The 60,948-nt window shown below is 37.5% G+C and overlaps 6 protein-coding genes across 10 annotated transcripts; 4 read left to right on the forward strand and 2 right to left on the reverse strand.

The window, feature by feature from the left end:
- The first annotated feature begins 664 nt into the window (after positions 1 to 664).
- On the forward strand, positions 665 to 7,374 carry LOC127453821 (mitochondrial import receptor subunit TOM40 homolog). Its single transcript, XM_051720520.1, has 10 exons — positions 665 to 754; positions 2,319 to 2,533; positions 2,673 to 2,740; positions 3,205 to 3,297; positions 4,416 to 4,517; positions 5,316 to 5,421; positions 5,607 to 5,729; positions 5,858 to 5,934; positions 6,077 to 6,179; positions 6,330 to 7,374. Exons 2-10 carry the CDS (start codon positions 2,320 to 2,322, stop codon positions 6,467 to 6,469), a joined length of 1,026 nt encoding a protein of 341 aa, XP_051576480.1. The 5' UTR covers positions 665 to 754; position 2,319; the 3' UTR covers positions 6,470 to 7,374.
- On the reverse strand, positions 6,773 to 11,147 carry nsmce2 (NSE2 (MMS21) homolog, SMC5-SMC6 complex SUMO ligase). 2 transcript variants are annotated; one of them, XM_051720523.1, is made up of 7 exons: positions 11,030 to 11,147; positions 10,724 to 10,856; positions 9,510 to 9,622; positions 9,246 to 9,399; positions 8,992 to 9,083; positions 8,479 to 8,585; positions 6,773 to 7,977 (listed from the first exon to the last, which is right to left on the reverse strand). In XM_051720523.1, exons 2-7 carry the CDS (start codon positions 10,836 to 10,838, stop codon positions 7,860 to 7,862), a joined length of 699 nt encoding a protein of 232 aa, XP_051576483.1. In that variant the 5' UTR covers positions 10,839 to 10,856; positions 11,030 to 11,147; the 3' UTR covers positions 6,773 to 7,859. The 2 variants fall into 2 exon arrangements, with proteins under 2 accessions (XP_051576483.1, XP_051576482.1); XM_051720522.1 differs by having other exon boundaries at positions 10,724 to 11,081.
- A 168-nt stretch (positions 11,148 to 11,315) lies between these two features.
- derl1 (derlin 1) lies at positions 11,316 to 21,317 on the forward strand. Its single transcript, XM_051720521.1, has 8 exons — positions 11,316 to 11,666; positions 16,922 to 17,033; positions 17,299 to 17,363; positions 17,498 to 17,524; positions 18,797 to 18,892; positions 18,985 to 19,037; positions 19,183 to 19,293; positions 19,580 to 21,317. Exons 1-8 carry the CDS (start codon positions 11,514 to 11,516, stop codon positions 19,737 to 19,739), a joined length of 777 nt encoding a protein of 258 aa, XP_051576481.1. The 5' UTR covers positions 11,316 to 11,513; the 3' UTR covers positions 19,740 to 21,317.
- On the reverse strand, positions 20,327 to 40,499 carry zhx2a (zinc fingers and homeoboxes 2a). 4 transcript variants are annotated; one of them, XM_051720519.1, is made up of 4 exons: positions 40,102 to 40,499; positions 31,550 to 31,669; positions 22,155 to 24,722; positions 20,327 to 21,858 (listed from the first exon to the last, which is right to left on the reverse strand). In XM_051720519.1, exon 3 carries the CDS (start codon positions 24,565 to 24,567, stop codon positions 22,165 to 22,167), a length of 2,403 nt encoding a protein of 800 aa, XP_051576479.1. In that variant the 5' UTR covers positions 24,568 to 24,722; positions 31,550 to 31,669; positions 40,102 to 40,499; the 3' UTR covers positions 20,327 to 21,858; positions 22,155 to 22,164. The 4 variants fall into 4 exon arrangements, with proteins under 4 accessions (XP_051576479.1, XP_051576475.1, XP_051576477.1 ...); XM_051720515.1 differs by having other exon boundaries at positions 22,160 to 24,722; positions 40,102 to 40,495; XM_051720517.1 differs by lacking the exon at positions 31,550 to 31,669 and having other exon boundaries at positions 22,160 to 24,722; positions 40,102 to 40,495.
- A 2,957-nt stretch (positions 40,500 to 43,456) lies between these two features.
- On the forward strand, positions 43,457 to 46,461 carry zgc:110410 (uncharacterized protein LOC553618 homolog). The gene is made up of 10 exons (XM_051721133.1): positions 43,457 to 43,530; positions 43,794 to 44,019; positions 44,552 to 44,630; positions 44,860 to 44,913; positions 45,035 to 45,125; positions 45,215 to 45,252; positions 45,375 to 45,462; positions 45,598 to 45,687; positions 45,777 to 45,824; positions 45,999 to 46,461. The coding sequence occupies exons 2-10, from the start codon at positions 43,821 to 43,823 to the stop codon at positions 46,146 to 46,148; spliced, it is 837 nt and encodes a 278-aa protein (XP_051577093.1). The 5' UTR covers positions 43,457 to 43,530; positions 43,794 to 43,820; the 3' UTR covers positions 46,149 to 46,461.
- A 736-nt stretch (positions 46,462 to 47,197) lies between these two features.
- On the forward strand, positions 47,198 to 59,892 carry fam8a1b (family with sequence similarity 8 member A1b). The gene is made up of 5 exons (XM_051720848.1): positions 47,198 to 47,689; positions 48,885 to 49,005; positions 49,110 to 49,233; positions 49,319 to 49,458; positions 49,583 to 59,892. The coding sequence occupies exons 1-5, from the start codon at positions 47,218 to 47,220 to the stop codon at positions 49,725 to 49,727; spliced, it is 1,002 nt and encodes a 333-aa protein (XP_051576808.1). The 5' UTR covers positions 47,198 to 47,217; the 3' UTR covers positions 49,728 to 59,892.
- Positions 59,893 to 60,948: the final 1,056 nt, after the last annotated feature.

Raw genomic sequence — 60,948 nt, forward strand, 5'->3', positions numbered from 1 at the left:
AACATTTGGAGATGTGACTGGCCAGCCATAAAGTGCCCCAAACCCCTCTAAAACCAGCCTACTTGCCACAGGGTTCGAAGTATGGATACTTGGCCCAAAATGAACTCTCAGACTAGGTAGAATTAAAAAAAAAAAAAAAAGAAAGAAATATATAGATATGGGTTTCATTAATTTTCTGTTTAGGCCATTTTCAAGCATCTCAGGGTCAAATCCAGATCTTGGATTAATTTCCTGTCAGATTCTTATGATCTGAACAGGTGATATCTTTGATGTGGAATAGAGATTACATTTATCAAAAAATATTTTTGAATAATAACCCACTGTTTTTTTTTAAGTAATTCAACATTTATATACCTTAATAAAAATTAATTTATTATTGTGAAATTAACAATGATTTTAACTAAATTAACGTGACCTTATTTAGATCTTTTACGCTTGTAATATATTAATACATTTGCTATTTGTTCAAAGAATGCTTTCGTTTCAAAACCTGAATGCATGAGTTTCGAGTCTTACCCTTGAAGCGTAACATTGGAGGAGCGAAGAAGCCTACGTCACGGACCCTCGTATTTCCTGCACCGGTGACCTCAGAAGGACGCCATCCTCAGTAGCCAATCATCACACCGTTGTGGTTGGTTTAATCCAATCCTGTATTAATATAGCCGGAATGGGCGGGCCAAGACCTCAGTTATGTAGATTGTCCCTTGCATCCTACCGGTGCCTCTCAGCCGTTAGCTGGACTGCTTTGCTGAACGTGAGTATAACACGAGGCCTGAAAATAGTTACATCAATTGTATTCATACAATTTCTATAAAGTAGTGCGGCATATATTGATAGATACTGTTGTCAGGCTAGTACGAAATATAGCTTCTTTTTCGCATCTCACTCATGTGCGCCTCTCTCATGGCACTGTCACCATCATGTTAGCATCAACCTTAGCTTACCTGCTACTTCGCTAGTGAGGCGTGAATGAAGCTCCACATGCTAGTGAACTACCCTCTTTAGTGTGCCTACTGTAGTGTTGCTATGCACAGACCGTGCTGTTTTTCATTACTAGAGAGTCAGCTGTTTGATACTGGCTCGACAGCGGTTTTTATATGGTTTTGACAGCTGGCAGGCTGTTGGGAGCAGTAATTTTGTGTTTCACTTCCAGTGCAAAGCGATGTAGTGTTTACTCGCCTGGTTATTTTTGGTGACAGCGCAGCCATTAATGGCAGTGTGGCATCTTCTTTCATGCTGCAATCTTATTTTATTTTTTTGCATAGATCTGATGTCGCCAGGATTGGTTTAAAAGCCAGGGAACCTGATTTGTCCTTTTTGAACTTTTACACATTCCTGTGTGAAGACTGAAAGTTGTAGAGTTCATCTTTAAGTATTCGTCCAAATGTAGAAATGTGACCTTTTGACCTATGCACTAATTAATTATTTTGAGTAGAAGTACCTCATCCAAAAGTTTCTTTAAGGAATATTCCAGGGTCAATACAAGTTAAGCTCAATCGACAGCATTTGTGGTATAATATTGATTACCACAAAAATTAATTTCGACTTTTCTCTTTATAAAAGAGAAAAAGCAAAAATCAAGTTTACAGTGAGGCACTTACAATGGAGGTGTATGGGGCCAATCAGTAAAGGTTAAAATATTCACCGTTTCAAAAGTGTAGCCACAAGACATAAACAATATGCATCTTAACATGATTTTAGTGTGATAAAATCGCTTACTAACCTTTTATATGTAAAGATACATAAAATTGAACAACTTCGTTGCCATGACAACGTAACACTGTAAACACCAAAACTCTAAAACGACTGTAAAAACAATGATTTAAACAACTTTACAGCTCAAATAAGACAGAGTTTTAACAGAAGAATTAATGTAAGTGCTTTTATAAAATGTTATATATAGTTTGCAGGGCTCAAAAATACATTTTCTTTTTTTTTTTTTTTTCTGCTGGACCAGTAGTACAGATTTTTACTTGCCCTGCCAACATTTTTACTGGCCCTTTTACAAGAAATAACAAATTTAGTTTTAGTGATATTTTATGCTTCAGAAAAATATTTGCATTTATCTATAACTAAGTTTTCTTTTTAAAAAGGCTCTTTTTACTATTAATAATTCTGAGGATTTAATTTGCGATAATAGATTAAAAAAAAAAAAAAAACTATGCAGCTGTAATGTTTGTCCATGAAGTTATGAATTCAACCACAATTTTGCTGGAATGCGATGGCATACATTGCACAAAAAAAAAATTATTGATTTGTTCAATCTGTTTGATTAGGTATTCAAATCTTTTTTATTGTACTGTTGTTTTTTCCTTAAGCATGGGCAGTGTGTTGGCTGCCAGCTCCCCAAACCCACCACCAGCCTCAGGGGGTGGCAGTGCCCCAGGGGGGCCTGGTCTAGTGACGGTACCTCCAGGTTTCACCATGCCTCCAGTCCCACCCTCCTCAGTCACACAGGGACAGTCTGGGGCAGAAACAGAGGCTTCTCTCCCTAACCCTGGCACATTTGAGGAGTGTCATCGCAAATGCAAAGGTTAGTGTAAGACTAATTTTTCGAAAAGGTGATTTTTCAGACATTCTTGTGTATATTTGTTTACTGTGCCATTATCTGTATTGTCGTCAAAGGCTGCAAAGGCAGGTTGAATGCAAAGTTCTTTTCATTTGCTTTTCAGAGGTCTTCCCTACACAGATGGAGGGTGTACGTTTGGTTGTCAACAAGGGCTTGAGTAATCACTTTCAGGTTAGTCTAGCATTAATAGCCGCTGTTCCACCATCAGGCTCAACAGTTCTGAGCACGGTTAGTAACGTATTAAGTTGCATTTCCACTTGAACACGGTTCGGTACGATATGATTACAAATAGTTCCTTGCCCGGAATTCTCAGCAAGGTCAGCTAACTGTACTTAGGACAGAGAACCGTGCAGGTGAAATGTATATAGTGATGTGGCAACACACTATCGGTCATTTGCTCAGTCCATTCTAATCCTGAGTTTGCAGCACCACAGTGGAACAAGTTCTGCAACAAGAACCGTTTGGCGCGTTGGTGGAAAAGTGCCTTACGTCTACCTCAATTAAATGCCATTCGAAAGCACATACTTTAATACTTAATGAAATGAAATAGAAGCTTTCACCTTTTTTGTGTGTGCTCTTTGGGGTTAAAGGTAAAAGGGCACAAATATATGTGATCTCTTCATTTGTTTCCTTAGGTTAGTCACACAATTACTCTAAGCACCCTGGGAGACTCGGGTTACAGATTTGGAACCACATATGTGGGCAGCAAGCAAACAGGTCCTGCAGAGGTAAGGCACTTTTTAGGTCACTTTTTAACTGGCAGGCTAACTTAATTTTAGGGATGTGCAAAACTACCAATTTTCATGATTGACTAGTCAGTGTTATGGATAATAATGTATAATAATTAGCTCAGTTATGTTCACGTGACCCCGATCAGTGTTTCAGAGGAATCTATGGATGCTAAGCACAGTACTTCAACATGCTAACTAAAGGATATTATCTATATCTAATCTATATTATTCTTATAATATTCTTATTATCTGTATTATTCTTATCTAATATCTATAACATTATATTGCACAAAACTATCAAAGTAAGAGAAGAAATAAGAAAGGCTCCAATAAAGAATGGCACAAAACCGCTAATGCACATCCTGACAGCAGAGTGACGTGCGCAATGTAAACGGAGAGCTTGGGAGTCTCAGGGCAATCCTTGATGTGCATTCAAAAGCACAGAACTGCAAGATAATACTGCATGTACACATTTAGTTAACAACATCAAGCAGTTTAAACCTTTTTTGCTGCAACTATTTAAGCATTTTCAGACAAAATCAGCAAAGACTTTAATCTCTCCAAAGCACCTCAATAATATGGGAACATTACTCAACAGAAGATTTAACATTCGACAGTCATCGTCTTATATTGAGTTGTTAATGCAGTGCTTTGATGCTTTAACAGCAGCGGTTCATAAATGGGCTAAACTTAAAGCATTAAAGAGACGAAACTTCCTGCAGATGGTTTTGCTGTGCTGACAGTTATTCACTTTTAAGCACAGTGTGCTATCATCATGCAAAAACACTCCAAGAAGTTGTGTCTCAATTAATTTGAGAATTGCATCTCCCAATAAAACCACCACCACTAAAAATATTAATGTGAGTAGTCTACCCTACTTATTGACAGTCGTTGGACGATTAGTCAACCACTGTAGCACATCCCTGCTTAATTTAGATTCATATTTTGGTTTAATTTCCTATACCAATATTGTTTCAGAAGTAAAAGATTGCTAAAAGGTTGCTAAGCTAAAATGGTCACCAAACTGTATGTTTCTGTATTGTTTGTGAAAAGTGTGAATTTCAAAGCTAATGAGATATTTAAAGCCTGTCAATGTTTTTTTGTCTGTCCATCAGTCTTTTCCAGTCATGGTTGGTGACATGGACAGTACAGGCAGTCTCAATGCACAGATCATCCATCAGCTTACCAACCGTGTACGCTCTAAAGTGGCCATGCAGGTATGTACCAGTCAGCTTCACTGATTTTAATCATAAATGAAAGGGAATAGAAAAATATGAAAATTATCAATTAGTAGATCATACACATGGCAACATGTTAAATGTGGTATACAGTGGACCTAACGTACAATTATTTTAAGCCAACTGCTTAATTATGATGTAGGATGAATCGGTTTGGCTGAAATAATTCTTAAATTTGGTGAAAGAAATTTATGTCTTCTGAGCCATAAAAAGTTAATTCCTTTTATTCAAATTCAAGTCCAAAAAATAGGACACCCACATATTGTATAAATGATACACTACTGCATACTTTTTTATTTTTTATTTTATCCCCTTTTCTCCCCAATTTGGAATGCCCAATTCCCACTACTTAGTATGTCCTCGTGGTGGCACAGTTACTCACCTCAATCCGGGTGGCGGAGGACAAGTCTCAGTTGCCTCTGCTTCTGAGACAGTCAATCCGCACATCTTATCACATGGCTCGTTGTGCATGACACCACGGAGACTCCCAGCTTGTGGAGGCTCATGCTATTCTCCGCGATCCACGCACAACTTACCACACGCCCCATTGAGAGCGAGAACCACTAATCGTGACCACGAGGAGGTTACCCCATGTGACTTTACCCTCCCTAGCAACCGGGCCAATTTGGTTGCTTAGGAGACCTGGCTGGAGTCACTCAGCACACCCTGGATTTGAACTTGCGACTCCAGGGTTGGTAGTCAGCGTCAGTACTCGCTGAGCTACCCAGGCCCCGCATACTTTTTTATTGAGTTATTTGACTGAATGGTGTGTTATAGACTCAGCAACAGAAGTTTGTAAACTGGCAGTGCGATGCAGAGTACCGTGGAGATGGCTTTACTGCTGCTGTTACCGTTGGCAACCCAGATGTTCTTGTTGGATCTGGTAATGTAACTTCCAGTTACTATTTGAAGTGTTTGAAAAGGAAGATGTTCTTTTTAACTTGTGTGAAAATTCTGTCTTTTATTTATTCTTAAATTTTGGCTGCTTTTATGGTGTTTTTATTATTATTATTATTAATTCCTAATTGGCATAAGACTTTGTGACTGTAATCATGTGTTGTCTCTTAGGTATCCTTGTGGCACACTTCCTCCAGTCCTTGTCTCCTGCTTTGGTATTGGGAGGTGAGCTGGTCTATCACAAGAGACCAGGAGAGGAGGGCACAGTCACATCATTAGTGGGCAGATACACAGGTGAGTATTTACAGACCATACTGTTGTATCACACATTTTTAGCATACGTTATTCAAAGTCTGTGGCAAGAATCATCATTTGATTACATGGAGATCTGGTGTAATGATTTGCTACCTTTTCAACCTCAGGTAGTAATTATGTTGCAACATTAACTGTTGGAGGAGCTGGTGCACATGCATCTTACTACCACAAAGCCAATGACCAGGTACTTAATAACTATCAGACCTTAAAACATTGTACAATACTTTGGTTGTGGAACGATTGATACAGTAATATTGACAGAAACTTGCTTAGACGACCCTATCGTCTTTTGAACTCACTCTTCTGAATCTGAATGTCTCCTTCAGCTGCAAGTCGGGGTTGAGTTTGAGGCCAGTACACGGATGCAGGACACAAGTGTGTCGTTTGGTTATCAGTTGGATCTACCCAAAGCAAACTTGCTGTTTAAAGGTATTCTTCCACTTCGAAGGCTTTCATTGGACTGTTAGCATTTAACATGGCAGCATTAGTGACGCCTATTTGAGACTGATTCGATTTACTTTCAAATACTTGCATAATCATTGTTCCAGCACTGCTCAACTTCCTAATCCTTTTCATCAGGTTCTTTAGATAGCAACTGGGTGGTGGGAGCAATGCTGGAAAAGAAGCTGCTACCCCTTCCTCTATCATTAGCTCTTGGCGCCTTCCTTAACCACCGCAAGAACAAGTTTCAGTGTGGCTTTGGTGTCACCATCGGGTAGAGAAGCCGTGGCGGCAATGAAGAATCTCTACAGATACGACCCTCCACCACGTTTGGACTGGTGCAGAGACATGGGGACATGGACCAACACTGAAATGGACTCCCAATATTACTGCGTTTAACCTTCACTAGGATGGACCAGGATGAAGAGCTTTCAGGACCGCACAAGCAAAGTCCAACAAAGCTCCCATCAATCTAAATGTTCATAGTTATCTGGCTACCTGACAGATCAGCCAGATAACTAAACAGACAGATAAGGTTTGTTTTTAAATGCACGTCATGTGAAAGAAAAATGTCAGATATGTTGCATTCAAATACAGTTTTTTTTTTCTCCTTTGTTGAAACAATTTACAGAGGATGTATATCTAAGAACAACTGAAACACTTGTTCATTATTTTGCTTTTGCCAGTTTGATGTATTTGAAACTCTTGTTTCCATCTATATAAATGTGTTGGGGCAGTACTAGTGTTACATTTTTTACTAGATGTTTATCATACAAAGTTGACAATTGAACCTTCAAAAATGCACTGCACAAAATGCTGTCAATGTCAAAAATATGAAAATCAAATGCATGGAAGCTCTGGGTTTAAGCAGTCGGATGTTAAGTGGAGTTGAAGTCTTTGTCTCATTTTAACTAGTCATGCAGAACCGTCTGAGAGTTTTGACAAAGAGGTCCTTGTACTGTATTTGTCTAAGGGCCAAATTTGGATGCTGGTTTCACAATGACTGGACGAATCAATCAGACTGTCCTTTGTAAGCATCTCAACATAAAATCAAATGTCACTGAATTTTTTCATGTGGAAGAATTTCCAAAGTTTGTATGATTTTAATTTGTTGTACATTAGTGGGATTTTGGGGCAAAGGATTGGAGCAGATACTGTAATAAACCTGTACATTTGAAGCTGGCTTTATTGCCCAGAAGAGTTGTACATGTCCTGATTTCATGTCTTAGTGACATGGTGAGGTACTAAAAAACAGACTTTCGGCCTGATTATAATGGGTTATTTCATAGTGGAATTATGTTGAATAAACATTTGATTTTAAATTGAGTTTTGAAAAAGATCAGGTTTGCCTTTTATATTACAAGGTTTCGTTATTATCATTATCGTTGCTAGAGAGGAAAACAATGTTTTACTAATACTAAGAGGAAGACAAAGGTAAAGAATGGGTTAACAATTAACATATTTAGAAAGGTACAAACATTTATTAAAAAAAAGTCACACTAACATGCATACTGCCTTTGTATTGTATTAAACAAACTGAACCAAATTACTTACAATGTAATTGTATATTATTTGCGTAACAAAAGCCTTCAGTTTTAGATTTCAAATTTCCTTAAACTATTTTCACATTTCAAATTAGAACAACTGTTGTCTTCAAGACTGATTTAGTCAAATTTTGGTTTTTCCACTCTGTCTCTTTTGGTTCTGGATCATTCGCCTCATAACCAGATCCAACTCCAGATCAGACTGCTGAACATCTGTGTTTCCACAGCCAACCTTTGGACAGCTGTGTGGAATGACAAAGGCAATTGGTAACAGTTACATTATTATGTATTATATTACATACTATATTTCACTGCCTTTTAACCTGTTGTACTGTAATACAGCTGATACACAGGCAGTTTAGTAAGGCAGCATAATAGCACAGTGTTTTAAGATAACAGGGATGGCTGTATGAGGTAGATAGTAAAATTTTTATTATTAAATCATGTTTATTTTAAGACATGCTTTCAGGTAAAATATTTGTAAACCGTTTCAGTGAGTGATGGTGGAGTATAATGTACATGTTCCTTTACAGACTTCAAATCCCTCCATTTCATCTGCAATTTAAGAGTGCCTTACCTAACACTATGATTTTCAAATTACTTTATAGAAGCATAAATGTATGCAGTACTAATGAAGAGTGAACTTGTAAATTTGTTGGTATTTTCTGGTAGCATGATATGGAAATGAATTATACTTATTGTATATGACAATATAAAGACAGAACTGAGCAGTGTCAACATACCGAAAGTTCTTCTTATTTCTGTGCCTTCTCTGTATCATTTCAAGTACAGCCTCTTGGTCATAATAATGCTGGCATTTCTTGTTTCGCACTGGATTGACCATCTCAACCTGTCAAAACAGGGACATTAAAGTTTTTAATCATTTAACATTTCTACATCTTAATCTGCTGTTGATCCATTATAAAACACCCATGATGAGGAGGAGGGCATGGCTGGGCCATGATGGAGCACGACAGGCGCTGAATCAGCTGATCAGCGGAAGAGCGAGATAAAGGGATAGCCAGAGACGCTGGTTCGAGAGAGACACGCATGTGGTTGCGCTACACGTTTGTTTATGTTGGTTTTAAGTTTACCATTAAAGTTTATGTTTACTCTTTAGCTGGTTCCCACCTCCTCCTTGCCTGTCCATATACTGTTACACACCCTTACAAATATGAAGCAAATTAACACAAGGTCTATGGCGTTTATGGATTTCTTGTGCATTTGTTCAAACGTGAAGTGATGCTGATGTTCACCTGGGTGAGAGGGCAGATAAAATTTGTCTCGCTCTGTGTTACAGCAATGTCCTCATCTAGATCTTCTGCGTTTTCAGTTGGTGTCTGACTAGCTGTTCAGAAATATGAACACATAGGAATGATATTGCCATTGTGGTATCTAGGAAATGCATGTCATCCACATTCACATTTCAAGTCATGACACATTTACGTTTGAATCCTATTGAAAAAACAAATAAACAAAAAAAAACACTAAGTACGAACACGTGTCCCACCTTGCATGTAAAATTTCCTGACACTGTCTTTGAAGGCCACCACCTTACTGTGCCTTTGCAGGTCAACATCTGAAACACCTGCCATCAGCTCATTGTAACGATTCCTTACAGAGTCTTTCAGTTTAACCATGGCATCAGGAGGTTTATGTCGGACCTACAGATTAAAAGAGAAAAAACACAAAAGTAATACAGGGTCAGTCAGTGAGTGACATGACAAAGATTAACTGTCAAAATTAAGCAACAGAATGAGTCCGTAAAAGAAACCTGAGCAGTCATCTCATCAACAGACTCCACAAAACAATTGATTTCTATGTCCAGTCTGGAACACTCCAGCATCATCTCCTCCAGTTTCTTCAGAGCCGGACTGTCTACTGTACCTGAAATTAAAACAAACTGAAAACTGAATACTCTCAAATATATAGATATTTGAGAGCAATGAAAATCTTTGGAACGAACATAGAGTTTCATTTATATCATATAAAGACTTCTTCAATAGGACAGCTATGTATCTTGAATCTTTTTAGCTAAATAAAAACACTGAAGTTATAATGATTGCTATGCCCCTTTTCCAGGTTCAATACAAGTTAAGCTCAATCAACAGCATTTGTGGCATAAGGTTGATTACCACAAAAATTATTTTCAACTCACCTTTTCTTAAAAAATAAAATAAAAGCAAAAAAATAGAGGTTACAGAAAGGCTAAGGAGTAAGGGAATGAAGTAGGGGGCTAACATCAAAAAAAGGTTGAGAACCACTGGTTTAAGGTTTGGCCCCATTCACTTCCATTGTAAGTGCCTCGCTGTGACCTCCATTTTTGCTTTTTTTCAAAGAAAACGAGGAACGAGTGGAAATAATTTGTGTGGTAATCAACATTATGCCACAACTGCTGTCGATTGAGCTTAACTTGTATTGAACCCCGAATATTCCTTTAAATATAGACCTCATGAAATCGCTTGACAAACGATTTTGTGTGCGTGTGTTCACATATTTCATATTACACGGGAAGTTTGGGCAGGACATATTGAATTGAACATATTGAATAGCCAATAGCCATTACTACGTCACAGATGTGAACCATGATTTGCTTCCTTGCTATTGCTAGTCAAAGGTAGGCAGTAAGGGGGAGGGACATTCTCATTCTAAACAGCATTGTATTTGACAAAATTCTATCTTGACACACCCAAAGAGTGCAAGATGAGTCACTAATATACTGGTCCGTTTTCACTGAAGAGAAAAACTCTAAATTTTATATTCATATAATCTGCTAAAAAAATATTTTGTCAAATAGACTAGCATGTAGAAGGTCTCAAAGATAACTGACATGGGGGAAAAGCCACAAAACGTGATTTGATTTCATTAGGTTTTTTAAGTCTGTCCAAACTTTTAGGTATATATTTTATTTAGTTAAATCATGGATATGCTTAGTGGGGCATATCGAGGCCTAAACAAACATAAACCCAACTTCTGTAGATGTGGTACCTTGTGCTTCCACTATTCCCAGCGCAACGTCTGAAACCATGTCCATACATCCTCCAACATCTGTTTGGCATGACTTCAAAGTGGACAAAGTGGACTGCACTGAACTTAGAGACATCTCCTGGAAGTTATATTACTGCTCGAAAATTCCACCAACCAACAAACACTTTTATCATTCACGTTCACTTTAATTCGTTTCAAAGTGGTTTATTTATTCGATAAAATTACAAATGTGCTATTATTATAACATATACATCACTTAACAGTTGTTATATATTTAGAAATATAATTCAAAAAATTATACAACACCTAGCCCTCGCCAGAAGTTGCGTCACAGAGTCGCCGTTTCCGGTTTCGAAACAGTTTGGATGACACATCAAAATAAAAGATTTGTAAGGCGTTCAGAAAGTAGTATTAAAAACAGCATTTAGTAGCACACGGTTTTGTAGGTGTAATACACTGTTGAAATATTGACCTATACACGACTAGAAAATAAATGATAATTTATATTTCACAAATATCCCCCATATTTCTTTGCATGACTGTTAATTTGACAGTCAAATTTAACGGAAAAGCGCAACCAGGACGCGCCTGTACGCGGCCACGTCATGTAAACTGAATGGGGAAGTATTACGTACATCAGGCAGCATAGTAACCAAACCAAAATAGAAGAGGACTGAAACAGCATTTCTGCGTTGTGCTCACAGATTCGTTTGTTGCATTCGCTCTTTTCCAAACCCGCATCGGCGGAGAACAGACAGAGAATCTCCAAGGTCTCAAATCATATGGCAAGATGTCAGATATCGGGGACTGGTTTAAAAACATCCCTTTCGTCACTCGTTACTGGTTTGCTGGATCCATTGCTGTGCCGTTAATAGGAAAGCTGGGATTGATCAGTCCTATGTATCTTGTTTTATGGCCGGAGGCATTCTTTCATAAATTCCAGGTACGTTTTAGTGCAATTTGAAACATGTGGGGGGCTTTATTAAACAGTAGCTATGACTAAGGCCTTGTAGGCCTCATAGTGGAGTAACGTGACTCAGATGCGACACATGGGCTGCGTTCAGGAGAGCTGTGCGGTAGTAAACTGTATGATATTTATGATAATGAGAGTGATCGCTTTATATGCTAAAGTCGGCAGCCTGGCTGCGATATTAACTACAACATTCGTACTACTAATGATATTTGCCTCAATTACATGGATGTGTTATTGTAATAATATATATATATATATATATATATATATATATATATATATATATATATATATATTAGGGAGTAGAAGAACATTTAACGTTAGACATGTAGAAACGAATGGTTAATATGTGATGTTATACAGGATGTTAAACTTAAGAAGAATAGCAAACAGGGACAATACCGTACCATATCGGTTACATTTTCATTAACAATATCCTAATTTGTACCTAATTACATCTTACATATTTACGCAACTCACTACTAAGGCTGTTATGCTGGAGAAATATCATAGTATTGCTAGAGAAACAACCCGCCGCCGTTTAGTCAAAAATTGCGCACCCACGAAAAACATAACGTGAACGCGTCCCACCCTAGTCTGCGTTCAACCAATGACAGTTGAGTACGCTGCTGAGGTTACTTCCGGCACGGAGCGCTTTCCTCAAAATACATATTTCATTCCACAAGCACTGCTTGTAACGGTGATGGCGTTTATTTAAACGTCGTTTCCCATACCTAATTAGAAAATGTTTGAATTTTGCGAAATATAAATCGTATTCTATTTAGAAAATTGCAGAGTTCTGCGTTTCTGGTGCCAAATTTGGGCATTTTGCCTAAACAAAATGAGAAGCATTTGAATTTTTTGTCAAAATAGCTAATTAAATATAGTCCTTTATTAAATGTATCTGCATAAATATGTTTTTTACTGTTTCCTGTTTCAGTCAATTCCACCAGGTGGCGCAAAGCTATTTGTTTGTGGGCAACAAAGTGCAAAAGACGTGATGAATAATTTGTATGAAGCATTTGTATGAAAGGCTTCTCTTAAAATGATCTGATATTTTCATCACTATCATTACCGAACCAGATTATAAGTATCCCCAGGTGGCTAATAGCATGGTACACATATAGATATATACAGGACATATTAATGTCAAGACATTATATGGAATAATTTCCTTCAAAACAGTTTTAGTCCTTTTTAAAAATGGTGTCAGACAAGTTCTGAACTGTTTGTAGTGTGATAATACAAGATTCCTGAAGAAGAAAAGCCCCCTAAAAGTTATCTTCGGTATAAAAGGAGCTGGAAATGTACATCGCACACTACAGTATTTTTTGAGGCTTAAAGGGATCGTTCACTCAAAAATTATTTACTCATCCTCATGCCATTCCAAACGTGTATGACTTTATTTCTCCTGCTGAACTCAAACAAAGATTTTTAGAAGAATCAGCTCTTTAGGTCCAGTCACTGCAAGTGAATGGTGGCCAGAACTTTGAAGCTCCAAAAATCACAGCATAAAAGTAATCGATAAGACTCCATTGGATAAATCCATATCTTTAGAAGCGATATGATAAGTGTGGGTGAAAAACAGATAAATATTGAAGTCCTTTTTTACTATAAATCTCCACTTTCACTTTCACTTTCTGAAAGTTTTTAGCAAAACATGTCAGTTATGTGGACCGATAGAGCTGAAAAAGTCTTAAAATCTTCATTTATGTTCAGTAGAAAAAAGAAAGTCATAAACATCTGGGATGGCATGAGGGTGAGTAAAGAGAATTTTCATTTTTGGATGAACTATCTCTTTAACTGTTGTGCCATTTAGCATGTGAAGTTTCCATCCCTATGTATGAAAGTTGGCATTTCTTGGCTGTTTAAGTTTGGCATCATTATGTTTGTTTAATCTGTTCCCCGGGACACATTTTTGTAATCGATGACACCTTGCACTGGGCATCTGACCTCTTCGGAAGTCTGTTGCTTTGATCGTCTTCTACCTGGCACACACTGCTAATGGCTAATCAACCTAATTTGACTTACCTTTGCAGCTGCAATTATAGTTGTGATTTAAGTCTTTCAAAGTTAAGCTCCTTTTAATTTGGTGCTTCTGTGATTTTTATTCACACACTGTGTGGCGGACACATCTAATTGTAATTACTAGCCTATTATTTATAATGGGCAGACTCTGGAAGCCTGCCTTTCTACTGCAGTCTGCTGGCTCACTAGTAACAACACAGCCCTCCGACCTCATGACCTCTATACTGTTAGTACAGATTTATAATGTAGATACAGTCAATAAACAATAACTACAGCTATTGAGTGATAAAAAGCATTGCTCCACACACTGGATAGTGCAGATAAACTACATGTGCAATATCGTCTACTCAAAGAGAGAACATTTTGCTTTATACAGCTATAGGTAATGCCATTGAAACACAAAGCGTTTTGTCACAGCGAACTAGCACTTGGGCCACGGCACATTTGTCTTGTGAAGAAACCATTTAATCATTGAGAAGCGGCCAAATAAACCAAGCCTCTCCCTCTCCCCCATTCTTTCACCGGCATACCAATCCTGCTGTGGTTTTTAACCCACTTTTCTCTGTGCTGCAGTCCACAGAGGTCACCTCTCCACACAAGTGAGCTACCGTGATTTATGCTGCGGTGCGCGAAGGGGCCTCTGGACTGGCTGGATACCGCAGAGTCGGTTCAGATGCCAACATCAAAGCATTACTGCTCAGCGGATTCAGTTCCCCCAGACCAAAAACCCTGCTAGCTTAGAGTTTCTGTGTGTGCCAGAGGGAAGAGAGAAAGGGAGGAGGACATGGAGGGGGAAAGACACTAGCAGACTATAGAGAGGCAGAAGGTGTGCATGTGCATGTTGAGAACAAATTAAACACTAGAGAGAGTGTAAAATTTGTGTGGGGGGTGTGTTTGTTGTTTACTGACCCAGTTTTTCTAGCCTGGGAATTTTACCCAACAAATGTGGATGACAGATCAGATGAGTATCTATTCCTCTGAGTGTGATGTCTGGGCTAAAGCTGCTTCATCGCAGCAGTCTTGCTCAGGCACTTTAAATAATGTTGGTCACTCGAGGATGTGAGGTGAATTAAATCTGCAGTGCAAGCACGGTGACATCTTTGAAAATCCACTCTTTTTTTTTTTTTTGGCAGTGATGGTGTCAGTTTCTATGGACCGTCTTCACAGACTCTGATTTAGCAGCGTAAAACTATTTGTAACACTTATAACATTATTCTTTGTGTTATATTACCATGACATCTATAAAAAAACTAGTCAACACAACTGCAGTGGGGTTTCATATACAGCTGCTGAGTGAGTGGCATTACATTTGACATCTTTCTCTTTTCTGACTGGTGTGATACATCTCTCTCTCTATTTTTATTAGGGTTGAGGATCGATTAAAAATGTTAACTAATTAATCGCAGTTTTCTGTGATTAATCACGATTCATCTTGGTGTACGTTACAACAAACATTAAAAAATGTAATCATAAATATATTTACACTTTGTTATTTATTTTAGTGATTTAAATATATGGAGTGGTGGTGGTGTAGTGGGCTAAAGCACTGAACTGGTAAGCAAAAGGTTGTTGGTTCAATTCCCACAGCCACCACCATTGTGTCCTTGAGCAAGGCACTTAACTCCAGGTTGCTCCAGGGGGATTGTCCCTGTAATAAGGGCACTGTAAGTCTTTTTGGATAAAAGCGTCTGCCAAATGCATAAATGTAAATAAGTAAATCTATTAAATCTATGTAAATCTGTTAAAATTATTAGATTTTTTTTTTAAAGGTATAAATCTTTGATACAAGTGTATGTATACGTGACATAAAATCAGTGGATATGCTGTAACTAAAAGTTGGGAAAAATCTTCTGCCGTTTTCCAGTGGACTTTTTTAAGGATCAAATGGGCAGATTCAATTCATATGAAGCTTTATTGGCAAGATAAACTTAAGTGTACATTGCCAATGCATTATTAGACACTACACATACAGATACACATCAAATTGGATGCTGAAGTTTAATTTGCTGAATTTTAAAATATCAAAACTATTATTTTCTCTGGCTGCCATTCAGTCTCTATCGCACACATGCTGGGTTTCACTTTTGACACTGGTTTAGATGACAGTAAGTGAGCGTTTTTGGGCTATGCAAAGAGATACGGGAGTATCTCACCCACACCTGGATCACTGCTTATGGGTGAAGTCTCCATTCTCCGTATGGTAAATCCGCTCCCGTGTTAAATATACCCCTAGCATGTGTCGCGCGTCATGAATAAGCATGCACTGCTCCACACAATCAGTTTCTGTGCTCGAATGTGCTGTCGAGTCAAGCGTGTACCTCTTGGAAATGTATATATGCCAATTTTAGCCACTGGAAGTAGGGAAAAACAGTGAAGTTTCAGGAAGTGGGGAAAAAAGGATACTGCATTGATTGCTTTAATTTGTTTAACGTGTTAAACGGTCAACTATTAAGCGCAAAAATTAACATGTTAAATTTCCCAGCCCTAATTTTTATATCCTCCTGAGACCTGAGCGTGACTGCTGTGTGCATTTGCCATTCACTTTTTTGATTTGAAACTAGTAACTATTTATAAAATGGCATATCGGATGAAACTAGAGACTACACTTTTGGCTCAAACAGGTTTTAATGTAAAAACTTAATGAGGTTTCTTACCAGATGTGGTTATGTGGCCGTTTCTCCCAAAGTTCAGTGGCATGTTGTTTTGTCACATTATTCGGTGCATCGAAATTTTAATGACCGCTTATATTCTCCTGAATTGAGATCAGTCGGTTTAAATGAAATGAAATTATGCATAGCCTATAGCAAAGCCAAAACTTCTTGGGAGGATATTTTCTTTTTTTGTGAATTTGTGGTAATTCAGTGGCTATTGGTGCAAATGGGAACTTATAAATAGTATTTATAGGTCTCCTATTCACCACTAATTTTTTTTTATTTATATTTATCACACATTATACATTTGCACATTCCAGACCCAGAAATGTGAAAGGGTCCTTTGGTTCTCTTTTGCTCCACTTCAGTTTGTGTTGTGTGTGCTTAGCTAGTTTTAAACAAGATCATCAAAAACTACTCTGATACACTGTCTCTGCTATTGGCTATTGTATTTCACTAGCCCAGATCCAAAATCACTTGTTTATCAGGATCTACAACTGTGCCCTGCATCAAGTCACTGACAATTTTTCTGTTCCTTCTTTACAGATATGGAGACCAATATCTTCAACGTTGTATTTCCCAGTTGGCCCAGGGACAGGTTTTCTCTACCTGGTTAATTTGTATTTCCTCTACCAATACTCCTCTAGGCTTGAAACAGGTTGGTCACATGCCAAATCTTTTGTAGCCTTCAATATTTTTTTAAATTTTATTAAGGATAACATCTGACACATCTCACATCTGGTTCTGACTCCGCACAAGTGATGATATCTTGTAGTCTGTTCCTCAAATTGAAAAGAACATTCAGACCAATTTCAGCTCTGTGAAATGTACTCAGTTTTTTCTATTACAAACCTATTAAAAGTTTTCAGCTGGTAAGAAACATCACATCACATGCTAATTATCATCTATTCCCCCTTTCATAGGAGCTTTTGATGGAAGACCAGCAGACTATATTTTCATGCTTCTGTTCAACTGGATTTGCATTGTTGTATCCTTTCTGCCATAACATATAATACTATAATATAAAAAAGCTGAGCTTTTCTTTTAGTCATGTTCATTTTCCTTTGGCTCAAACCTTTCTTGCAGTAACTATGTGTATCCTCCTTGACATCTATAATTCAGATAACAGGCTTAATGATGGATATGCAGGTTAGTTCTTATTTATTTTTTCCTTTATCCAAACATGAACTCATACTATAACAAATATAAATTTTTTGAGCGTTAGAATTGCCCCCAGTGACTGAGGCAATTGTAACACTCTTGTGTATCAAACTCAATGGTATTTGGCATGAAAATAGTCATAGAAGGTGGCATGGCGTTACAAATAAACACACAAACAATAATACACTAACTGAGCACTTTATTAGGAACACTATGGTCATAATAAAGTTCCTGACGTGGTCTTGTGCTGTTGTAGCCCATCCACCTCAAGGTTTGACGTGTTGTGCATTCTGAGATGATATTCTTCTCACCACAATTGTACAGAGGGGTTATCTGAGTTATCATAGCCTTTCTGTCAGCTCAAACCAATTTGGCCATTCTCTGGTGACCTCTCTCATCAACAAGGCGTTCCATTCGCAGAACTGACACTCACTGGATGTTTTTTTTTTTTTTTTTCACCATTTGGAGTAAATTCTAGAGACTGTTGTGTGTGAAAATCCCAGGAGATCAGCAGTTACAGAAATACTCAAACCAGCCCATCTGGCACCAACAATTATGCCACGGTCCAAATCACTGAGACCACATTTTTCCCCATTCTGATGGTTGATGTGAACATAAACTGAAGCACCTGACCCGTATCTGCATGATTTATGAATTGCACTGCTACCACATGATTAGCTGATTAGATAATGTCATGAATATGTAGGTGTAAAGGTGTTCCTAATAAATTTCTCAGTGAGTATAAATGGTTAGTGCAGATATGTATGTTTCTTATACCAAAAGAAGACATGGATATTTTGAGTAGTCTGCAAATTATGAAGGAAAATGTAAAAAAAATAAATATTTTTTTTTTACAATTGCCCCCGGTCTCCACATCATCATCTGTAAAACGTTAAATTGCCTCAGTTAAATTGCAACTTTGAATCAGTGTTATCTAACAATTTTTAAAGACTTCTATGTGAATTTGTACAATTTATAAGAGGATGTCTCTAAATTCCTTTAAGTGGTTGAGTGAAGACATCGACATTTTTTCTATCACTCTTACATTGTCTGAAACCTTATGATACTTTATTGAAAGACACAACCTCTTATGATTTATAAGCCGTTGAGTTATTTAAGCCTTTTATTTAGGATATTAGTTATTTCAGGGTGGTACTACCTGACTTTTGTATTTGTTGTATGAACAAAATTCTGGTATATTATTATTTGTAATTTATTATTCATGTGTTTGTTTGTAATGACTTGTTTATATTTTCGCAGCTCCTGATGATCCCTTTGATCATGTCTGTTCTGTACGTCTGGGCTCAGCTAAATCGAGACACAATTGTATCTTTCTGGTTTGGCACCAGATTCAAGGTGCTTAATACATTTTAATGTATCATGTTTTTATATGTTATTGTGAGACATGTTTTTAATTCTCCATACTGAAACCTGTTAATTTTTTACAGGCTTGTTATCTCCCTTGGGTCATTCTGGGATTCAACTATATCATCGGTGGCTCGTAAGAAATTTTTTTCACTTCCACACAGCTTCAATCAAATGTCAATGTCAGATTTCATATGTAGATTTTGCATAACAATGAGTCGTCATCACAGTCACATAGCAATTTGTGAAACAATAACCATTTTTATTCCTTTTTTTCCCAGTGTTGTCAATGAGCTGATTGGGAACTTAGTTGGCCACCTTTACTACTTCCTGATGTTCAAATACCCCATGGACCTGGGTGGCAGGTCCTTCCTCTCCACCCCACAGTTCCTGTGAGTTTATAGTCTGGCCTCAGCTTCCTTTTACCAGTTGACCAATGCTGATGTTTATGAAGTATTTGGTTTATTAATTTCGGGACAGTTGAATGGGACAGGCAAGCAAATATATTTTATGGAATTTAAATTTAAAAAAAATGCCCAAACCATGCTACTCATCAAATATAAAAGAATTTAAATCCTTCAAAACATAAATATGTTTAGATATCTAAATGGCACATCATTCTTTCTTGTGGTCTAGGCTGTGTATATGCTTTATTTTCATATATCATTCCTCCATTAGGTACCAAATGTTCCCCAGTCGACGAGGTGGGGTATCTGGATTTGGAGTTCCTCCAAGCAGGAGACCTGTGCCCCAGGAGCAGGCAGGAGGTGGTGGTGGTGGTGGTGGTGGTGGTGGACGCCATAACTGGGGTGAAGGCTTTCGCCTTGGGGACGACTGAAGCCTTTCCCTAATGCACCCATGGATAAATACTGAAACTTCTAACATCAATGCTGCAGAATATGGATTTTATATGTTTCGGGGTTCATTTTTGTTGTTGCTTTTCTTCAGACCCACAATGAAAAGAGAAATGTGACCGAGCTCCGTCCTAGCGTTACTTATTTTCATTTTACATCTGAGTTTCACAGTGTGTAGTTTTTGAAAGGCTCTGTTAAAATGCCTGCTGTAGCATAGTTGGTTTAATGGTAAGAAATTCAGGGGACTTTGATTGTCCTTCCCAGAATATGACAGCATTCAGTGTATGCAGGCTACATATTATTTGCTCAGATGAAAACTTGTATGTTTAATTTCTCCATGGACTTTTCAGTGTAGAATGTTTATTAGCTTATCTGTTTCAGAATGGTCATGATGTGTCTAAAATTTTGATCACCAGTTTTTATAAATCAACTCATTTGATTCTAAAATTCATTAGGTTCAGTTTGTTGTAAACTTTGTTTACATTTTGTAAATTACCAATTAGAACTTGCAGATGAAAGTGCTGTGCATATTTCAGTCTGTTTGTTTTATACATGTGTTTAGATGCAAACCTTGTGTAAAGGGTATCAATCAATTTAATTACAGAAAAAACTGCCATGCACTTTTCACACATTATTGATTAAACTTAAGTTAACAATTACCTTGTGATATAGACTGTATATAAAATCTCACATGCACACAAACCTTTCCACAATCAGTTCACTGGCCAATCAGCAAAAAGAAATCAAAGTTAATTAACATTAGCTGTTTGTACACTGGTAGTTATATCTATAGGTTATATGGCACACTAATGTGGTTATATGTCCCTGAACATTTTGACAAAGGTTCTTTACAAAGAAAACGCATTACAATACAAATGTCGTGCACATAGTATAAGATATTGTATACAGTTGCATCAAAGTTAATCTTGCCAAACTCCTTTCCAAATCACAATCTTTACTAAATGGTCAGTTTTTATTTCTAGTGCTTCTTAATTGATGTTTTATTGAGTTACAATTACTAACAGCAATTACCAATGCTACAGATAGTTGTAAAAAGCAATTTTGCTTGCTAATTCTGAAAGTTCATTGATTACACAATGTGTCTTGAGGGACACATTCAGGATACAGGAGCCTTTAACATGTATTTATATCTTGCAGTACCCTAAATTTTGTTGAATCTCTTTAGGGAGCTCTTTAAGAGAACATGCTCTGTTGGTTGAATTTTTACAATGGCAATGTTGCTGTTTTTGGTAAACAGTGGGGATCAAAGTAAGATTTCAATCAGTTGTGTTTTATTGAATTACAGCAGACTGGTTCTTATAAAGAGCAAGCAGGATTCTTGATTGCAGTACAGTATTCCTGATGCATGTCTGAACATGACACTAAAACAGCTGCAAGAAAAAAAATACGTTGAAGCGAGCCGAAAGCAGTTCACAGCAGAGTAGTGGAAATGGGAAACTATGCCTTGGAAAAGCCAACATGATAAAGATGATTTTGCAGTTACCATAATATTGCCAAAAATGTGTCTACAAGAACAAATAAACATGCTGTGCATCACTGTATTGTCTTGATTTTAGTTTTGATTAGGTCCACCATGTGGCTCTGCCTTCATGGCAATAGGTACAGTATGAGATTGCAGGCAATGTGTTTACGGTCCAAAGAAAAGTCCATAATATCACCTCGTTTTTTGTAAAAGCACCGCTTGTCTGTGTCCATCATGGACCACATTTTGTTCTCTTGGATTTAACTATGCCAGCTACACTAGCAGGTGGGTTGGTTTTGTCCAACATTCCATTATAAGGTTTAAGGGAAATGTCTTGGGACTCATAAATGTAAAAGTGTCATCTTCAAAAATGTTTTTACAAATCTGTAAAGTACAGAAAAAAAATTATATTTACAAGGGCCCTTTTAAAAAACAAACACAATAATAACATAGCAGTCAAACTTTGGCACTCCATGGTCACTCTCCGGACAGTGTTTCAGACTCTCCCAGTCCGTATCTCTGATAACGTCGAGTCCAGATATGAGATTATTGGTTCCATACACGATGATATTCCTTAATCATCAGGCCTATCTAGTTCATTCATAGCAGCCTGTTTTCCTCTGCAACAGAATAAGCAACAAATGCAATTTGACTCGCATACATTATGCTAAAATTGACACACGGACCCCCCCCCCCAACACACACAAAATGTGGGGTCTGTCCTCTCTCTCACTGCCAAGTTGTTTTTGTAAAGGCTAAATTACAGACTGCTGACATCCTGGGTGTCTTAAGAGCCACAGCTGCTACATTATCATGAGGCAACCATTACTTCAGGGAAGCCAATCACACTCCTTCCCCATTTATAATATCAACCAGCTAGTTTACGTTCAAGTAATAAAGCAGAAAAAGACAATACCTTACCCAGTTCATCCTGTCACTCTGTGCTCTGCTGACAGCACTTCAAGGTCTCGTGACACTTTCTGTGCATCGTAGTTTTTGCCATCAGCTGCCAAGGATATCCACCTCTTGCTGTCTACACTTGTCTGTCCATGTTGGTCCTTGCTCTTGCTTATGTCTGGAACCAGTTTACTGGTGAACCATTCAACTATGTCCTGGTTGGTTAGTTTTGACTGTTCTGCCAGCTTCTCAAAACCTTCCCCTTTTTGCACCATTGCCTCTTGAAAGTGCTTCTGCAGAACACTCTGGGCTTGCTCTCCAATCAAGGAGCTGTTCTGCCCATTCGGTCTTTTGTTGCTAAGATTCTGAAATTGCTCCATCCAGTCTAAGGTTCCATTCTTCAGAGCAGACCTGTTGTCCTTAAACCAGCGAACAATTTCTGTACGAACAAGCCCTGTTTGGATTTCTAGTTGGTTGTACTCCTCTGGTGAGGGCCACTGAGTTTTTGCAAACATGTCCTTAAGAAGGCCAAGAGACTTGCTGTCAATGTCCCCTGGACACACGGAGGATGTGAGAATGGGAAGAGGAGAGTCCCTGACATGGCTGTCCTGCTCATGGATTCCATTCAGTGACCCCCTTTGAAGATGATGCTCCAGTCGTTTTGATCCCATCGAGTTGAGCAAGGCTTGTTCCAAGTTGTCTCGTAGTGCACGACGCTCTGTAAACCAGCAGTCTATTTCATTTTTGGCGAGCCTGGTTTCAGCCACAAGGTGATCTATCTCAGCCTGGGTTGGAAAGCAAGTCCTTTGGAAACTTTCCTCTAACTTTTTCATTTGCTCAGAGGATTTACCTTTTACTCTCTCAAGAAGTGGAAACTGCGTGGCAACACGTTTATGAGGCTGGCTGTCCTTCGTAGAGAGGTCTGTTTTAATTTGTTGAACTGCCTTCAGGTTTCTATGGCGTTGATCACTGAACCATTTTTTGATCTCTCCCCAAGAGAGGCCAGTCATCTCGATGAGACGATACACTTCTTCATCATCAGGAAACTGGCATCGAGCATAGCTGGCAGTCAGTTCTCTGATCTGATCAGTAGTTTTTTCACAATCTGAAGAAAGACTTGGTGTTGGAGAGACAGGCTTGGGAGTACTCTGTACGGACTGGATTATTGAAGGCCTCTTTACCTCAGCAGCAGCCAGTGGTACTGTGTGGGGCCTCTTGACACCCTGTGCTATTTGATTTGCAACTGTTAGTGTGAGAGGAGCACTAGTTATAGAGGAGCCATTGGCAACTGGTGTCAACACTAGGCTGGATTGTCCAAGGACATGGCAAGGGATGGTCTGGATTAGGGATTGTGAAGCTTTAGTGGACTGAGTTAACTGAGCAGGTAAGACAGTGAACGTTTGTTGATCAGGCTGAATTGTTCCGTTGAACATTTTCTTTCGTGCTTCCTCAACCTCTTCTGGTGACCAGCTGATACCTTGTTTTAGCCTTTGGGTAGTGAACCACACTTTAATTTGTTCTTCTGGGTGTTTAGAGGCTGCAGTGAGCCAAGAGAGCTCTGCTTGAGTAGGATAGGGAAACTTGTTAAAGGAAGTGATGAGGGTCAAGTTGCCATCCAGTGAGGGGTTGTATTTTGAAGTGTTCAAGGGGACGGCAATTTTTGGTACCAAATTATAGTTAGGTGGGCGTTGCAGGGAGGGCATTATATGAGAAAGGCCATCTTTAAGAGTTGCATCTGGGATTATCACAGTCCCATTCACATTCACTGCAGTAATTTGCTTTTTAGATAGCTCTGGAGTGAGTTTATCCAACTTACTATCTCCTGGAAACCAGATACTGTCTGCTTTTGGCTTACCCATCTTAACTGTCAAGGATTTGCTCAGAGGAAAAGCAGTGAAGTCCTCTCCTGACTGAGGACTGGCTGCATCATAGATGACTGCGCAGTTAGAACCTTCGATTGTCTGTTCTAGAATGGTCTGACTGTTGAGTTTGATCCTCTTAAACTTGAAGTTGCTCTCTCCAGGATGACATTTCTCATTGTGTTCTGTCAAAGAATCAAACTTTTTTGTATTGAAATTGCAAACCGCACACAAGTATAGTGGGTTGAGTATAACATTTGGGTGGTTGGAATCAACATGCTCTTTGAATTTGTTGAGGTTTTGTGTAGAAAAAGGACAGTATTTGCACTCATAGCCTCCCTGTATTTTCCTCTGAGGTCGAGTTTTTACCTCCGGTTTCTCCACCTCTGTTGCCTTCTGCATCAAGTTCACAGAACTCTTTCTGTCGGTCCAGTCCTCACTAGATGAAACATGTGAGGATCCATTCTCCTCTGTACTGTCTACACAGGAATCCATTTCATCTTCATCATCTGTCGCTACCATGTCATCTGGTCGGATCATGCAGGGTGTTGTTGACTTTCTCCGACTAGCCATGGTCAGGGAGTAAGACGGTGCAGTGCGGGGGGAATCTGTTGATGGGCAATAGGCAGGTCTTGGTCTGGTGGAGGATCAGTAAATGATGATTCCGCTGACTCTTAATGTCAGCTCCTATGGAAGACTTCATGAGACTTCATCCCAGACCACACAGTCTACTCAAAAGAGAAAAGATACAAATAAAGTGTGACTGACATAAAGCTAGATACCATGCATTAGAATTATTAAGGTAATATAAAAGATAGCTAAACAGTAGAGGCAGTTTGTGTCTCTAGAAGCGTTTTTCCACCATCGGGCTGAGAGTTCTGAGCAGGGTGAGTAACAGTTCCAATTGCATTTCCTCTTGAGCATGGTTTGGTACAGTACAGTGACAAACAGTTCCTGGTCCGGCATTCTCAACGCAGTTAGCCAACCATACTCAGGACAGAGAACCTTGCTGGTGGAGCGGCTTCACTGACCAGGCGACTCTTGATTGGTCACTTGCTGAGTCAGTCCATTCTAATCCTAAATAATCTGGTCAATGTTCCCAGATCGGTAAAGAATGGCGTAGTTGCACAACAAGAACCATTTGGCCTGATGGTGAAAAAGCACCTTATGTCTGTTTTCAGAATGAATGAGTTGTATTAATATTGGGGTAACTTCAGGCACAACACAGCTTGAGTAAAAGTAAAAAACACAGCAAGGACTATACTTACAGGACTATATTTATGTCTAATGCATGGAACCATTTAGATGCCCTTGTTCTGTGTTTCAGTTTGACATGCTTGAATTAGAGGCATCAGCAATATGGTAGACTGTCTGGATGGGCAGAAGCATCCTGTGCTAGGCCAAACACATCCAATCTAGCATTAGACTTCAAGCCTGTGATGCCCTCAGCAGATCTCAGTACATTGGAGACTGATTAAATATGGATGGGACCCTAAACATCTCATATCACAGCCTGAACTCACTGTGAGAGCACCAGTCTAATGAAGCGCTGGGCATTCTTTTTTCTTTCTTTCTTTCTTTAAGAAAATTGTGCTAAGGGAAAAAAATGAGACAAAATAGGACAACCAAAAGGTCGAGGATAATTTTTGGATCAAGCCTCATCAATTCACTATGTAAGCTGACTGGATTCATAATTGTGTGTACTCAATTAATTAGCATTTCAAAAGCAACCAAACAACAATGAATCAACAGGTTTTATTAAAAAATGTTTTGTTCTTAATTTTTTCTTTGCAATGATGACCTATAAACACACACATACAGTGGGGTCTGGGTAGCTCAGCGAGTAAAGACACTGACTACCATCCCTGGAGTTCACAAATTTGAATCCAGGGTGTGCAGAGTGACTCCAGCCAGGTCTCCTAAGCAACCAAATCGGCCCGATTGCTAGGGAGGGTAGAGTCACATGGGGTAACCTCCTTGTGGTCGCTATAATGTGGTGCACTCTCGGTGGGTGCGTGGTGAGTTGTGCGTGGATGCCGCGGTGGATGGCATGAAGCCTCCACACGCGCTATGTCTCCGCAGTAACACGCTCAACAATCCACGTGTTAAGATGCATGGGTTGACGTCTCAGAAGCGGAGGCAACTGAGATTCGTCCTCTGCCACCCAGATTGAGGCGAGTCACTACGCCACCATGAGGACTTAGAGCGCATTGGGAATTGGGTATTCCAAATTGGGGAGAAAAGGGGGAGAAAAAACAACAACAACAAAAAACACACACATACAGCAAACAATGTAATTGTGTGCAATTTTGTAATTGTAAAAACTTTCAAAAAGGTTTCTAGAACACTACCCCATCTACCATTGCTTGGCCAAACAGTTAGCCCCACCCCAAACTATTTGATTAAACAAATATTGCTGTGTCAGTCTGGTCAAGATCCTCAAACAATACAATGCTGTGGTAGTGCCACTATTTACATTTTTCTGGGAAATAACCTACTAAAGGATTAGGCTACTTTTAGTCATTTCTGCATATTAGATAGCTGGGATAGTAAAGATTATTTTAAGGCAAACAAATTTTACCTTCAAGTTAAAATGTTTCTTCTATACAAGCAGTAATAAAGAAGGGTCGGCAACTATACTGGAATAAATATGGTTGAATCGTCATGATTCATCAAGGTACCACTCAATTGCCTGGTGCATTCATTACCTCATGAAAAATAAGCTATAAATAAGATAAATAGAAAAGAAATGCACACTCTCAAACTTGAGTGCTTGCCAAGGAAATGGATGAGAAAATTAAAGAATGAGAAAACATAAGACCCGAGTCAGTTGTGAGCACAATCATTAAATCTAAAGCCATTCAAAAAGAACCGTTACATGGCCTTTGACTCAATAGCTGTTATTGACATAAGTAAAGAGAGACTGACTATGGTGTACTTGATGCTAATACAGTTTAGAAGGAAAATGACAAAACCAACAAAAACAAATGTAAATAAAAAACACTTGCCCACACTTTTTTGCCCACCTTAAAGTTTTTAAAGAAGGGACATGACTGCAAAGACAATTCAGTCACATCAATACAAGAAAAAAAAAACTATTCCAATATCAGATATATTCAGATTAAGCCAGTTGCTGTAAATCCACTAGGCCTAATGACTGTTGCAATGTGCCAGTGTCAGTTCTAACAAGCATGTGAAAAAACATGTATGGTAAAAAGTGATGTGAAACAAATGCTGAGACAGGAGTAGGGACTAAATTAGAAAGAAACTAGATTAGAATTTTTCACTGAAATACTACCAAAATTCTAATTATATTCGAGTTATATTCGAATTTCAAATGACATTATTTTTAAAAGGACATCTGATTTTTAAATTGATGTTGTATCCTACATCCACAAGAGGGGGCAAAAGATCAATATAAACATATCAGCATGTGTTTTGGCAATTGTAATGATTGTTTATTGCAAAGAACATCTGGCTGTTAACATATGTGCATAAAACGATAAAATCAAAAGATTTAGCCAGTACCATTTCTTAAATATTAAGTAAAAAACTAAAACGAGAAAAGAATGGCTTCAATAGACGGTTCTGTTAAATTACTGTTGCACAGTTGCCTATACCGATGCCATAGTACTACCACGGACTAAAGCTTCATAATACGGGTGGTCCCACAGTGTTTTTTATTAAATATAGTTGTATGTACGTACCTAATGCTTATGCAGCGAGACCGCCCAAGACCTCCACCTCTGGGGGAAGTCAACTCAGAATAGCTACGTTTCCACTATTGGGCAAAATGAGGGTGTGCTAGTACGTGCCAGGGTAGGTTGCGTTCCCACTGTCACTTCCAGGGCTTCATCGTGCCTCCTTTGGGCTTCCTCGGGGCAAACAGCCAAGCGCCCTTGGGCCAAAGAAGGCCAACAGGGTATTGAGGTGGGTCAATGTCAAAGACTGTGTTTTGCTGAGTCAGGTCAGAGGTTTCAGCACCAAGATACTCATTCCCCAATTTTTCATATCTAGCTACCAGCTTACCTCAACAGATCAAAGGAGAATGGAGAATCGTCAATACTGGTCAGCAGACAAAATCAGGGCTCTTCTGAATATTTGGTAACGTCAATGTCAGATCAACGTGGCATTTCCCGAACAAAGACATGATTAAGTATTTTGTCCGCAAACTCAACATGTTGTGAATCCAGCACACAACGGTACAGGTTCGTAAAAAATTTAAAAAAAGAAATTGCAGACACAGTACAAATCAGTGTTCATTTTGAGGGCTAGCTAGTCTCCAGAGTCTGATATCTCAGCTTTAGTTTCCCTCATGCTTGTGAATTGGGCAGGGTGTGTGACGTTGGCACGAAGTGTATTAAGGGTGGATTTTAGGGCAAAACTGCGGGGCTATTGACCCAGTGGTGGGAATGCAGATCGTATTTTAATTTGACAGCCTTAGGCAGGAGCAAAACAAATATCAGTACACCCGTCTGCTAGTGCATGAATTGACACACATTTTTCCAGGAAAGGATGTTGCTGCGGAGCTGCTGTGAAGGGGCGGAGACAGTGCTCTGTTAATACCGCGCAGCACAGTGGGGGGTGGGTGGATTTCGGATTGAGGCAGAATTAATTTAAATCTCATCAAAGAGGGCTGTAGAAGCCTGCAGCACTGCACTGGATCTACATTGAGTGCCATTTTAATCACAATGCAGAAAAAAGGGTTGAGTGTATGGGTACAGCATTTTGGCTGAGACATCTGTTGTCCTGAAATAATTATAACCAATTTTATAGACTTTCATAATGTGGTAACTTGAGTATGAGTATAAAGTGATCCATAGCAGGAAGGATAACTGGTACTCATTAGTATATTATTCAAATAGTATGGCACCAGATTTTGGATCACAGCAAGTCATAGCAACAATCAAATACTGAATGCTGTAGTTAGATTCACAGAGAAAAAGTTTAAGTCTAAATGAGGCCAAATTTGTGTGTATGTGACAATTAAGTAGTTTTACAGCAAGAGACCAAACTAGTCCTTTGGGTAGGTGTCCAGGCTTTCAGTGATATGGGGTACCCAGGGACAGGCCTCCAAAAATCTGGACTCATGTGTTGCCATAGAAACAGCCTAGCAGCAGGTGGGAGGGATTTTCTCCACAGAGATCCAGATGAGGAACGTTCCGCATTCCTATTTTTGGCCGAGCCCGTTCTTTCGGGGTGAAACCCACATCGAGAGATGAATGCGAATTTTAATTATTCCAATTAATTCTTTCAGCTTTCTGCTGTATACTTTTTCATGCGGATACATTTTTCACAAGTCAGTAAGAGCAGGTGCATTGATTATACTCGCATCAGTTTAAATCTTTATTTGCATCTGCATGGAAACAATCTAGCTACTTTAACTCAGGGAAAACCATGCTAAGTAACAATTTTTAACCGAGTAACCAGAGACAGAGGACATGATGCACCTGCTAAAGCCATCTGTAAGGGTCACGTACAGTGTTTTTGTAAGAAACCAAATCCCTGCTGCTAGCTGTAAACTTCTATGGCTGCTTTCCCAGAGAGTTATGGAATACCCATGGAATCACACTGAAGATCAAGAGATCAGGGTTATCACTGAGCACTGTTTCTATGAACCTGTTTCCACCTGGTATTAAGATGCTTTTCGGGTGATCAGATCACATGTGGTCAGCCTTAAATTCAGGTCTAAACAGGGTATAAAACGTTTTGTGATCGGTTCCCAAAAACCAAACACGAATGTGGTCAAAAACGCATGTGACCAGATCGCATTTGAGGTGTACATGCTAATCCGTCCTGTATGCGTCCCAGCAGCAAAACGCCACCACTCATCTGTCAATCAACCGCTATGCTAAAACAAGAGTTTAAACTTTGCTGGTTACGATGGCTTTAAAAGGAAATAACCTTCCAATTTTAATAAAGCGGATACATACACTAGAAGTCGACCGATAGTAGATTTTACAATACTGATAACTAAATTGATAACAGTGACCCTCCCCTCAAAATTAGAACGCGAGTTGTCACAGGACACACATTGATGTGTCTCACCTGACCACATGTGATCATAATACCAGGTGTAAACGGGTCCATGAGCCTTGGATGAAATACCTTGTTAAATAAAAATGCTAAGCTGATAACACCAGTTCGTTTACATGATTTCATCTCGTCACTACGTTCACTTGCAAATGTTATCATTGAACAAAGGCCATTTTTTAAAATTCCATAGAGCCACTGTTGATCTGATAATTTGATAACATGATTTATGCATCACTAACTACAGCCAGTTAAGACATTAATGGCAACAATCTTTTTCCTAAATTTCCACGCATTGTCTGTTATACTGCATACAGAGTTTAAACACAAAATAGTAAAAATCTTTTCTAAACTCAGCCTCTAGCATGCGCAAGAACTGCTTTGTTCAATGGAAATTAGACTCATACCATTGTACAGTAATCACTGCTGTCATCCATCTGTGAGTTTGATTCACAGCACACAAGTGGCCTGATCTCATGAAGATCTAAAGCAGATGACTCAACACCAACAATAAAACAACCATTTTAGGGATAAGAAAACTGGGAGGCAGAACAATGATGTTAAATTATTTTTTTAATACCTTTCCAATTTGACCTAATGTTTTCCAATATGCTGAAAAAAAAAAAATCTTGTCATGCAATGATAAATGACGTGAGCTCAACAAACACAATAATCTTTCTGTATTTACTTACATACAAGTCCTCTGTAGACTATATTTTTTATGTGGCCTTTAGACAAGTGCCTTTTAAATTTGTATTGTAAGAAGAAAACTGAGATATAACTACATAATAACTACCAGCATCAGTAAGTGAGCTGTCTGAAAAAGACACAAGGCATGGATAAATTAAAACTCATCTCAGGCATGGAAGAGCTTTGATTTAATAATGTTATATGAAAATGGACTGTCTTGACTGATAATGTTTTTTTTTCTTTCTTTTCATAGGTGCAAGCACATCCCCGGCAATTACTCCACCTCAAAGTCTGGACTCCTCTACAGAATTAACACTTCATTCATTACATTAAATGATTTAAGATTTGACAGAATTATTAGATATCCAGGTTCACAAGTTAAAGGCACTAGAAGCATATGTTGAGACATGATATATTCATGACTTTTCCATGATTTTTCCAGTTGTTTGGATTACTGGATAAAAATTTAAAATGTTTTTTTTTTTATTATTATTAGAGTTTGCTCTCTTGAAGAGCAATTTCTAGCCAAATATTTATGTATTTTAAAGCAGAGCATAAATAGAAAAAATATATATACTCACTTTAGAAATTTCCATGACCCTTTAGATTGATGATAACTTATTTCCATTACTTTATCAGGCCATGAAAAAGGAAATCCATATTTTTAAATTACCTGATATTTATTGATTTTCCATGACTGTGGGAACCGTGTTGAGAAAGCTGGCTTGGCTCTGTTGTACAAACACCATATCTTAACTCGCTTAAGCTCAGTTTGGGCTTCATACCACTATACTGTTCTCACAAATCTTTTCAGGCTAAATCCGAGGCCCACCTGTCAGAGATGATCTCCTTCCTCTCCAGAGTAATGTTTGTGGTGATGGCCAGGTCCTGTGTGGCCAGTTTTCCTTCTCTGCAACCCTTATTCTCAGTCAATATTCTCTTGCTGCTTCACCTAAGAAAACAAGTATAGTTGGATTGTTACTATCTATGAAGTTCATCTAAATGCCTTTAAATAATTTCTAATGAGGGTCAGAGGCACCAGTTTAAAAAACTAAAACTTCCTCTCTAAACTAAGAGCAGACTGAGTGCCATTCCTCATAACAAAGAATGTTGACAACACTTAAGACACTTATTTTCTTTTTTAAAGGTTCAGAGAGTGAAACTCCTTACAAGCCAGCAACAAACTGACCCATACTGTGCGTTACAGGTCAATGGCCTGATAAGACTGATCAACTCCATGTCTTTAGGCCTAATTGTCATGTCCCTGATGGAGCAACAACAAAATTATTAATCTTTTACTTTCTGCTATACCAGTTTGGCTTATCCAAAAATATACAGTTTGTATGTAGTTTAAGGGAGCTTTCACACTAGCACTTTTGGCGTGCACCTGGGTTGGAATGACGTCAAAGTTCGGTTTGTTTGGATGATGTGATCACTGTTTTCCGAACCTGGGTGCGCACATGGTAACCGCACCCGAGTCTGCTTGAAGAGGTATATATGAACACAGTTGTACCACATCGTGGAAGTGAACCTGCATCTTTGTAGGCTCCCGATTGTAATCATTACGGTATAATGCATTTCTCATACCTGCTTGTGTCCAAACAAACCCCAAATATTCTTCACATCTCTTGCAACACATCCGTGGGCGCACGGCAGACAAACACTAAAATTTAACACCAGGGTCCGAAATGAACACCCACATTTTCTATTTGGTTGGTGAATTTTGCAGTGTTACCCATCAGAGTGCTTTTTCCTTTCTATCAGTTTGTGATAGCTTGTAAAATAATGTAACATGTTCCAGTTTTGTCCTCAACGGGGCTCTGTAGGCCTACAGTCTAGGGATGCACCAATCCAATACCTGGATCAGTATTGGCTCCAATACTGAAGCTTTTAGACGGATCGTGTATCAGTCCAATGAGCCCGATCCAAATCCGATACTGTGTGTTAGTCATGTTCGTTACTGTCAAGCTCCATAAATGACATAAAAGAACCATAAAAACACCATTGCATTTTATTCAAAGCCACTTGAATTCATGCGATAGCTCTGTGAATCACAAACTCACACACAGGCTGGTGATGCACTCGCGACTATTTTTAGCCTTCACAGCGGTGCGCAATATTTGAGTGCTTCTCAAAAACAGTTTCTCAGATGTAGATGCTCAATAGTTCGGTTCACTTTTCATATGCATTTAGAATGGCACCGAAGGTGCATTTTACCAGAATTTGAATAAGAATCGAATTAAACTCCTGTGAACTTGCCTACAAACAGACACATACAGGACTTCCTGGAGAGTTCAGAATGTCAAAATAAAAGCACGAGGGTTTAAGATGTGCACGATTTAAATATATTTCTGTTGTATTTGAAATTACAATTAAAAGTCAATAATATTAATAACAATTTATTATTATTATTATTGTCATCATTAGTATTTGTTTACAATTTATAAGAATATTTAAGTTGAATGGGTTCCAAAAATAACTGTGTGAATGAAAAGTGGACTGATGTCTTACAACTAAATTGAACAAAAGAGATCTGAATCCTTTAAAGTCAAGATGCAAGTTGAAACATAAAAAATAAAAAAAAAACACTGGTTTCTTTCCTACTGAAGACTTGAAGTATTCTGCTGCTACATTAACCAGTATACTAGTTAATAATAAAGTGTTTCTTAATAAGCTATACCTTTATATTGAAATAATGTGTAGTTAGAGGTTTGTGTTTCTTTACATATTAAAGAGTACTCCCAATTAGTTCCACACAATAATGTAAAGATATTCTAAACTGATTATGCAAAAAAACAACACTGGTATCAGCTTGGGCTAGGTATCGGCCGATACTGAGATTTCCGATATCCGAATCGGAAGAGACAAAATGGTATTGGTGCATCCCTAGTACAGTCAGTATGATCGCAGGTGTTTATATAGAATGGCTCTTATTAGCTAGCCCCACTGCTCATCTATGAGACAGTTAGCAGTAAATCTAGAAGCAAGATGAAGGCACTGTTCAGGAGCATTCATGCCATCGAGATGAAGGGAAGACCTTGGATTTCCAGTGGATGTGCAAGTACGTTTTAATAACCCACGACCATAGTTTAAAAAAGTTTAAAAAAAGGTGCTCAACCAATTGAACAGGTGCAACCAAAAATCAAAATGCCATACGGAGGTGCATCACTCACTCTAAGCGAAATTTGAGCATAAACAAACTTTTTATAACTTGCATGACATTTCGGCCCCCCTCAGGGCTGTTCATTAATATGGATTGAGGTCTGGGGGGGGGCCTGACAAGAGTATTCTTCAGTTTTTTTCCTCTACGAAATGCCATAGTCGGAGAGACCTCAAAAGTTTTAGCTATAACTGGATCCGATTTTAGAATATGCCAATGTTTGTGTATAATACTTCAAAGGTCTGGACATCGGGGAGTATAAAGTAGGTGATAATGAATTTAACTAGAGGGCTCTTTGTAGAAACTCTAGTTGATCTTGAGGTGCTTAGCAACTAACCCACGACCACACATACAAATTCTCTGGTAATGACTGAATTATAATACAAAAACCAAATTATTTTCATGAAGTTCGGTTTCATTAACTGTTCTTGAACGTGCATTTTTCTAGTGATGCGGACAGAAAATCGGACTAAAATGCTCAGTGTTTCCTGTATTACTATTAAGCGCCACATCAACACTCACTGCTTCTGTATCTACAGTGTGAGACATATAGCACTACCAGTGTAGACTGATTCACAAAAAAATGACTCTTTTGAGCTGGTTCTTTTGAATCTACAGTATGGGACATAACAAGAGACAGTGTAGTCTGTTTACCATTTAGGGTGTGTTCACACTTGTAGTTTGGTTCTCTTGGTCCGGACCAAAAAAGAAAATGATACATTTAGTCCTGGTTCGCTTAGCGTTCACACTGGCATTTTTAACACCAAACCTAACGATACAAAACCAAAGGCATCAGGAAAAAGTCACAACCTGATTGGACAGCTTTTATGACATATATTTTTTTACGGAACTAGCCGATCATCCAAAACAATGCTGGCTGCTGGGCTAAATGCGCTCGTTATATTTATATATGGTGGTATTTTTACCAGCTGAGAACAAACGAAGAGCTAATAAAATGTGTAAAGGAGTCAAAACAGCGCCAGGAATTCCTCCGTTGCACACACAAATGAAGATATGCTGCAAGGACGGCTGATGGCGGTTCCGACGCCTGTACCAAACTGTAATGGGCAACATAGCTCCTATGATGAGAAGAACCAGGTATGCTTGAGGTCAGTATTAGGCAAATTACTTCCTGTTTTTGGTCCGTTTAGATGTCTTTGGTCCATGTTGCGTTCATATATCAATCGAACCGCACCAGAGTTCGTTTGAAAGCGGACCGAGACCCACTATTCTGGCGCTCTCGGTCCGCTTGTTTGGTGCGCACCAAGGTTCGGATGGCAGCGTTCACACTTGTTCAAATGAAATGCACTAACAGAGCAATCGCACCAGAGTTCATTTTAATCTAACCAAACCTGCCAAGTGTGAACACACCCTTAGTGAACCAACAATTACAGCACTACCAGATATTGTCAGATTCCTAAATAAATGACTCTATGCACCAGCTCTTTTTAGTGAGTCAAAAAGACTTAACAATCAGTTGGAGCTGAATTAATTAACTGACTCACTCCAAATGAATCAAGAACTATTACTGTATTATGTGTACTTAAGCCTCAAGAGACTCATGAGAGTTCCTTACTTGTCATTTATATGACAACATGTATTTTAAAGTACAAATTTAGTTCCGCTGTAATAAGTGAATAATCTGAAAAAGTATTCTAAATGGACTATCTGGCAATTCAATATTTTATAAATACTGTTATTTAAAATAGCAGTTCCCTTTTAAACATGTCTGTTTGTCTCTCGTGTCTGTAAAATGCACTTGTAAAATGCAATTAAAAAATACAAATTAATCAATTTAATAATTTAAATCTGACTGACTGTTTTTTTTTTTTTATCTACCAACCACCTTGGCTGGTGGGCTAAAAAGTTTCAGAAGCTGTTTATCACATCACAATCATTGCATCCATGACAGACAAACACAAAAAGTTCAGTGCATGGCAAGGTTTTGGTAGTAAATTCAAAGAGACAAACTAACACTTCACCCAACACAGTGAAGCTGACGTCTTCTTGAGAACTGAGAATCTACAGTCTTCAAAACTAAGTATGGGCTGCTTGAATTCAATCATTTCTCAGCATGCAAATAAATCAACTTTAACAATCCAAGCTTCTTCACCATTTGTTATGATTTATTCTGCATCTCAATATTATGGTCTGCGCAGTAATGCAGTCTCTTACACCTCCAAAAAGCTGGGTCAAGGCTGCAAAAGTAGGGCAGAATATTGGCAACATGAGACTGCTAAACAGAGACTGACTGCAAAAAGTTGGATGCATTCCTACTTGAAGAAAACAAACTCTCAAATAGATTGTTTTCTTTTTTGGATTTCTTTAAGGTGGTTTAAGTCAGAGGAAATCAGGTAACAAATTATTTAACACAAATCTACAATGCTGCAACACATCTATGCAAGATCCCAGCTGTTTTCACTGCCTCTAAAACTTATTCAGAAACTCAGCCATGACTATCACGCCCCAAGATATATTACGATCATTTACGAGTATGATCATACGATGTATGATATAAATGTGATCCTGCAAAGTTTTGCACCATGACTTGTTGCACTCTATGCAGCTGTCTAGTTAGAAAACAAAGCGGCTAGGATAATATACGACCTTTAACTGAAACTGAGTTGTAGCACACATCAGTTCTGACTCCCTCTTCCAGGACATGAACATCTATCTAATATCTAATAGCTTTAGTAGTGATGACTAATAAACAGCCTGGCTCCAGTGTGAGGCCAGATTCCATCACAAAGAGGCTTTGCTTTCAGTAGAGTCATGACCACCACTGACAGAGAAAACAGAGCCTGCATGGGAGCCAGCCCACGGCTGTGACATCAGCGACTGTCGGCTTAGTCACCGACAGCATGAGCTACGAGGCAGAGGCAGCAGCAACCACCTCCTCAAAGACGTCAGCTCCATGAACGCAGGCAGCCATTTTGAATCCAGCCAGTCACCTGGCATAAACACATTTTGTAGGAAAGCTAGTCCAACAGAGTTGAGGTCTTGCTTTTTAATTCTTTCAATTTGTGTCATTACTTCGTAACAGTTACCCCAGTCGTGAATCCATGAATAAACCTTTGTAATGCAAGTTTTTCTACTATGAACCAAAATTCAAAGGCGCACGCTACAGGTTGCCAAGTATATATTTGCCAGGTTTAGCAAGAATTTTTAGTTGTTTAACAATGGCATGAATCCAGAATAAACTTCACTGTAACTGTATCTAAATGCCCTTCAATGAGCACAGTGGGATAATACTCCTTTAAACACATGAGAAAAGCTAACTCCTTTTGATGTGTACAGCATCATATTTAAAATATTCTGTTTAGTTCTAACTAAGACTTTCTAAAAATCAGTAAAGCCCTTTTTAATACACATAATGAACTGAGGTTCTGCTTAATCATCAGGCAAAAAAAAAAAAAAAAACTATTTAGGATCGGGGCAATTTTATTGCTTTGAATAGGCACAACATATGTATTTTATTCTCTTTTGGCCATATGCTGTAACCTAACAAATAAAACTCAAGATTACATTGTGTGTAGGGCTGTTATTTCCTTTGACATTATAACTGCAATTATTAATTTCGATCAACAGAATTTACATTAAAATACTTATTTTGTGTGGGGCAGCTGCATGCCATATTCTTTATGTAGGCTATGCATTAAAAACAACTTGAGAACTATGTACCTGAATTGCTTTAATATTTTAATTGCACGTAAAACAAAAAGTGTTATTCACATTTTGAATAAATTGTACACAGTATAATTTAGATAGTGAGCATTACTGATATGCTTTAGACTAATTTAAATGTCAGATTTGCCTCTGCATTCATGCACACAACGGCCCCAAAAATGTTGCAAGTATAACATTTTGCCAATGGGAGTACACCTAAATGGAATGCTGTAATTGACACTTTTCATGATTAGATAATTGCAACAGCTGTACTTGTAATTTCCATTATTTTTTTTTTATTAATTGTGCAGCCCTAATTGTGTGCACATGATATGATGTGGGTAAGAACCCAAATAACTGTATATTACTCTAAATAATGTGAGATTCTAAGGAGGGAGAAACATAATTAGCTAAAAATAACCATTTAAAGGGATAGTTCACTCAAAAATGACAATTCTGTCAACATTTACTCACCCTAATGTTGTTCCAAACCCGTACGACTTTCTTTCTTGAGATGTTATGCAGAATTACAGCCCCAGTCACCATTAATTTTGTTCATTGAAATAAAATGCAATCAAAGTGAATGGTGACTGAGACTAAGATAATGCCTAACATCTACTTTCGCATTCCACGGAGGCAATAAAATCATATGGGTTTTTAACAACATGAGGGTTGAAACAGAACTTTCATTTTTGGGTAAACTATCCATTTATGGAATGCAAAATAGCATAAAGTTTGATCTCATGATGTTTTAGGAGGCCCATTTAAATTGCCGCATTATCTAAAAATAGAGATGCCCTTGTCACGTGTATTCAACTTTATTCAAACTCAAGAAAACCTTGTGCTTCTGCACATTTTTCAATCAACCATCAACGCTCATTGGGGAAATATTCTGAAACTGATTTGCCAATAACATCAGACTACCTGGGGGAAAAAAGGAAAGCAATGTTGGTCACACGTGAAAATCCCAGGATATCTGATGGTTATGAAAATCGTGCCTGCACACATAGCCTACTTTGTGACAGCATTTGGTGTTTGAGGAATGATGGAGAATTACATCCTCAAGGAATGTTCTGGTTTAATACAAGTTAAACTCAATCGACAGCATTTGTGGCATAACTTAATAATAGACTTGTCCTTTGTTTATAAAAAAAAAGAAAACATGCCGATTACAGTAAGGCACTTACAATGGAAGTAAATGGGCCCAGTCCATAAACATTAAAATACACACCGTTTAAAAGTATAGCCACAAGATATAAACATTGTTTTATCATTATTTTAGCATGACAAAAACACTTACTAACCTTATTTGTGTAAAGTCATATCCAATAATTACCATTTTGTTGCCATGGCGACAGCATAACACTAGTAAACCCTATAATCTGGTAAAGGGCGTAACACCAGTAACTCCCTGATTTTATCACACTAAAATTCTGTTAACACATAAAGAGTTTACATCTTGTGGCTATACTTTTGACACAATGTGTATTGTAATGTTCATGGACTGGCCCCATTCACTTCCATTGCAAGTCCATACCGCGATTTTTGAGGGAGGAGTCAAAATTATTTTTTCTGCCACAAATTTTGCCACTTGAGCCTAACTTGTATTGAACCTGAAACATTTCTTTAAAATGCAGAGTAGACACTGACACACATAGTGCACGCTGTTAGTTTGACACACCTGAGGTGTCTTAAGAAAATTACCGCTCAGCCACGTTTGATCGAGATGTTGGTTCACGATATTACAACCGCATATTACATTAAGAATTTTAACAACTGTAATCGATAAATCGTATGACTTTCGGAAATGCATCTGTCATATTACACGATATGTGGTCTAGTCCTAAAAGCATGCTACCAGTTTTAATAGCGCGGATGCGACAATTTTAGAAACTATCACAGATGTGAACACAGTGCTGCAATGTGGCTGGCGGTTGATGCGTGTGCCATGCAGTAAGCTCGTGGAAGGCGTCACCACTGCCTACATCATACGACGCCAACCCGAAATCAAAGTAGATGCATGCCATGCTCACTTCATACGAGTACATGAATTAATCATTCTAAGTTAGAATTACAATTACAAACGATGCGTACACTGTAAAATATGGCTCAAATGAAACAAAACAGAGTCTAATAAAAAAAAAAAATGAAAAAAAAAAAAAAAATCACTTGGACCGACGTAACGCCATGTCGACATTGGTAGCCATATTTTGCTGGTTATTTCGACATCAGAGAAGTAGACATGTTCTCGCGCCAATTCCCCCTTAACTTTACCGATTCTATGAAACTTTCCGCGAGACACACTAAATCACATCAGTGGAAACTTAAAACTATTGTTATCGGGTCAGGTCGTTGAGGTTATTCAGGTGCTCACTTTCTACAATATGGCTTGGACAAACAAAGTTCAGTGGTCCAGCTGGAAAAAAAAAAAAAAAAGATTCACCTCAGAAGCAGTTTATAGCATGTGTCGGTAAACTTGCTGTGTGTGTATTCAAACGCGTCTGTAACTTTGAGGTTTGTTTGCTAATCGAGAACATTTTAAATTCAGCCATTCTTACCTGCCTACCACCAACGGAAAAGCCTGTGATGCGATGTTATTGACAGCAAGACTCCAAAATCGCGTACTTTTCCACGTGTGCCGCCAAAAGAAGCGTACGATTGTACAGATTCGAACCGAATCCTATAGACAACAGCCGCAAAAAAATTGGCGATCACTGGGGGATCTACGCCAAAACCCACATGATCTACTACGTCAGCAGACGTATTTGCATACGATACAAGACGCCGTTCCATCCTGACTTCACAATTGAAATCCTAAATGTAAAAAGTTTAAAATAAGTGCCGACGGCAAGCAATGGCTTCGAGTGCAAGAGCAGTAGTTCACTTCACCCCCGTGCTTGCTTTTTTGAGATGATTAAACCACTGTTGTTTTGACGTCCCCTGCGTTAGTTTGGATCAGAGGTCATTGAATATTAAGCACTCTGTGTAGAAAACCAACGGCTGAACGGATCTCTCGTTTCTCTTCTCGCTTTCTCCCCTCCCATCATCGCCACTGTCCCCCATCTCTCTCCCTCCCTTTCATGATCATCCCCTCCCACCTTTTGCCTGTAGCCTTGCTGTGGTTGTGCTTGAAAACAAACAGGCTAACTCGTAAGTGTAAGTGCCAACTGTAAGTGGAAAGGGGGTGGAAACTCGTGCAAAAACATGACTTGGTTATTGACATCTTTTAAGTACCTAGTAGACGTTTCCTTACCAAACATTGTATGTGACAGTTAGCTATAGGGATACAAGTCAAGTGCTAAAACAAAAGAGTAATAGTTACTGTTTCTTGGCACAAGTTTCTATTATTTCTTGTCAGACGAATTATTGTCCTTTAGAGACCTGCGCATGCAGCAGTGGGTTCTGATGACTACTGCTGCAGAATCTCATGAAATATTCATATATCAGGGCCGATGCGCCAGTGGTTGGAAATATTTACATACAAATAAGCAGCTAATGAATTATTAATGACCATTATCTTGAGCTTTGTTTTTAGTCGTTCATTTGAACTTTTCTGCACACGTTTTATTCATCACTAAGGTTGCACACCTGCACATTTGTTTTTGCTCGATGTATTTAACGCCATCTACAGGATATGAAATGTATGTTTAATCTGATGATGATTTTGTGTTTTGTTTTTGGTCCTTCCTGCCAGCAGAATGACAAACTATCAACAGGTTAAAATTAGTTAGATTTGTCATGGAGAACGCTCTAATATGGCATTTGTCGAAATTTATGTCACATCGTAGTTTTGTATGATGAATTTGTTCTGTGTATGGATCATTAATTCATGATTAATTAATGACTTGTTTGTATATTAATAACATAATTTGTGTATTATTGACACCACAAAGGGTTGTCTGCTAGTAGGGTACAATGGGGCTAAAGGCACACCTTAAGGAAAATTGGCATTTTTCTGGTAACATTGTGTATCAAGATGGATAAAAATAAAAGTATTTTTAGTAATTAATAATGTAACATAATTTGTTTGAACATAAATAATAACGGAAGGTTGTTTTGATTAAAACATTATTTTGTTTTATTTTTTTCAACAAGGGGGCCTTTTACCCCACACTTGGTGTACAAGGCACCCAGTGGGGTTAAAGTGATATCATGTAAATATTGGGACAATAGTTATAGGGCAAACTTTGTCAACTTAGGAGACAGCAAGATGCTTTTTTGAGTAATGAATTAAGATAATGTTTATTCAAAATAACTACTTCAGAAAATTGTTAGCCATTTTCTGTTCATTTCAATTACATTTGGCATTTCATAACATCTAAAGTATTCTATAAACAAACTAATCTCCACTGTGATTGGATCAGTCAATGTGAGCACACTTTGAACATTTTTCATAACAAATCTATCCCCCCCACTTAAGAAAAATTATGTGTTTTATGGGGGCCTTTATCCTCTGCAGCAGGGGGGCTTTTTACCCCAAATACCATCCTTTCACTTATTGGACAGTTTTTAAAAAACATATGTAATAACCTTAAACTGAAAATGATGAATAAATATTTTGGCTCAAAATAAATGTGATCATTTCAGGGATTCTCATTAGCTTCATAAATTTCCAAGCAGGGACTAAAAACGAAATGCTTTTCACTTCAGTTTGTTATGAGCAAAAACTGTATCTTTTCATTCCGGTTCAAAAGTTCTACAGACACCTTCCAAAATGGTTTAGAATGACAGTACTCTGCACTAAGGGGTGGGTGAAATATTAATTGCAGTGTTGCCAGATTTCACAAGAGAAGCAAGCAATCTGGTCTGGAAAAACAAGTTCAAAATAAGCCATTTGCCTCAAAATAAACAACAAATTAGCAATTTATCACAATATAAATCGTAACAAGGATACAGTTAATTAACAGTTAAGTACATTTTTAATTAAAGATCTGCTTCCGAGTCAAAACCCGGTTGCATCAAATCTGTATTAATGCATCAAATGAAACAATAATTCAGTGAAGACTTGGAAACAACTGAGAAGAGTACTTTTTACATGTTTTCCTTGTATCTGAATTAGCCATGCATGCACAGTATATGTAGTAATTAAACATAGTTGTGAAGAAGGTCTTCATTTACAGAATACGTCATACACAACGAGCAATTAGGCAAAGAAATGTGTGATGCAGCAGTTTCCTTCACTACATGAAGTGGTGTAGTTCTAAAAATATACTACGATAAACCCTTTGGCCATAAGTTTCATGAAAAAATTATCAGAACAAAATGACCCAGTTATAATCGGTTTCCAGCATTTAAAAATAACGTTTTCACTCCAGAACAATTGAAAATTACTTTGTTCCAGTTTTTGGTTACATTCTGCTAAAACTTTTGTTCATTTTCGGTTTTCGTTCCTTGTTTGCAAGATTTTAAAAATGATTAAATATAACATAAAATTAACTCAAAATCAGTATTTAGACATTACATGTGATGATCTCATGGATCAGGAATATTTTGCACTGTATAGTGACAAACAGGTGTTAAGGACAGTGCTGTGGTAGGTTTTGTCGCTATTTAGTGTTTTGGGAGAAAATAAATGTGCCTTTTACCCCTGGGGGCCTTTAGACCCATTGAACCCTATAATAAAAATACATAAATTTTTTTGTATGTTAACTTTTAAGATGATTGTAGTCAGTGACAGTTATCATCATAACAAAAGATTAAATCAGTCATACATTAATTATACTGAATAAAACAGTAAACAAAGTGTTCAGTAGAGGTATATGCACATAATGTTATTGTTAATTAGTGTTAGGGTGTGGGTTATTTAAAAGTGAAACAAGTTTTCATTCATTGTGGAAAAAAATACACACAGGTAAACTTGGCCTTTATTAATGAATATTGACTTGGTGGGCTAGGCAAAGTCCTGTCTCCCTGGAGACAAACTGATTTAGAGCAGACTTTGCCCTGCACAAATCATAATAGGAAGCAAACTGGTGCCAGACTAAAAGGTAAGTGGCTGTTCGAATATGAATCATACTGAACTATATCATTATGTCTTATTTGTTGAGTGTAAACATAAAAAATTAATTTAGGTAAAACCTAAATTAATTTTAGATCCTGATTAGGCCTATATGGCATTACCAATCAAGAATAAAATACTGTCAGTGTAATAGCATTTGTCGGTGTGAATTACGTCTCTCATGAGATCAGTGATTATAATATCAGTGGTTTACTATACTCTCAATCCTCTAAATTCACAAACTGTGTCTAGATCTTTATCACTGTTAAAAGAGAAAAAATGAGCAATGAGCAGTCTCCCCCTCCATACAACCCCTATTACCCTCCGCAACATCCTAATGAAATGCAAGGAAAAGTTGGGGAGGCAGTCATTTGCGTTGATGATCCTGTCAATATGGGGATTCCTGAAGGTGCTCCCCCAGAGTACACCCTGGGCTTTGAGAATGACAACTGCTTTTCAGATGCAGCAATAAGACGAGGTCAGTTGTGCACTTTTTAATTTGACCTCAATCACTTGGTAATATCATCACAGTATAAAAGAATGTTTGTGTTAAAACGTGTTTATTTCAAACCTGTGCTCTAGTTGTGTAATTTTGTGTAGTTTATGTAAAATATATATATATATATATATATATATATATATATATATATATATATATATATATATATATATATATTTTTTTTTTTTTTTTTTTTTTTTTTTTAAAGCAATGCAATAATTGAACAGCTGTAAAATTATTACAACTGTTTGTGAAAAAACTGCTTGTATCTGTAATTTTTGCATGGAATATTAGATGTAGAAAATATGTAGAATTTAATTGTGATGGTTTCAGTTACTAGTACATCAGCCTATAAAAATAGGTGTTTCATCAATGTGTTATATAGCTATCAGTTATTTTCCACAGTAAATAATGGGAAATATTATGTACATTACATAGGATATTACTATACAAATGTATTTGACTGAATCTAGACTGGTCAGTGATAAAAATGTGAATGCGCTTTGTCCAGGTTTCATAAGAAAAGTGTACTTGACACTTATGGTTCAACTGTTAATAACAGTTGGAATCATCTGTGCTTTTCTGTATTGGTGAGTAGACTGCTATTTATGTTACCACACCTACTACATTTCTAAAAAATAAAAAAAGACAGATAATGTAGTGTACTAAAGTGTTACGTCAACTTCATTGTCTTGAGCACCTCTTCTTTATGACTAAGAACAAATGACTTGTATGTTTTTATGCACCCCAACATGTCTTTATTTTAAATAAGTAAATGATTCTTACTACCATTATTGACATATTTGCCTTTTTTTATAGGGAGACACTTAGGAACTGGGTAATAGACGCATACTGGTTTACCTACACTATGATGTGAGCATTCAAATATCCTTCTCTTTTGTAGAGTATGTAGAGTATTCTGTGTCCAACAGATTCCATACATAATGTTAAACAAAGCCTCATGATCTCTTTGTGTTTGCTTAAAATTCACAAGGGGTGTAACGCTGGCTCTAATCCTTGTGCTCTCCTGTTGTGGTGACATCCGTCGGAAGGTTCCCTTGAACTTCATCTTCCTAGGGCTGTTTGTAAGTAAAGTAGAAAGCCACTGTAGTATTGAAATGCAGTGAGCCATTGTAACAATTTTGTAATTGCTAACTGCTCTTTTCCAACATAGACAATTGCAGAGGGATTTCTCCTTGGATCAATAACAGTGTGAGTGAAAAGCATCATTCCAACAGATAAATTGAGTGCACTTCCTTTATAACTTTATTCACTACAGCAAGCGTTAGAGTTTTGCTTGTGTAAAAGTGTAAAAAACTGTCATTGCTATCCAGGTACTATTCAGCAGAGGCAGTCCTGTGGGCAGTGGGTGCAACTGCTTTGGTTTCCCTTGCGATGAGTTTGTTTTCATTGCAGTCTAAAGTAAGTACATCTGTGTACATCAGTGACACCTGACCTTATATATTAATGAACAGAACTGCTGTCTGCAAAATGTGAATTTTTTTGGTTATAATTTGCTGGGTTCCAAGTACACAAATATGTCTTTGCTTGTTTTAGTGGGACTTCACACCTGCTTCTGGTTGTATGTGGGCAATATGCTGGACACTGTTTTCTTTTGGGTTGCTTTGTGCAATTTTGAGATCACAGGTAAATCATGTTGCCAACTCATATTTCCTCTATTTATCAAAATTGATCACTTGTTTATATTCATTCATGTTCACCTTTATTTTCCAAAGTATGTGTACATTGTTTACGCATCGCTGGGAACATTGGTCTTCTCTATGGTAAGTGCAATTCTTGACCATTACTTGCTTAGTCATGCTTTGTTCTGTGAAGCTTTGCCGAAACCACAAATCCTTATTTAAGAGGACCTAAAATAGGTATCACAAGTTAGTGGCATCATTATGTCATCTGTGCTTTCACTGACCTACTGTCTCTCTTCCATTCTCTATTTGTAGTACCTGGTGTTCGACACGCAGCTCATACTGGGTGGAAAACACAAATACAGCATCAGCCCAGAGGAGTACATCTTTGCTGCTCTGAACTTGTACCTTGATATTATCACAATTTTCTTAATGTTACTTCAACTAATTAGACTTTGTAGTTGATGTGGTTTATGAATTTAAAGAGGGCACTTAATGATTCAATCACCACTCTCACTATGGCCTACGTGGCTTGAGATATGGTTACTTTTTTTGTAAACATGACTCCATCATGACTGTAATATGTTGTCTTAAACTTTTATAAATTCAGTCGTAACACTGAAATTTTTAAGCTACATTTATTAAAGAGTATCTACTGTCATGTGTTGGCTATCATTTTGTGTATGCATACATGCATACATCTTACAGTACATTAATTTGCTTGAAACACAACGTCATGTTTGTGATAAGCGGAGTAATAAAATAGCTCATTGGACCTTCCCTGAACTCAGGTCTGTTTATATATGAATAAAGGTTTATTCATTTATAAATGAATTGATTTTTCTTAATGGAGTGCAAATAGTGAGGGGCCTGGGTAGCTCAGCCAGCAAAGACGCTGACTACTACACCTGGAGTCGCGAGTTCGAATCCAGGGTGTGCTGAGTGCTCCAGCCTGGTCTCCTAAACAACAAAATTGGCCCAGTTGCTAGGGAGGATAGAGTCACATGTGGTAACCTCCTTGTGGTCCCTATAATGTGTGGTTCTCGCTCTCTGTGGGGCACGTGGCAAGTTGTGCGTGGATGCTGCAGAGAATAGCCTGAGCGGATATGCTCAGATGCAGAGGCAACTGAAATTCGTCCTCCGCCACCTGGATTGAGGCGAGTCACTACACCACCATGAGGACTTAGAGCGCATTAGGAATTGGGCAATCCAAATTGGGGAGAAAAGGGGAGGGGATAAAAAAAAAAAAAAAAAAAAAAGTGCAAATAGTTACCAACAATTGATATTTTACAACTTTCATCAGTGTGAATAAGCCAATTCCTTTCCACCAAATACAAAGTTTATGACACCCATACTTAAATTTGGTACTACATGTCCTGTCTCCTCGCTGACATTTCAGACCAGGTAAGAAGAATTAAATTACGCAATGTGATTTTGCATACTGTGCTCCCAACTTTTGCTTTTATTATGCATTACAAAATATTGCCGGAAGTTGATGAAATCGTTGCCGACTTCGTCACAACACTGAAGTGACATGGCGGAGTTAGACGACAACGCTTGTGAGAAGGAAAAATTGCTGGCAAAGAACAGTAGGACTGAAAACGGCGAAAACATGAAAACACAGAATCACAAGCAAGACACGTCCACAGCTGTTACCACCACTGAGTACTGCGAAAAATTACAGGAGTGGATGTGGCAGTATTACTACAGTTATATGAACTGGCAGAGTTGGATAGCCATGTCTGCGTTTACCTTCCCACCGTGTTTCCAAACACAAGGAGCAAATGAAACGCCCCGAGCAACGACATGGGGTACAGATATGTCTAATGGAGACCCTCGTAATTGGTTTAGCAATCCGTTTGCCTTTCCTGTACCATCCTTTTCTGCCGCTGCAAGTAACGCAGCGGGTCAAGCTGGGGACGCAAGCAGTTCTCGAGCTCCAGCCACAGCACCTGCGCAGCTGCCACAACAACAGCAACAACAAAATGGGAATGCACAACAGCCAGGTATTATTATCTAATAAACAATATTATACCTTTCTTTGTTGTTAAGACTGCCAGCTACAATATTATATCGATTGTTACCTTGCTGTGAGTCTAACATTGATTGCGTGAACAACCTTTTTCAAACTTGAAGGGATAGTTCATCAAAAAATTAAAATCCTCTCATCATTTACTCACCCTCATGCCATCCCAGATGTGTATGACTTTCTACTGCAGAACACAAATGAAGATTTTTAGAAGAATATTTCAACTCTGTAGGTCCATACAATGCAAGTAAATGGTGACCAGAACTTTGAAGGTTCAAAAAGCACATAAAGGCAGCATAAAAATAATCCATACAACTCCAGTTTAATCCATGTCTCCTGAAGCCATATGATAGCTGTGGGTGAGAAACCAACCAATCAATATTTAAGTCATTTTTTATTCTCCACCCTGCCCAGTAGGTGGCGATATGCACGGAAAATGTGAATCGCCGTAAACAAAAGAAGAATGTAAAAGCAAAAGTGAAGATTTATAGTAAAAGAGGACTTAAATATTGATCTGGTTCTCACCCACACCTATCATATCGTTTCTTAAAATATGAATTTAATCACTAGTGTTATATGGATTACTTTCATGCTGCCTTTGTGTGCTTTTTGAACCTTCAAATTTCTGGCCACCATTCACCTGCATTGTATGGACCTACAGAGCTGAAATATTCTTGTAAAAATCTTTATTTGTGTTCTGCAGAAGAAAGCAAGTCATACACATCTGGGATGGCATGAGGGGGAGTAAATGAGTTTTACTCCTAAAGCAATAAAGAGTAATTTTGAAACATGTAAAAAATCATGATTACTCACATGAGATGAAGAATCCAGTCAAATCAGTAGCTTAACAAAAGCAGTTTTATTTTAATTTTATTTCATTTCTGCAATGGCATCAGTCACTGAAAACTGTTGATGCTGCATCCAGGCCCCTAGATGTCAGTGTTGGTCCAAGACGACATATTGACCAACACAGCATACTCTAAACAAAAAAATTACTGAGTGCACCTTTTAAGATTGTTTAACTTGTTTGTAGTGTTGCATTGCTGGTTTTATTGTATGCAAATTATGTAGTTTAAACATGCTTATTATTATTTAGTTTTACTCATATTATGCATTTGCATTTTGTTGATACTTTGGGAAAGCATTTCATGTCTACAATGTATTTTCTCTAGGTCGGGAATATGCCATCCCCTCTCCTCTGCAACGGTTCTTGGCAGAAATGGTGGATTTCTTTATTCTTTTCTTCATTAAAGCAACAATTATCCTCAGTATTGTCCACTTGAGTGGAATGAAGTAAGTTTGGGATTTTATTGTTTATATTTCCAAACATGTAACTCATGTATATTAATAAATAGAAGAAGTCATGCACTGATAGAATTTAACCCCTTGCCTTTTAGGGACATTTCAAAGTTTGCCATGCATTTCATTGTAGAGGAGATAGATGAAGACACATCCATGGAGGAATTACAGAAGATGATGCTTGTGGCTCTAGTGTACAGGATATTAGTTTGTTTATATGAGGTTGGTTCAAACACATATAAACTCATCTGCTGAAATTCTGAAGCTCAGTTATGATCAGACCTGTATCACAAATTTTTTTTAACAGATCATATGTATTTGGGGAGCTGGTGGGGCAACACCAGGGAAGTTCCTCGTTGGCTTACGAGTCGTCACATGTGACAGCTCTGTCCTTGTGCAACCCAACCGAGTCCTTGTGGTACCAGCGACTAATGTCACCCTTTCTGCGTTAGTGATAACTTTTTAAATAAGATTTTAAATACATTTGTTTTGAAATGCTTTAATACTTCTTGTTTCATGGTTTTGTAGACAGTAATACTAAAAGAAATGATGATCATTCCTTTTCTTGCAGGTCAACGGTGAGAGCTTTAAACAAGAACTTCTCTATCGCTTTCTTCTTTCCGGCATTCATCACACTTCTTTTCTTTCAGCACAATAGGACTGTTTATGACATTGTGGCTGGAACCATTGTGGTCAAGAGAAACAGGCTAAGATGACTTGGTCATTGATGTCATTATCAACCCAACATTGTAATGCAAAAACAAGCTCATAGAGAAGGGAGAGAGAACCGGCTGAAGTGTCATATATTGAACTGAACTAAAGCTATTTGGCCTCTAGGAGATCTGTTACTTCAACAGCAGAAAATGGTACTTCCAGTATTTCTCACCCATCTCTTCTGGACATAGTCTTATAAGCATGAATTGCTTTCTCAGATGTATTTTTAAATTATCTCTGTTGACATCTTTGAATATTTTCCTTGTGCCAAAGTACGATCATTTATAAATGAGCCGCCTCGCAGTACTTGACCTTCCTCTGATACGTATTTTTCTCTCTAAATTTATTTAGCGTGTGTGGGCTATTGATTGGAACATATACTTAGGACATTTTATGTTTGATAAATGAAATTTGAGCAGGAATTAACATATTTTGCATAGTGCAATTGAGTTGGGTTATAGATTCTAATCTACTGACTGCATTTGTATTTCAGATAAATGTTTTGTACCTAATTATTAGTCTATTTTCTGGCATTTAAAAGCTTGAAAATGCCAGGAAAACATTTTTTTTTTGTTTTTTACAACAGTGCTGTTTTGCATTTTCACTGCATGCCTTCTTCAGCTCTGTGTAATGCACTATCCTGAGCTGCTGAGTTGATCAGTTCAGAACTTTGAGTTGCCTCATTATTTTCAGAATTTGTTGGTTATATGGCCAAATCAGAAGAATTCAGTTATGTCCCAGAGAAAGTTTTCTGTGTTGTCTCTGCTTATGGATTGACTATTTATACCAATAATATAAATTTCACAAACTACGTTTCCATCCTTTTTTGCGAAAAAAGTTTTAGCGCATCAAATTTAAGCTGATGGAAACGCAATTTATCGCTAAAAGTGTCGACATAATATTTTTCCGTTTAACTTGAGCGCATACACACTATGTCGATACATCAAATGTCGCGAAAAACTGGTTTTGAAACACTTTTTGTCGAGAAAATTGGCATTAACGCAAAAATGTAGTGTCACATGACATAATTTACCCCAATCGTTAGCCTGTGTTAATTATGACGAAAAGGTATACATCCTTGAAAGCCAATTTATTGTACGTGATTATGGATTGATCTGAACGGCATATAGATCCGATCATTGCAAACATGACACTTCCAGGAGTGCCAACACAAATATCTCGTTTCAAGACATGCATACTTACAAGTGCACGGAGATCAAATGAATGGCCACTGTTTGTGATTAATTTAATCGCGGTAGACATCCATTTATTTATTAAAGTTGATTTTTCACACCATTCAAAATAATAGACCTGTAGCCCACAATACAAAAAACATATAATTTCTGTGCACATATGTTTTAAATTAAAAATATATGCACAATACTAGAAGAAAATCTTCAGTGTTCTTTTTTGGAACGCTAACATGTAGCCCAATTTGATTAAATTATTGTTGATACTTTTGAAATAATGCTGGCAAAATTCCCTATATTAAATTAAATAAATTGCCAAACGAAAAGCATTAAATAAAAATAAAAAAAATTACCAAACGAAAAAAACGTATATTTTTAGACCTATATATGCCTTTTCTTTACACAAACTTAAATTAGCCGTACCGTGTGCTGCAGACTAATAAAGTCGGCTGAATAACATTTTCTACACTTCAGAACATTTTAAAACTTTTAAATATTTTAAATCTAACCCTCTTTACCTCGGATCGCATTTGCTGAGCTTCTTCAGAAAATGTAAATTGCATTATGGCACTAAAAATAATTTGAGATGACAATCAAGTTCAGTTGGTCGTTAAAAGTTGCTGGACAAATATACGGGACATTATGCAGTTGTGATGGCAATGCTTTAGATTAGATGATTGTTCAAAATAGCCTATTGAATATCAGGAATGTATTATATTTGTAAACCCTGATATTACACCGCATACATTTTTCTTTAATAGCTGTGCACACCGCATATACACATCGATTGATGGTCCTTATACTAAGACGGAAAATGTCCACACTACTTGGTGCAGGTTGCCAGCTTGAACAGGGTATTCACTTTCGGGTCAGAACCGGTGGCAACCTGCGATAGGCGCAACATCAGGACCAATATTACAGTCCTATCAGAAGGGCAACTGCTCCCTGTTGATTGCAGTTCCTCGTCTTCTGATTGCATTTATTTGTGAAAATAAAATGACAGTAAGCTGGCTAATTTCAATTAATTGTCTCAATACTCTCCCCATTTTACCAAAACTTAAGGGGAAAAAAATGAGGGACATCTGGGAAGCGAATTAGCGATAAATACACATTTCTGTATGGAAACGGCTTAAGGGCAGATTTCTTTTGCGCTAAACCAAAACTTATGCGTTTATGCTTTTTTTAGGCATGACGTCATCACGCACACCATTTTTATCGATAAAAGGCCATTTGAAACATTTTATTATTTAGTGTAAATTTATAACTAATACTTTGTATTTTATTACCCCTCATATAAACGAGTTACTACAGCTGTGTTGGGGTTTCTAATACAGCTGCTGAAGGATTGACAGTAAATTTGTCATCTTTCTTCTGACTGCTGTAATCCACCACTCTGTATTTTTTTTTTTTTTTTTTTTTTTGGGTCCACTGTAAACGCTAAAAAATTAGCAGAACTCAAAAAATGTGAGGAAATCAGTTACAATAATATTTTTAAATTAATAAACTCCCAAGTTTAAGTTAATAGAACTGTCAGATTTTGCAGATGCACGTTAATTGCTCTTAACTTGAAATATTGAGTAAGCTAACTCCTACATTTTAATGGCACTTAACTTTAAATGTAACTCTATGGCTGAACTTAAAATGACCATGTAGGCTCAACTTAAATACATCAAGTAGAGGGAACCTAACTAGCTAGTACAGTGAATGTTAGCATGCTGGATGCATGAGAATTGGAAATACTATGCTATGATTAGCATAGCAATTGCTCAACAAGTAAAGTAATATACTGTAAAACAATATTAAACTGTACCGGTCCTCAACCAAAGCTTAAGCTCCACCATTCACCGTAGTGGTAACCCCCAAAACTTTAACATAACAGAAACTCAAGTAACTCAACAAAACATTAAACACTAACAAGTCTCACCCTTTACATTCATCTTGCACAAAGACACATTTCATAACACTTAATTTTAACATTTACTCTCCTGGATGAGTGCCATGCAGGGCATGCTGGGAAATAAAAATTGCCCAGTTTCAGTTAAATTTAAGTTCCTGTAAATTTAAAGAGTTCATTAAACTCAAAACAATAAAACAATTCAGGTTACTTAAAAGGTGTACGTTTAATGAACTCAAAAGAAAGAGAAAGTTCTAAATACTCATCAAGGTTAATTTATTTGAATTCATTTGTATGATAAAATGTTTCCCTACTGAAAACAATTAATTATTTGGAGCAATTAGGTAAGCAAAAATCATACGAAAAATATGCCTGGCCAAAAAAAAAAGTTGCATACTCTAATATTTCGTTGGACCGCCTTTAGCTTTGATTACAGCACACATTCATCGTGGCATTGTTTCAACAAAATTATGCAACGTCATAACATATATTTCTGTCCAGATGTGCATTAATCTTTGGCTGAGATCTTGTATTGATGACGGGAGAGTCAAACCACTCCACATTGTCTTCTCCAGCACATCCCAAAGACTTTAAATAAGGTCAAGACTCTGTGGTGGCCAATTCATGTGTGAAAATGATTCATCATGCTCCCTGAACCACTCTCACAATTTGAGCCTGATGAATCTTGGCATTGTCGTCCTAGATGAAAAAATCTATTGATGGGATAACCTGGTCATTCAGTACATTCAGGTAGTCAGTTGACTTCATTTCATTGCCATATAACGTTGCTGAGCCTAGACCTGACCAATTGAACCAACCCCAGATCATAACACTGTCTCCAGAGGCCTGTACAGTGGGCACTATGCATGACGGGTGATCACCGATCACGATTATTAAAAAAAAAAAACAAATTACGATCACATTTATTCCACGAAGCTGACCGTTCATCACTATCCTTCCAGGTTTTAATAATGAGTTGGACAGTTCTTTACCCAATTCCAGTGATTTCAGCAATCTCCTTAGTTGTTTTCTTTGCTTGATGCAGGTCAGTAGTTTGCCCCTTCTGAAACACAGTAACATCTTTTCCATGACTATGGGATATGTCTTCTGACATGGTTGTTTAAGAAATGAGAAGCTACACACTGTATCAGTTAGGGTTAAAATAATTGTTGCCAGCTGAAACATATTAATCACTGCAATAATGATCAAATCATAGGCTCTTAAGTATCTGCTTATTTAAATCCAAATTGTGACTGTTTTTTGGTCAGGCAGTGTATTTGCTTTGGTCTCCCACAGATATAGAAGTTTACTCTGCTGTTGTTTACATCTGCGTTTTAAACATGGATGTGTGAAAAGGGTTCATAACAATTAGAGAGTAAAACTCTTTAGAACAGACAACTTACTGTATTTGTACAGGGATGGAAAAAAATTAAAGCATATGGGGGGAAAAAGGAATTAAACTTTGAAATTACAGTTACAGGCAAAGGTAAGCTGCATTAGGTTCGCTTCCAAATAGCACTAGGCCTATGTGTCAGTTTTAAAAGAGTTATGACTGATTATTTGAATTTAATTGTATTAACTTTCAAAGTAAAAAATAATGACATTATAATTATTAAAGCTGAAGTGTGCTACTTTCTACGCAAATAGCATCACCAAATGGAATTGAACAAATTATTAAAATGCTACAATGCCATTGATACTTTGAAGTTTAGACCATGAACACTGGCACCTATTAGGTGTGTTCCTCATCAAATCTCATGAGTTACCAATAGATGGGAGTGAGAGACCAGCAGGCTTGCCATGTGCACTGCCTGTGGACATTGAACAAGTCACTCGTGCATTATTCATGAAACATGAGCAGAACAAATTTGATCGTAAATTGCTAGTAAAACCTTTCTTATGTGAATTTTCCCATTCAATATAATTGGACTAATAGCAAAAATGGATTTATGAACAATTGGCTCACAAATTTGATTTGACTGATGCTTGTGTTACATGAATATGCCCCAATGTGTGCATATTTAGGAAATAAATTGTTTATATAACCCTATTTATCATTAACACATGTGCATCGCTGAAATCTCAAAATGAGACAAAAGCCTAGTGAAATTTAATAGTCCAGAAGATCAATACCAGTAATAAATACTGATATCAGAGTGATGAGGTAGATGTACTATAGAAGTTTAGTCTGAATTCCAAATTGCACCTACCTGCAGGTGTATCATAAACATCTGTTTTAAGAGTTATATTTGTTTGTGTGTCCTAAACTATGAATATATGGATATATGCCCCATTGTTTTCACTTTTGTCATTTCCACTAGATATCTTTGTCAGGTGATAGGCTTTCTCTGCAAGCAATAATGAAAGGTGTGTAAAGCTGACAGGGACAGATAGCTGTCTCTGACCAACAGACCCTCATGCTTCACACCACAAAGATCTTTTTTTGGTCTCTCTTCCTCTCTACTCGACCTTACTGCCTTGTAATACCCTCTCACTATCAGACTGCGTCCACTGCTGTTTCATTACAGTTATCAGTAAGCAGTGCCCAGCCATGATCGGCCTGACTTTGTTTATCTCACAAGTCATATTGAGCATGCTATGTTTACTATTTGACGTCAGTACAAGCCATGGCTCTGTGTGGGGGCACCAATCCTCCTACTGCTATTATGATGATGCTAGCTGATTATGTACTATTTAATCAATTTTCTAAGAATGTTAAGCTCTTCAATGTATGGCATCATAAGATGTGTAGTCTGATCTGTTCAAACCTATATTATGTCTGATCAAAAAGTTAATTCTAGAATATGATGTCTGATACAATACAAGTATGCAGGCATTCATCTATGCAAGTGTAAGTTTGTTTGTAAGTACATACATACATGTGTCGCATGTCTGTGAGTGAGTAGAGTTGTCTGTGTGGCCTTAAGGGTGAGAGGAAAAAAGGAGTCAGCCTTCAAGGCATGTTGTCAAGAGCTTCCTTTAAACAGGTTCATTGGCTTATTGGACTGCAATCTCTCTCATTAATATGTGATGTGTCTTACTTTTGTAGTAATGATGTCATCAGCAGCCAATCAAAAGCCAGGATGACTGTGATTGGTGCTACCTGATTGGCTATTCCATTGGAAATAAGATGGGGTTGGGTATCTTATCATCCAAGACTGATGTTCACTCTGAGGCTTATCAAAACAAGTCTGCTCTGCTAGATCAATGATCAAAATAGACAAAAGCGAGGTGCAGCTTTCTCAAATAACAATAAAACCCTCACTGTCATCTTTAACACATAATCAGGTTTTACCATGCTGTAACGCTGTCTTTAACACCTTGAGGCTGCAACACAGACAATCATATTATCGAATTGTGGATTTATGTGCTGTAGATCGAGTGCTGTTGAAAAATGAGGGAATTCTTCTTTGCTTGAGGTGAAAACAAGTAGCCCACCTGTATTTTGACAGCATTCATGTTTGGTCCTCTAAACAAACAAACTTTATTTTTCCATTTTATTTTTCAATTTTATTATTATTATTATTTTATTTTTTTTTTTGCCATACAATATTGTCAGAATATTAGTTTTTGTTTTATTAGTCATTATTTTGCTTTTATGTACAATACTTCTCATAAGACTCTGATTTTGACCAAAACTATGATAGCCAAAACTACTACATGATTTCATCTACATGATTACTACATGTGTTTGAGATATGAAATTATTTATTATAAATCAATTTTAAGTGAAGTGATATAGTGAAACTTTGAAAAGAAGAACCATGAACCACAATGTTGATTACCACAAAAAATAATTTCGTCTCATCCTTCGTTTATTTAAAAAAAAAATAATAATAATTTGTGGTTACCATAAGGTATTTAACAATGGAAGTGAATGGGGCCAGTCCACAAACACTACAAATACACAGTTTCAAAAGTATAGCCACAAGATGTAAACTTTATATGTGTTAAAATGATATTAGTGTGAAAAAATCGCTTACTAATTTTAGTAATTGTATATAACTTTACACAGGTAAGGTTAGTAAGCGATTTTATAAAAGTAAAATCATGTTAACATGTATAATGTTCAAGTCAAGTCAAAAAGTAGTGTTATGCATTACATTTTATATTTCAATTAATTTAATTTCAAGTACATTACAGGGTTACGCTTATGTCTAATATATTATTTGTGTAGAATACATAAATTGTGGCCCTGTAACGAATAATTGTGAAGGAGAAATGTGAGGTGCTGAGTGTATGACTTGTGTGTGACAATGAACAAGAAAGAAATATAGACATTATTTTGAAATTGTTGAGCAAAGAATTGTTTTAGACAGTGACTTAAAAATAATTTTTGATGTGATTACTTTTTCAATGAAGTAATTAGTAAAGTAATTTGATTACCATTTTAGATAAATAATTAGTAATTTGTAGTGGATTACTATTTTTAAATAACTAACCCAACACTGATACTGTTTACATCCTATAGCTATACTTTTGAAACAGTGTGTATTTTAGCTTTTATGGACTGGCCCCATAGACCTTATTCACAGCAGTGCATTCTTTGATTTTTGACGGGAATGACAACAAGGCTGAGAGGGATAGACGTACAGTCTCTTCAGTGGGTTGAACTGCAGTTTAAAGTGTTTTTGGATCGTTCCATGGACAAAACATTGAAAAAACATCTTTTCAAGAACATTCAGTAGACAAAAAACATAGTTGTGTAAAATCAGATGTGACCTAGGAGCTTTTTACAGCTTTATACTGTGCGTGGCATTGAAGAGATGTAAGTCTATCCCTCACAGCCTCATTGTAATTTCCATTAAAAGTTGTAATTTCCATTAAATATCAAAAATGGTGCTACCGTGACTAACGCTGCCTTCATGTGCTATCTGAATTATCCTACTTCCCACTTCTGAAGTGGTAATTACAAGTATGTTGTTTTCACGTGCTTTGTTGTCGGAAAGAAAATGAAACATGGACGATGACAGGTTCATTCATGTATTTTTCTTGAGGAACTTTTATTTTGACACCATAATACATATCATTCAGTAAGCTTGCTGACGATAATGGAATTTTGGTCAAATACAAGCTATTTTCACAGTGTAAAAATGTACAACGTGTAGAATTGTTGCTGATATACATAAATGTATTTGCACAAAAACGGCAAACACTAACAATTAGCTGTATTTAAAAAATGAACAAAACCTGTAATTCACTACAGAAACTATACTCTCCTCCACCATGTTGAAAGTTTAGGACTCCTCCCATCTTGGAAACTCGGGTATCAAGATTATCTCCAAGTTTCCCAGTCGTAATTACGACTTGAGGGGTCATTCATGTGTAACTTCCAAGTGGGAAACTCGTATTTACGATAATTCCGAAAGCACGTGAAGGCAGCATAAGATCTATTCACCTCCATTGCAGGTCCTTTACTGTAGCTGCTTTTTTTAATATACGAAGTACGAGTCGAAATAATTTTTTTGTGGTAATCAGCATTGATTGAGCTTAAATTGTATTGAATCCAGAACATAAATTTAATACTGCCAAGTATTTACTGCAGTATTTACTGTAGTGTTGTTTTAAATTGTTGGGACTGTCAGTGTTAACCTATATAATATATAATTTCAAGAATATTAGCTGTGTTTACAAATACTTTTATTCATCCCTGTGGGAAGAGAAATTGCAATGTAGCAGCAGAACAGTTCACTTGAAATGTACATAAGTGAAACGCTCAGTCATCCTCAGAATTTAGACTAGAGTACACCGTTATCACAGTTTAAAAGTGCTGACTAACCTTATCAATTACCCAGTGTCTGTCTGTAAGCCGATTAATATTTAACACCTCCCAAGTTTACACACTGGCAGCCTTTTGACTATGCCTGTGTGACTTGTGGCTATATGGCAGATGTTTTCATTATGCAACTAAATGGAGACTTTAGTGTACTTTATAACAAAAGGTGTTGACATAACGGTGCAATCTCAGAGGGGACTGATTTGACACTAAAAGTGTGATGCGTTAAAACATGTCTATTTTCCATGTCTGAATGCTGTACTGTCTATTATGTGATGATTTGATTTAGACCTGTAATTAATTATTAATGAGCTGATTTTCAGAAAAAGCTCTGAGTGGGAGCTCCATTCAATGGCAGCTGCCGGTGAATCAAAGGATGCACAGCTTGCCAGGGCTACAGTGTTGTGAAAGATAGGTCACAAGATTATAGGAGACAGAGAAACAGTGCTTGGTTAAACTGCACATTTTAATGTATGTATTCAAAGAGTGCATTTCCCTGGCAAGTTGTGCATTTAATTTTGGAAATTGTAACCACTAAATAATGTCCTCGACCTCACAGTTGTTATTTATTTATTTATTTATTGTGAGTATGTTTCCTTGAATGATGAATTGGGAGGCATTCTTTAGTTCTTTCTTAGTCATTCCGCTAATAGTGAATTCAGTCAAGCTGTACAAGTTCTCCTTTTTGGCTTCAAGCAGAGGGAAAGTGTCTGCCTGGCAACAGTTTAGTTGTTTACTAAACAATTCATACCTCAACAAATTCGCATCAGGGCCTATTTTCGAATTTCATTTCTCGTCTTTCCCAACATGTGGTAAATGGTGGGGGAACTGTGCGGAATAACTGAGAGAAATCTAAATGAAAATGTTCATCTTTGGAAAGAGTGACTGTCTCACTGAGGTTAGAAATGTTGCAATTACAACTTGGACGGGTCTGATTAGGTGTACACTATGGTCTAGTATTTTTATAACATACAAACAGAGACAGTGAAATAGTTTAATCATTGTGTGTGTTCATAGATGAAATGTGTTTGCTTTTTGTTTTTGAAGTGAAATAACAATGTTAAACCTCACAGTTTGCCACACCCTCTTTTATTTCATTTAAATAATTTCTGCTGATTTAAACAGCTGAACTTCATATTCCTTCATTGCCAATCCTTTTTTAGCAATAGAGCAGAATAAAGATGAACTTTGGCACTGATTACAACAGAGTCTGATGTTTTCAATCAATCAGCCTCTAAGCTGGGGACTTTGTCAAGCAAGCATAAAAAAATAAATTAAAAGAAAATGCATTAAAGAATACAAAAATTCTTCATTGCTTTCTTTGCATTTCATTTAGTAATCGGTTAATAAAATGGACAATGGGGCCTGTGTAGTGGTAAAATATGCAGGCTACCACCCCTGGAGTTCACTAGTTCGAATCCCAGGGCGTGCTGAGTGACTCCAGCCGGGTCTCCTAAGCAACCAAATTGGCCCGGTTACTAGGGAGGGTAGAGTCACATGGGGTAACCTCCTCGTGGTTGTTATAATGTGGTTTGTTCTCAGTGGGGCGCATGGTGAATTGAGCGTGGTTGCCGCGGTGGATGGCGTGAAGCCTCCACACATGCTATGTCTCCGTGGCAACATGCTCAACAAGCCACGTGATAAGATGCGTGGGTTGACTGTCTCAGACACGGAGGCAACTGGGATTCGTCCTCCGCCACCCGGACTGAGGCGAATCACTGTGCGACCACGAGGACTTAGAGCGCAATGGGAATTGGGCATTCCAAATTGGGGGAAAAAGGGGAAAAATCCCCCCCAAAAATAAAAAAAAATAAAAATATATAAATGGACAATAAACGTTTGTTAAAAACAACAACAACTTCATGATGATCTCCTTGAAGCATTGCGGCAGTGGTTTGCTAAGCTCATATATTCAGTTGACAATAAAAAAGCTGTTGCTTCTCAGGGAAGCGAAAGATGTACACTGGCATGACCAAATCACCTGTTCACCATGTGTTTTTACCAAATGATAAACCAGACAAAGAAAAATTGCCTAATTCTCAAAGCATATTTGCAAAACCTCACCAGATATGTGAGAGCAGAAATATTTGTAATTCCAGAGAATGATTTTTCAGTAATGGAATCCATTTCACAGTGAGAAGAAATCAGAGCACTCACATGTTCAGCCATAGTGCATTCTGAAGCAGCTATCCAGTTAGTTTTGGTTGAGACCAGACCAAAATATAACTCCTTTTCAATGTACATTTTGACAGGAGTCTCCCTGGCGATCATGAGTGCTCTGCGCATGCATCAAGCACAAGGAAGTGTAATCGAGCTTGAAATCATGAAATCACATGCCTAGAGACTGCAATGACAAGATGAAA

Source organism: Myxocyprinus asiaticus, chromosome 16, assembly GCF_019703515.2.
Source record: "Myxocyprinus asiaticus isolate MX2 ecotype Aquarium Trade chromosome 16, UBuf_Myxa_2, whole genome shotgun sequence".
NCBI classification, from domain to species: domain Eukaryota; kingdom Metazoa; phylum Chordata; class Actinopteri; order Cypriniformes; family Catostomidae; genus Myxocyprinus; species Myxocyprinus asiaticus.

Coding starts and splice junctions, on each gene's coding strand:
- LOC127453821 (XM_051720520.1), top strand. CDS start 2,320: ATGGGCAGTGTGTTGGCTGCCAGCTCCCCAAACCCACCACCAGCCTCA. Junction 4,518..5,315: donor GCTCTAAAGTGGCCATGCAG/GTATGTACCAGT, acceptor GGTGTGTTATAG/ACTCAGCAACAGAAGTTTGT. Junction 6,180..6,329: donor AGCAAACTTGCTGTTTAAAG/GTATTCTTCCAC, acceptor CCTTTTCATCAG/GTTCTTTAGATAGCAACTGG.
- nsmce2 (XM_051720523.1), bottom strand. CDS start 10,838: ATGTCTCTAAGTTCAGTGCAGTCCACTTTGTCCACTTTGAAGTCATGC. Junction 9,623..10,723: donor GGGAATAGTGGAAGCACAAG/GTACCACATCTA, acceptor TTTTAATTTCAG/GTACAGTAGACAGTCCGGCT. Junction 7,978..8,478: donor AGAAATAAGAAGAACTTTCG/GTATGTTGACAC, acceptor CATTCCACACAG/CTGTCCAAAGGTTGGCTGTG.
- derl1 (XM_051720521.1), top strand. CDS start 11,514: ATGTCAGATATCGGGGACTGGTTTAAAAACATCCCTTTCGTCACTCGT. Junction 17,364..17,497: donor TCAACTGGATTTGCATTGTT/GTATCCTTTCTG, acceptor TCTATAATTCAG/ATAACAGGCTTAATGATGGA. Junction 19,294..19,579: donor CTCTCCACCCCACAGTTCCT/GTGAGTTTATAG, acceptor TTCCTCCATTAG/GTACCAAATGTTCCCCAGTC.
- zhx2a (XM_051720519.1), bottom strand. CDS start 24,567: ATGGCTAGTCGGAGAAAGTCAACAACACCCTGCATGATCCGACCAGAT.
- zgc:110410 (XM_051721133.1), top strand. CDS start 43,821: ATGAGCAATGAGCAGTCTCCCCCTCCATACAACCCCTATTACCCTCCG. Junction 45,126..45,214: donor TCATCTTCCTAGGGCTGTTT/GTAAGTAAAGTA, acceptor TTTCCAACATAG/ACAATTGCAGAGGGATTTCT. Junction 45,688..45,776: donor GTGCAATTTTGAGATCACAG/GTAAATCATGTT, acceptor TATTTTCCAAAG/TATGTGTACATTGTTTACGC.
- fam8a1b (XM_051720848.1), top strand. CDS start 47,218: ATGGCGGAGTTAGACGACAACGCTTGTGAGAAGGAAAAATTGCTGGCA. Junction 49,006..49,109: donor GTCCACTTGAGTGGAATGAA/GTAAGTTTGGGA, acceptor CTTGCCTTTTAG/GGACATTTCAAAGTTTGCCA. Junction 49,459..49,582: donor ACTAATGTCACCCTTTCTGC/GTTAGTGATAAC, acceptor CTTTTCTTGCAG/GTCAACGGTGAGAGCTTTAA.